This window comes from Papilio xuthus, unplaced genomic scaffold (genome assembly GCF_000836235.2).
Source record: "Papilio xuthus unplaced genomic scaffold, Pxut_1.1 DF826933.1, whole genome shotgun sequence".
Lineage (NCBI taxonomy): Eukaryota > Metazoa > Arthropoda > Insecta > Lepidoptera > Papilionidae > Papilio > Papilio xuthus.
In genome coordinates, this window is record NW_013531716.1 from 6576428 (window position 1) to 6646458 (window position 70031).

Here is a 70031-nt window from a genome sequence, read left to right on the forward strand (position 1 = left end):
TCTTAGTGTAGACTTAACAGGGACATGTGGAGGTATTTTAGCTGCCTTCTGACCACTGTTAACAGTTATAATGTAACAAGAGTCCACAACATCAGATAATTCTAAACAATCTATAACACAACTGATTTCTTTATCAGGATTTCTCGGAATAACACCTATGGTATCACCAGGCCTGAAATTTAAATTACTACCCTGAAAATTTGCAGTATAATTAAGTTTATTTCATTAAGTAACCTTTGTCAGTGTTCAATGGATTTTGTTTTTATTAATTGAAAAATTTCATCAAAACCGAAATGTTAAAGGAAACAATTATAATTTTGCATATTATTATGAAATATTTACATATGTAATGTAGCAAGATATGAAATTCTATTTATTTTGTTTTGGTAAATAGAGTTTAAAATTGTACATAACTAAAATAAATCTCAATAATACAGTCCTTGACCCTCAAGACACTAAAAGATGAATCACCAATGACTAAGAATGAAGAACTATTGAAATATACCTACCATTACATCGAAGGTCACTTCATACACTGCCTTACAATCCTCATGGTCTGCTGTGAGTCGTTTCCAGTTATTGATACCAGCATTAATAATACTACTTGCAGCAAAAGGTAATGAAGGTTCTGCACCATTATATACCGTTTCTTTAATCTAAAACAAAGTAAAAATTCTTTCTTATCCTACTATCTTGAATATCAGAGATAATCATATAAATTTAAAGTTATACATGTTACAAAAACTTAGTAAAATATGGCAAACTTACATCAAAATTTCCAAAATCAATTTTCAAATAGTTTTGTTTCAATGTTGGTAAATTAAGTGTCGCTTGTCGCGAAGCTTCAAGAAAAACGTCTTGCAAATTGTGTAACACAACCATTTTAAGAAAATATCATAAGATTTCTTGCAAAAATAAGAAGCAAACATCAAAAAGATACACCGAGCATGGTTAATGACATTGACAATGACAATTGAAAACTATTGTCACTTGTTGACATTGATATTAACATTTAGTGATGCCTGTTAAGTAGCGATAGCCGAAAAGAGAACCGTTACTTAAATATTTTAGTCACCTAAATTTTTTTTTGTGAAAATCAATGAAAATAAGTATGTCCGGTACACGTTCCGTTACGACTAAATATTTTAAATCATTGACCGATTCTGAAGTGCAATTATAATTCGATCATACCAATTTATTTTACAGATTAACTATAATTTTGTTAGAATTGCATACTTTTCTCATTCAAGATTTTCATATTCGACCACCTACGAAGAGTTCATCCAAGTCTATATCGGAATGAAAGATAAGTTTTAATATAAAGTTTTATTTCCTGGCTAGAAAGTTAAAATACTAAATGAACAGAAGAAAAATTATGTAAATAATCATCATATACACAAACTTCATTTCAGTACATTATTTTGTAATTAATTTGCGATACACTTTTATGCTTCCTCCTCGCCAGAAAACACTGAAATTTAAACAATAGAAACAGAAATATGTTATTCAAAAATTTAAGTTCAGTAAATGTAACTACCTCATAAATAGCAATCTTACCTTCAATAGGTACTCCCTGGTCTTCCGTAACACCTTCAAGACATTCTGGACAAACTGTCGTGTCACAAGGGTTGGGTGTTGAGGTCGGGAAAGCGGGGGTTAGTTCAATTGGTGGAGGCTGAAACACAATTTATCAAATAATTGTAATACATCAGGCTACAATGAAACGATAGTGTATAATAAATTGAATTCTTACTTCTAAGCGATACAAATAGGCTAAACGACAGGGGTCCCAGGTGGTACAGAGAGTGGCGTTATGCATCATGTCTTTGCGAGGCTCGTCGCCGAAATATTCAAACGTTATTACGATGTTGTTGTCAATGGCGCACATTTTTAAAAACTCTTCAACAGATACCTGGAAATGAAAAAGAAGTAAGGTAAGGTATTCTTTCTCCATTATTCCCCATTATTTTAATAAATTATAAAAGTAAAAATCATTTTATAATTCTACATTACATGTGAATACCTTAGTTTTGTTACCACAATCTAGGGTGCCGTTCTGAAAATAATTATTTTCTCTATCACCATTCCCGAGACAAAACATCCAACCTTCGTGAAAGGAATACTCAATTGGTGCTACTTCAGCTTCGATGCAAGGATCAACTGGTACAGGTATTGAAGGTTTTCCGAATGTGCATTTACGTTCGTGCATATTTGCTTGCAGCCGGTATGCATCTAGGTCAGGCTCTGAACCCTCGGGGCATTTATAGAAATTACCTGAAAATTAGTATTCTTGTTAATTTCGCTGGTAGTAATACTTTGAAACTCTACGTGTAACTGCGGACACTCAAGATTGCTTTTTAAACGAAATTAAATAATAAAGACATATTACTTTTTTAAAAATTTCGTGGGCTTTTTAAACTTTCCGACTACTTCCAGAACACCGACACCAGAGTTTCTTTCTGTTAAAGAAAGACTCCTGATGGGTCTGAAAGTACTTGTGATTTTTAATTAGTGTGCTAAGACCTATATTTAATAATGACACATTACTGTTCTGTATGATGTAAATAGTCTTCTGACGGGCACTGATTACAGTCCGTACGGTGAGACCGTTTCCGCCAGTTTTTATGTTTTCCATCAGTACTTCTTGTGCGGCTCTCTGCTCACGCGACCATTTAGCTGCTTCTTCAGCCAAAATTTGTCGACTCACTTTACCTTCAGATTGTGTAGACTAAACAAAAGACATATTACAAAAGGAATGGTTGAATAACTTAATTTTCGTTCAATAATAATGACTCATGCTTTGGTAATTAAAACTTACTTGAGGAGGACTCTCCATAATCACATGGGGACGACCAAGGGTATGCTGCCAAATAAGTTGTGCCGCTACTTTATGCTTTGAACTATGATGAAGTGGTTGAATTTGTAGAATTGCATACCACGCCAATTCTCTATAAACACTGTCCGGAAGATAACCTGTCTGGTGATGGAAAATTAAATTATAAACATCAAAATCGTGATACAATTACTACGTTACGTGGTTTCTGATTAATTTAAGCTTACCGGCATAAAATCCATGTGCCACTGCAATGAAAGCATTATAATTTAATAAAAAGTACGATACAATTGTTTTTCTCTTTAAATAAATGTACCAACCTCTTCTTCACCAGCTTCTGTTCTACCAAACTCTGCAAAATATCATTTTGTATTAAAATTTTTGAAAATAGTTGCGGTCGTTAATGTATTGACTAGATTTATCATATAAACCTTACCTTCGTCTTCATTTTGGCAATATACGAGCATTAACTATGTAAAAAAAAATATTATTAAGAAATTTTATTATGAAAAAAAAACTATTGAAATTAATTTAGTAAAATACTGAAACCTGAAAAATAATGAGTGCTATGCATATTTCTTTTAAAAATAGTTGCATTTTAATATTTCCTACAAAACATATGGATATTTACTACTGCATTCGTTACCAATGTAATAAAGCATTTCATCTACTTCTTGTTAAAAATAATTGGTTGAATTTTTGAAAACATTTCTATCGCCCGATAACGACTCGTTACGGAAACGTAGTTAAGATAAAACGAAAATAAATACACTTATAATTTAGCGAACTTTAACTAATAATTTGACGGAGTTAATAAGGACATGGGGCATATTTTCATCTAAAAATATTATACATTTCATAAGAAATTTTTCAGTACGAATGATCGTTTTAAAATATCGTAAAAATCGTAAACATCTTGTCATTTGCAACACTGCACATCCCTATTGCAGATTTGACATTTTATATTAAACAAGCTATCTTCTCGAAAAAGGTGTAATTCTGAAAATTACTCATTGACTCATTATATGACATAAAAGTAATTAATTAAGTTTTTGAAATGAATACATTGGATAAACAATTAGCCGATCTACGAATATATGCTAACGAATTGGACGCAAAGCTTCAAGATGATATTAATTCGGCTAAAATAAAACCTTCTATTCCGCCCAAAAAAAGTAAAGCGCCGCAGCCTCAAATTCCACAAAGTTACACAGTAAAATCCGCGTGCGAGCCATCATATTCCTCAAGATTAGAGTACGGAAGCCGAACAAGTTCTACGTATTCAAATTTAGTGCCCGTAAAGAGTTGCATTGTGAGAAATTCTTCGCGACTTCGCAGCGGTGATGTACTTTTGTACAGTAATTTGCTACCTCCGGGAGGTACGAACCATGTTTACTCTAATATTCCTATGCAGCGTACATCGGAGAGTATCTATGGTGATCGCGACGCGAGATCTGAAGTGTCTAGAATAAGTGATTTGGGTGCTCAGTCGAATTACAGCGAATTACGTCGACCAGGATCGGCTTACCCGCCTTCTTCGGCGTCCGTTAATGCTCAAGACTTCTCTACTTACGGTGGTTCACAGACATCGTCAACTTATGAGTCTTTATATGAGCCTATAAATCCAAGACCTTGTAGTCAATTATCTGGTACATCATTGTATGGAGGGTATGTTGGCACCGCTGAGCCCACCCCGGAGCCTGATGATGCACTATACTGTGGTAATTGTTACCGTTGTGGGGAGAAAATTATGGGAGAGACCACTGGGTGTACCGCAATGGAAAGAATATATCATATTAAATGTTTCTGCTGTCAGCAGTGTGGTATTAATTTACAGGTATGTAGTATTTCCTAATTTTAAGAACGAAACTGTTTAGGGAACATTACTCTAAAATGTTTAGTCCATAAGTAATGGAATGAAAATAATATTTCTCTCTATATATTGTATTTCTTTATAGTTAATGGAACATAAAAAAAATATTAAACTGTGTTCAAATTACAACTCACAATTTAAATTTCATTATGGGATATTATGCCAAGTCCCCATTGCAATTTGTTTCTTTAAAAATGTTATCTATTAGTGTAAACTGACGTATGTTATTCAAACAACATAAAACATTTTCAGGGACGCCCATTCTATGCAGTGCAAGGTAAAGCACTTTGTGAAAGAGACTACCTAGATACATTGGAAAAATGTTGTGTGTGTGGCGACCCTATCTTGGACAGGATACTGCGAGCTACTGGCAAGCCATACCATCCTCGTTGTTTCACTTGTGTGGTCTGCCAGAAGAGTCTTGATGGTATACCATTCACTGTTGATGCGGTTAACCGAATTCACTGTATTGAAGATTTTCATAAGAGGTGAGTGTAAAAATTTACTATAGAAATGTTTTAAAATCTGCAGTATTTCTTTATAGCTTAGAAAATAGCCTCAAAAGTGGCTCATCACCATGTTTATTCCTCATCTTTGTAATGAAATTTTAGGTACGCTCCCCGTTGCGCACGTTGTAGGGAACCTATAGTGCCGGAAGGAGGCGCGGAAGAGACGGTCCGTATTGTGGCTTTGGATAAGAGCTTTCATTTTGCATGCTATGCGTGCGAAGACTGCGGTGCCTCACTCTGCTCCAGGGAGGAGGGCAAAGGATGCTATCCACTGGACGGACATTTATACTGCAAACAGTGCAATGCAAGACGTATACAAGATCTGTCAAGGAATATTAACTAAGTAAACATCAATGTATTTAATTTCAATTCAACTCCGATTAATAGAAATAAGGAATGGCAAATTCTATATATAGTGGCCATTACTCTGTCTCTTTTGTGGTAAAAGTATGGAACTGCTTTGTAGGTAAGACAAGTTTGATGACTATTTAGTATGTAAAAAAATGAATTCATAGTATGTTGCATTGTTGGAAGGGATAGGATATCTCACATTAATGAAATGATGTGCAGGTTTAAATTAAAATAAAAAATTGTTATTAGCAATTGTAAAGTCATAGATACAGCTTAATTATTATTACGCTTTAAAAAATCTCTTGATACATTTGTAGAAAAAGTTGTGCTTTGAACTTTAGGATTATTGTAACATGTTTTGTGATTGTGGCATTTTACATAAGTCAACTGTATTAAAATATTACTAGAATATTCATGTTCTTATATACCCAGTTTAAATATATATATATATATTTCCTTTTAGGAATTGATTTAGTATGTATTCGAAAAAAAACAAGTTTTTACTAAACAATTGTACCAAGTATTAGGTAGAAAAATGCAAAATTGATCACTGCCACTTGTAAACAACTTTTGCTGTTACCAGTTTTTTGAGAATATAAGTGTAGATAATTTTAGAATAAGAATTTCTCCTGTTATTTAAAATCACATTTACATACTTATAGAAGTTTACACTCAAGTCATTTTATGCAAGTTCTTGCTTAGAAAAATGATGTATGAATAATAAAGATTCACAATTCTTCTTCTTCTTCTAGTGCCTCTTCAGTCTTGAAGGTTGGCCGCTAACTTGGAATATTTGGTTCTGTAATAAAATATAAATGTAATACACAATAGTGAATGTTAAAGTATTGTAGTTTTATTATAACTTTATGTACACAAACATTATCTGACAGTGTACTTTTGAGCCAATTTTGGCTTGATTAGAACTTTTAAATTCGCATGTTTGTTTGAGACCCAACTTAATTGTTTTTTGTATAAATTATTCGCTAATTTGGACGTTATTTTACTTAAAAGATTGATAAAGTTGATTTTTTATCGCTTTTTATGTTAGTGTTGGCCATAGTTAATGTAAATGAGAAATAATTGACGTTGGAGTAAAATAGATAAAGATTGTGAAATTATGCAGAATATTTGAACAGTTTGTTAGCCTGAGGTTTTCTATTATTATTTAATCCGCCTATTTACTGTAATTTACATTGTTTTATGTTACTTAAATGACGACTGGATAATTTATATGATTTTACGATTACTGACTTTTTTCATGATGAATCTTGTGAAATTATTAATTTTTCAATGTAAAAAATGTATTTTTCTATATTTAAATATGAATTTAAGAAAGTGCTTTCTTAAAATATTGAAATTTTATGTTATATAGTTGAATTTAAAATAGTTAAACAGGAAAATAAAAGTAAGCATCATTCCTGACGCATTTATTTTGCTTTACGAATAAGGCTGTGTATCATCACAATAGAACCATATTTGCAGTATTAAATGATTGTGTAATTATAATATGATATGTAACTTGTATTTAGTTATTTTAATAAGTTCTATGTATTGTAAATGGTGCCATTTTGTAGTGATTATTAGGTTGTGTATTGTTTTTACAATTTTAGCTTTTATTGTTAACGTACTTAAGTATTCAATTGTATTAAAATAAATATTATAATCTGAATTTTGTTTATTTAATAGCGCAAAAATAAATATCCACTCAACCGAAAATACAGACCTATGTAGCAATTGTCAAAATCAGCTGATATATAAATAAAACGAACATACAACTTATCAATTTTTTAACTTTTATTATTTTTTGTATACACTAACATCCACGTCGTCACTAAACTACACTTACAAATACCAAGAAGACTTTGGCTTCCCTTCAAAGTAAAAACAATAAAACATCCACTTCATTTAATTTACATTTTTGTTTATTCTTTTACAAAACAAAGCGATTCTTCAAACGATACGCATGTGAACTATTTCACGAAACAAGGAAAATAATTCATCAAGTATTAGTAATTTTACTTTCAATGTCCATATTAATGCCTGGTTTTCATTATGCCAGTACAGTACCTTTCAAAATCAGAACTGGCATAATGTAAACATAACCTAGCGCCAGAGGCAAGGCAGTCCTTGCAAAGCTTGCTACTGTATTGGCAAAATGTAAACAGCTTTACTGGGATAGTGTTTAGTATTTCATGGGTTTCTATGAATTTTGTCCTACTTATTTGGCTATTTGCAAACACTGAAATAAAAAAGGGGTAAATTAAATATTTTTAAAGGTTTGAATTATCATTTGTAAACATTTTCAATTTATTATTCAAACTCCACCCAGAACTGAATAAGTCCCATTAGGCACAAACAAAACATAGCCCAAACTTGCACAAACCAAGCAATCCCCGCAAGTATCACATTTCCTTTAACTTAAAAATTACTTATTTTACATTACCTAAAATACAACACACTGTATAATTTATGACAGCTGATAGCCAGTTCACATGACGAAGGAAAAATGTAGAATTCTACTGTTGTTTACACGTAATACATATTTTCTATCCCTTTCATTCGTTTTGACAAAATAAAGACAATATGTAGTATAGTAATTTTCAGATATTTTAACGGCTCTTCTTGCGCGTTTTTGTGCAGAACAAATTTAGGTATAGCGGGATGCGGGGGGAAGACACTGCGCAGATAACCCTGAGCCACCAAGATATTTGAAAATAACTATAATACTAATGTCACTGCAGTCAAAGTTTACAGTACAGCTTATTGTGTGAAGGGAATCATAATGCATTGTTTACACATCAAACATGTTAAATGCAATTTTTCATTATAAGGGCATGAAATAATTGACCAAAGTTTTTATACTTTCCCAAGAATATTATTGAGATAAAAAAAAAATCCCAGTTACATTATAGTTTCCAACACATGACTTAGGAAATTCTAATATTTGTTTATCAAAGACAATAAGTTCTATACCCATAGATCAATTATTGAAAAAAGAAAAGTTAACACCAAAGTCACATTATAATAAACATTCAAGATGTCCAATGCTAAATAATTTGAATCATGTAATTTTGAATACTTACGAAATTTTAGGAAAATAACTCTTTCAGAGAATCCCAGGCATTTCTGTACAGTCTATAAGTTTTCTATTCAGTGCCCAAATATTACAATATTTACATAATCGCTTTGCGTTACTCAGGGCTATAAAAACTATATCTTATATATAAATGCCCAATTTACATTATTCCAGTCCAGCAATATAAGCGCTGGATTTGTATTTTCAAATAGAAATCTGTTAATACTGGTATGCACATTTTTTATTATATTTCTAAAAATTTCCAGTAAAGTCAAACGATAATTTCTATTGCTGGACTGGAATAATGTAAACTAGGCATAACTTATACATGTATAATACACACTTTATTGTTTATCGTCCTTAACTTATATTTGCTTCAATTAAATGTTTTTAATAAGAACAAAACCATCTTTGGATAAGTAATACAGGAAAGCCAACAAAGTTACAAAAACAATAAAAATTCTTTGAATAATCCAGATAAAGTTGAAAAGAAAAAATGAAAAATAATTTTAAATAAAATTTTTATAACAAAATATGCGACATTTTTACATTTAAAAGAGGTCAAATACTTTTTCTTTTATAATTTAAATCATTTTGAACCATTCAAGGAATGTAAGGGGGATCAACGTACACTGGTTTATCAACATTATATACAAGCATCAAGGAACAGGACATCTTATAATTATTATATTACAATTTATACAAGAAATTACTTCATTACAACTATTTTAAATCAATTTCTTAACAATAATAAAGCTTTAACAGTTCAAGCAATGTCAATTGCTTAAAGATTTTTACTTAGTACTTGTAAAATAAAACAAATTAGTATTGGTGAGACAGGTGGATATTTACCTAGATATCTAATACAGAAATACTCGTCCAAAATATATATAAAACTGGTTATTTTTTAGACAAACAGAAATATTATGTTTTTTACCAGACTGACAACACAGTAAAGTTTTTCACGGGCTTGTTTTTAAGAGTTTAAAGTTTAGTTAAGTGTTTTTTAGTTAAAAGTTTAGTTACTAAACAATTAAAGATAGTTTTCACACTGAACTGATTTTAACCAATGGTTTTACACTATATTTATACAGTGTCATATTAGTACAGTTAATTTCGGTTATTTAATGACTGAATACCAATCAAGTTATTGTTTTAAAGGTATTTTAGTAGAAGTCCAAAGTTGAATTCGTGGTTTTTGATGATAGAAAAGTTACTAAATAATAAATAAGAATTCATTTGAATATGTCTATAGTTATCAGAATGATTACTTCAACATTTTATGTTACCTCTAAAATATTGATCTATTATATAAATGCATTATTTTTGTTACCATCAACTTCTTTTTAAGAGAAACTTTACTAATAAAGTTCTGCATATTTAATTAATGAATCAAAGTCAAAAATTTAATAAAATCCAACAATTTTGAATTTGAATCATTTGTACATTTATGTCCTAAGCCATTAAGGCTTTAAAAAACATTTTAGTTTTTTTTTTAAATTATACTTATATCACCCTTGCAATATTTAAAAAAGTGTTGCCGTAAACCCTTATTTGTCACATGTCAGGAATTAGATCAAAATTTATATTGTTTTTACAAAGTATCTCTTATTTTGTATCTAACACATTAGCTTGGGATAAATTGTTGTAAAAGTTACACATAACAAAGAAATACATAAATTGGGTGCTAAAGTGCCAAAGTTAACTGAATTATGACCATGTATTTATTGTTTATAATAATGATAGTGAAAACATTTAACTCACTGTTTGATCAATTTATATTTTAACATGACAAATATAAAATTTATTTTTGAGTGGTATCTTGTAATTACCAAATTATCTACTTTTTTTCCAATAGCCTGAATTTTTTGTGTCCATAATAGTTTTTGAGTGATTTTATCAAACTTAGCTTGCATTCTCTGACGGCACAATCATTTTGATTCAAGGTATTTAAACATCTTTAATCTACTTGACCAGACTAAAATTGAACTTAGGAGATAGACAGAGATTGCAGACTTTTCGTTAACACTTTAGCTACCATGTCGGACTATATGTCCGACAAGCCCTACTTCCATACAACACCACGCTGTGGCTTGTCGGACGCTTTTTAATCGAATTGTTGTATACAGCGTGACCTGCAAGGCCCCATAAAGCTTATAAACAGCAGGTCAATTTTTTTCGTTTTTCGAAAAATCATTCTAGCAGCTAACGTGTTTACAATCAAATAGTACAAGTTAACTGCAAAAAGCTTGGTTTCAGTAGACAATGGACATCAATGTATCAACAATTTAAACACTAGTTAAATTTAACCATCACTATCTCACCATAACACTGACACTTTGAATTATAAACACTTTGTAATTATTTATCTTCATCTGAAGCCACTTTTCCGTCTTTCCACTCGTTCTGAACCGGGGTTCCACTCGGCGTCATCAGGGTCGTCTCCATCGAAGATCAGCGGAGACATTGGGGAGAGACTACTGCCGTCCTCCATATCTACATCCTCGAAACCGGAGTGCGAGGAGCTACCCCAGTGGGTCGGTGGACTGGCGGGGCGGTACTCGGGCGGCATGGTCGCCAGCATTTCTTGATAAGTCGCCTCGGATAAAGGGAAACGCCTTGGTGAGTACGGTCTCACTGTCTGAAATAATAAGATTATTAATTATTTGTTATGTTGTGATAGTTTTTTATAGGATTCATAGTTAGAACTTTTGGGATTGAACTTATTTAAACAAGCATCGGGATGTTAAAGTTTTAAAAGCATAATAAGATAATGCAATGACTAGCCTCGTGTACTCGTTGCGGCGACGGCGCTGGATCGGGGTGCTGGGGTAGCAACAGGGAAATACTCTGCGACTGGGGTATGGAGTGAGACTGGTATATTGTTTGGGACTGGGATATTGTTTGGGACTGGGACATTGTCTGAGTCTGGGAGATTGTCTGGGATTGGGACATTGTCCGGGTCTGGGATATTGTCTCGGAATGGGACATTGTGTGGGTCTGGGAGATAGTTTGGGACTGGGGAAGAGACTGGGCTTGTGGATCCTCGTGGTTCGAGCGACGTGAGCGCTGCTTGCGCATGTACCGACTGCGTTCGCTCACTTCAGCGCGCGAGTGCCGCGCTACCATCGCCGCTTCCGAAATGTCTTCCTCCTGAAAATTATTTTTAATATACATCATTGCAAATCTGTAAATTAAATTATTAAGGGATTTGTAAGTAAAATGGTGAAGAACACATACCTCACTATCTTCAGACTTTCGACTGGACTTGCTAATACCATTATTGAGTGGGACCTCGGGTAACTCGAGAACTCTCCATCTGTTAACATATTTATTTGTATGTTAAGACAATAGACATGGCGTTAGAATGAAAATCAGGGATAAATTAGTTTTCCAAGATTAGAAATCTTATCTACCAAATATGTATTTGATGATATTGTGGAAAATCTATACTATTATTATAGAGGGGAAAGATTTGAGCTTGCATTAAATAGGCTCCAAAACCACAAAAGCCAACCGTAAAATAAGTTTTAAATCAGTCGAGTCACACTACCGCAGTGACAAAACTCAGCGCAGACAAAGTGACTGGCAAATGCTAGCCTTTTATAATTTACAAGCTTTATCATAAAATATATGGAATAAAACTATTTACGAATTTTAGTGTGGAACATAATATTTACTTGGGGGTGATGATTTCCTTGTAGGTGAGTATTTCTGGTCGCGTGTTGGCAGCGACACTTTGCGGGATGACGATGTTATCGATGTCGTAGGAAGGACGACGTGCGCGAGACTCCGTGCTCGAACGACCGCGACATCTGTATTTAAACAAACAAAGTATATAGTTGGTGCATTGACCTCTATAAAGGGACCGGCAATAAGACGTAGTATTTCGTGCCTATGTGATCATAGTCAATTTGGCGCTGATGGTAGTGGCAGTTGGCCTTCGAACCAACAATGGACATAGTTAATTGAGAAGTAACATCAACAAACTCATTTAAATAGGAACTATTTATCAGAGATCAGTGGGTTGGTACCATTATAGGTGTAGGTATTTTGTTAATCAATATCTTCCCTTACCTTTCTTTCCCGGATGTTGAATTATCTTCTTCTCTTTCCTTTTCTTTAATTTTTCTTGATAATGGAGGTCTACCTCGCTTCAATCCTGAAAATAGAGTTCATAAAGTTAAGTTATTATGTCTTAAAAAAATTAATTGATAAAATTACAACACCAAGGAAAGTGGTTATATACAAAGTGCGATTTGAATTAACTAGGATTGAACTAGAGGCCAAGGTGATTCAAACTAGAATGTAATCTGAATACTAACTTGTGGGATGTTTCTTGATAATGGTGTTAGAATTGTTGTGTGGGCTGGTGACGGTGGCTGGTGCGGTGGTTGGTGCGGTGTTGTGGTTGGCACGCGGCGGGCCGGCGTGGTGCGCGCCGCGGTACGCCTTGTTGCATCGCGACCGGAACCACGGCCGCGATGTTAGCGCGCTCATGTGGATCGCAGGCGAGATGTCTGAAATCGTAAACAAACAAAAACATATATTTTGATTCCTTATAATACAAAACCCTTACAAATTCCTTATTTATAATTTGTATATATTACAAGAAGTTTTTTTTAACACTTTTCAAATATCAGGTCATCAAATAATATTATTCATGAATTTATTATTTCGACATAAAAATTGATAGACAATCATTTAGAGACTAATAGGTATAGGTAATAGGTATAAGGGCAGGTTGAGAACAATAATTTAGACACTGACGACTAAATTATTTTCCTGTTCCAATATAACGCTACATTTAGGATAAATTAAAGGAGAAGAAATCAACTACTTTAACGTCTTATGTTGCGTTGAAGGAGATAAAAATTTTAACTTAATGTGAAAAACTCTGATATTGTATGTGGTGCGGACCTTTGACGTCACTGAGCACAGGATGGTACCCAGGGTCAACGAGGGCTACGCGCTGTGCGGGCGGTAGCGCAGCCCAGCAGCGCGGCTGCGTGGCCTCGGCGCGCCCCGTGCACACCGCGCAGCTCTCCATCGGGTGTCGGCAGCTGCATCTGAAAGATAATCATACCAAGCCAATAAAACATATGTACAAAGGAGCAGAAAAATGACTGTGAAATGGTTTATTTAAAAAAAAATCGTCTAGTTAATCCAGAGGTTGTGTTGAATCTATCTAAAATTAGTCTAATCTAAATATATTGTAATAAAACATGCTTACTTTACATCCGAAGGTTTAGCAGCCTTAGGAGTTGCAATATGCAGATTGTGCATCTGCAACAACTTTCTCTTCTTGAAAGTGTCCCTCCTCAGGGGACGCACTCGGGCGCAGGTCGCCACGCCGTCGTCTCCCGGCAACGAACCCTCATAGCCTACTGGTTCACCTTCCAACTGCACAGATCCTTTTGCTTCACGGACCTGGAAGGATAAATTATAGGATAAACAAAAATACACTTCTTATGTGCCTCTAAAACTATCTCAATCCATAGAAAGTAGGATGACTAAAAGAATGGTACATTTATTTTACTTAATCTGTGGCTACAGAATGAGTTCAACCTGTTTCAAAAATAAAGAAAACTAGGAATATTTTAGTGTGAGTTTGGTCATTTTAAGAATATGATGTAAATATATACAATACTTTCTCTACTATTTTAAGGCAAAGATTGAAATTGATTAGTCATTATTTTTCTTTGCCAATCTTACTTAATAAAAACAGACTTAAAATTTATTTGGACATAGAAGAAGCACTTGGTTACGATATATGAAACTCAACAATAAATGTGTTTCAGGTTGGAACATGTCCATCAGAATAACATTTACATGTTTAAACAGCTAAAAGTGAAGCCAAGGTCATGGTTTAGTATAAGCATTGGACTTACGCTATTTTTTATTTAACCTCTAATGGAGTTTCTATGTTCCCCAATCAAGAGACATTTGTTTCTTTATGTTTATAGTGATAACAATATTAAAATAAAACAAAAAAAATGTAAAAAAATTTTACTCAAGACTAGGAGAAATGGATTTGCAGTAAATTTTTCAATATAGTGTGAAAAAGTCTTAGTTTAGTTTTTTATTATACAGTAAAAAAACACATAAATACACACAGACAACTTTTGTACTATGATTTTAAAGCACCAGTCACTTGTATAGACACAGCACAGCAAAGACATACCTGCTTGTGCAGTTCATTGTGCTGCCGTATCTTGTACTCCAACTCTTGGACCTGTGCCTGCAGCCAACACCAGCGTGCTGCGATTGAAGCTCTCGCCTTCTGCCATGACCACAATGCTCGTTTCTCACTGGAATCAACAATAAGTTCATTATGAAATGACATTAACACTTTGAATAAAAAAGTAGGCAAAATTAATTAATCATCTTATATATATTGTCAATCTGTCTTATATTTTAGAGTCTGTAGTATAGTATCATCTTCATCTAAAATTCATTTAGTTACAGTGATGCCAAAAAAAACTACCTTTGGTTTCCTTATAAATATTAAATGGTATGAGATACAAGCCTTGAGTTGATCCCTTTACAAAAGTCCTTGACCCAATAAAATCAAAACGTGCGTTAGTGTATCTTGTAACTTAACTTCTAAAAATGTCTTAATAACTTTTAAAATAAAATCCAAATTGTCATACATTGATAGCTAATTTGCTAGTTTTTACTCTTGAACTTAAATATAGAATATATTTTGAACTTCTATTGCATGATGCAACACATAGAGTAATCTGACCTATTAGAAATTGTTGTGCAATAATATAAATGTGAAAACATTCTAATAGTAATATGTCATAATGAACATTAAAGTAAAAATTTATTTTCTAAAATCTCATCTAATTGACCTACTTTGATAACAGTTATAAATGGTTTCAGTTTCAATACTGTAATTAGAGCAATACAATGAATAATATTGAACCAAAATCTAATTAAATTCATAAACATTTTACTTATATTTCTTACGGTATAGGCAGAGTATTTGAATTTGCACATTTAAAAATTTATATGGTCCTTATTTACACTGTTCTGCACCAAATTAAGGCATTCTCTTTAATGTATTCTTCAAAGGTTCCTCACAAGAAGACTATTAAGACACATAATAATGTGTCTTAGTAGTCTTCTACTAACTATTAATAAATAATCATTAGTTTATGTTAATTACGAAATTACTCAACATACAGAATTATAGGTAAAATCTTAAACATTTAGCAATGATCTTTCTTACTACGACCTTTGCAATATATCTAAACCTTTTTTTACAGATAGTAAACAACAACAATAATAAACCTTTTTTACTGGGCATTGGTTTTTTTTTTAAATATTCCATTGTTATTATAGATGTACACAAAATGGAAAATTCCTCTGCCTCCTTTAATAAATTATGCTTACAACACCCACTTTATATATTGACCTACAGAAAATCTTTTGTTTACATACACATAAGATCTAATTTACTATCAATTTAGTCAAATAAGTTAATTTGTTATTTAAACAACTGATGGAATGTATGTTTTTTATTAAAATAAATTATTATTATTATTTATTGCCAAAAGTAAAGATGACAATTTTGCTTACTAGAATTTTTTTATGGTCTAAAATAATGATTATACTCACATTGCCATTTTTTCCTGATGGGGATTGTTATAACTAACAGCCTCGTCATTGCTCTCTGCTCCAGAGGATGATGCTGTGGCATCTGAGTCCAGTTGCACTTTAACCATGGACAAGTGTGAACGCAAAGCTCCTGCTGTGTCCTCCAAGCCCGCCAATGTTCCTGATGATATCCCAATTGACGCAGATCTTGACGCATCCCCTCTAGATGTACTGGCACTGTAATATTTAGGCCCAACAACCGTTCTAGATGCAGCACTTGCTTGTAATGTAGCACTGGTCTCAATTTTCTTCAAGAAAGCTTTTAAACCCATTGGTCTTCCTCCACCATCTTTCCTGGCACCGCGGGTGGATTTCTCAAATGTCTGAGCCACCTCCTCCGATATTCTTTTGCCTATAGCTCTAGCCTGTAGTATTCGTAATCGCCGCTGCAAAAAAGCGCAACGTCTTTCTAACCTCACTTGGAGGAGTTTAATTTTGTCCTCGGTGGTATCGCCTTCAGAATCAACATTTTCAGTCAAATCGAAGCCAGATAACGGAAAAATGGCATCAGTTTCGCCCGTAGAGAGTGCATCGCCGCCAGATTCTAAAGTCTTGATAGCTTGGAGAAGGTCGGCTTGAGCGATATCACTACTGCCCAAGTCGACCAAAATTTGTTCCATTTCTTGCGAGTCCTTAGCGAGGCTAGGTTGGTTTTGGAGGCCCATTTCTTCCTCCATGTGTGTTGCGAGGTTGTCGACGGACGCGAGCGCCCGTCTAGGAGGCTTCTCGAAGTTTTCAATCGTTTCGAAGTGATCTTGGGAAGCGACGGAGAGCGCCGGGGCCATGACCCGGGCGCCGCCCGTCGCTGACGCCGCTAGGCGCGTCAGGGCGGGCTCTCTAAATTAACCATCTTCCCCTTATGTAACAACACTCAACACTACTTCACAACACTGTAACCACTGCAACACAATTCGTGGCAACCATTATCAGTCTCCCGCCGGTTCTATGCACCATATACACAGCGCGGAGCCGCTCGCCGCGCACCTGAAAACAACGATTAACACCTATTACAAGCCGGTCTTTGTGTATTTAAACAGCGTGCACCCATTCTATATCAATATCGCACGGTAAACAATAAATATTCATCACAGATATCCACATTATTCAAAATTTGACCCACGTGATAACGAAAAGAATATGCTAGCGATCGCAGTTGCTTGTTTCTGTATGATATGAAACAGGAAATGATACACTTCTAAAACACTTTTACGGGAAGCCAATGATGCGTCGCGTTAAATAAATTGAACTGTATGGCAAGTAAAAATTTATGATCACTTGAGTACTAAAAAGAAACAATATTTTGGTTTTATATGACGGGTTATAGTTCAAAACTCTATTAAAATAACCAATTTATACTAGCGAACAAACGTATTCTGCACCAAACACTAGATGCTGAGAAAAGTTGTGCAAAAGAGATGGCGAACATGACATGAATTGGTACTTGCGCGGTAAAGTCAAATGTGTAATGATAAAGTACTTGTAATTAAAGCAGGTAGATGCGTACAATGGAAATATAAGGACAAAACATTGACGAATTAAAAAATAACTACGGAGCAACCTTTTATATTTATTATGTAATTTCAAATAACAAATCGTTCAAATGATAGCATTTACTTTACCGCCACGCTAATGTTCAACAATGGAAACCATTTTGATGAAATTATGACGAAATTCATAATAATATGTTAGTATTGCTATCTTTTGTGTTAATAAAAACAAGAATATTAAAAATTAATGAATGTCAGTTGAAATAGTGCAGTTCTTTATTTACATTCTTGTTTTGTTTTTAAAAATTACTCAAGTTCCCATTTCCGGTTTATTTAAAGATACAGATTATATTAGAACGTAGCTGAATAATTTGACATGATTAAACCTTTATATTTAAAAGAAAGCTATCTCTAGTTTGAAATTTTTGTTTTGTTATAACTAAGTATAACAAAATAATAATTAACTAAGCAAAGAATTGTGATTGTATTATAGGCTAATAAAGGACTTAAAATTGCGTACTTCGTAAACGCGCAGCTTACGTCACATTATACGTAATTGTATAGGACGTTATAATAAGAATTATAAAAAAGTAGGAAATGGCGAAAAGAAGACCTACTTATGATGCAAAATGCAAAGCAATTCTTCTTCTTTTTTTATTTAGATTTTAGATTTAGACAAAATATCTTTAATTATGTGTTACTATGCTTGCTTGCTTCAAAGTCTTGACTTATCTTCATGATTCTCTCGATTCTGACTGTATTGCAGTAGATTTATGTAAATAAATGAGTTAATAACTTTTTTTCTGTACTATAAACTATTTTTATATATATATAAGACACTTAGAGTAAATGAATAATATAGCTCAGTGCATTTATACACATGTTGCTTTGCACATAAAATGTATATTAGAAGTTCCTGATTTACTGTGTGACAAAATTACAACATGATTGTTTGAATAACTTGAGGTTCACCATGTTATTGAACATTGTATTAAATGAACTTTAGGTTGAAAAGCAATGAATCAAAAGAATCTCATATTAAGGCATTCTTTAAGATACTATACCTGAATTATTCAAGTTTAAATAAAGAAGTTGATATTGTACTCACCTGCGTTTTAAAAAAATTTGTATCTTCATTTTCATCATCTTTCGGACTCTTATTGCGGCTAATACCTAAAACGGCCAAAAAATATATCATAATTATGAACTATCAAGTTAATTAATATTAATCTATCTTAGTATACATGTATTAAAATGCATAAATCAAATCCTTTGATGTGGTGTTAAAACACCTTTAACACCACATCAAAGGATTTGATTGATGTTTTGCATCCATAAAATAACTGTAAACTATAAAACTACAGTTTGAATATAAAAATCATTCCACCAATACAAAAGTCCCGATAAGGAACTAACTTGGGTTGTATTGTAGCATTTTATTACATTATGTTTCTCCCTACCAAAGCTAGGGTTGATTGCTAAACGAAACATAATTTACTACCACTTAAAATAGAGTATATGATGTTTGGCATTGCTAACACAATTAGATCTTTAATCTATGATTCAATTTTTTTCAGATATTAGATTTAGAAGTAAATTATAAGTAAAAAATGTACACTTTTATGAATGTTAAAAAATGAAAATGTTGCAACCTAAAGTTTGTACTGAATAATCCTACAAGAATTTCATCATAAAATATTGTAAGCTTGTTGCATATGAATCATATACTCCTGTATGCACTTGTCAATAATTTTTTGCTTAAAAACTTAAAGAAATGCAAAATTTTAATTGATGTAAAAAAATTACTTTTCCTGAAGTTAGATGTCGTTGAAAATCATTAGGAATCATTTAGTATAGACAATGAATATAAAGAGTATTTCATTCCATTGAATATTTACTAAATGGAAGTTTAACTAGGCCAGCTGTAGTCAAAATGTACCCTAAATTATTAAAATACTAAATTTAAAGACAACTATGAAATATTTTGCTCTGAACTTTCGGTATTCGGTGAAATTGAGAAGGCAAACTATGTGCAAAGGACTAATAGTTTTTCAAAACTTATATTTAGTTTTAGCTATCCTTTTCTAATTTCTTCAGGAATAAATATATTATGATGTGTATTAAGAGTAATCTACTGAAATTTAACATTTATGATGTATCTATCATTTAATGAAATATTTTTGATTCTTAGAAATGCATTAGTATTCAAAAAACAAATTGAAATTGTTTGCTGAATATAAAAAATATTGATACCAAGAATCAATATTCTTTTTAAATATAACAATGTAAAATATTCACAAAATAACAAATAAAGTTTTATAGACTTGAAAATTATTTTAACTTCCACAATAAAAACAAAAACTTAACTAGTATAATCATTTTCAATAAAAATATTCTGCCAAGCTGAAAACCTAAAAAATGCTGAACTAATTTCTTAACTTTGAAAAAGTACCAATGAACATTTTATTATATTTGTTGGATACATATATAAAAAGGTCTATTTTAGATTTAGCAGTAAAAAGTGCACATTTACCTAATTTCCCATATTTCTTATTCTGAATGAGGAAATCTATTTATTTATATAAATAAAATATCTTACCTTTGCACGCAACGACTATATGAAGGGGGGAAAGGAAGATTAAAGTGAAGTAAGGATACGGTACGGTACGAGAATGTTGTGAAACGAAATCTCTTACTGTTATTGTAAAAACTTTTGGCTATCAAAATTGGAATGGCTATACATATTTATTAAATTGGAGTTTAATTTAAATAGTTTAGCTTTGTAAAATATTTGAAATATTTTACCTTGCGTAGAAAAGTAAAACTTGAGTGGTTACCAATTACCATCAAATGCATGATACAATTTGTTCAGAATTTTTAAGTTAAATGAAGATAATTTAATTTCTACTAAACAGGTAGAAAAATGCAATTAAAATTTAATCAACGATTTCAAAGTTATTTTAAAAACTGTTTAATTTCTATTCTTATCCGAGAAAAGGAGCGTTTTTCGTCAATTTTTCAGATAAGTACAGCAGAGTTAAAGACTATTTTTAATTATCTAAGCGACAGTAACAGTGGCTTAAATTTCCTTATCATAGGAAAAATTACAAATTAAATTCGATTATATTGACCAAGACGAACCTTTCTGTAGTTTTTCCGAAATAAAATAGTGAAAAATCTTCAACAATCGGATTAAACTATAAGTTGGTCAGTGTTAAGCTGTAAGTTATAAAATATATCTTATTGATTTACAATGCTGAAACTTGGGATAAAAATCAAGAATTAAGGGATTTTTCCGTTACTTAAAACACTCAGTAGGTATTAAATAGGCTGTTTTAATAGAATTTATAGCATTTTGTTATTGCAACAAATCATATATTACGTGAGATTTATTATCTTTATTGGCTATGTCAATATTTTAATCTGTTTGAAGGCGCGCAAAACTGTTCTTTGGCGCAATGTTTCTTTCATAGTTTTAAAATATCCAAAATCCAGTTTGATTTCTTTGTCAATAAGTTTGTATTTTTGTGAATTGCAGATTTTATAGTAACCATGAATAACGAGAGTTTTCAACTGCACTCGACCCAATTTACACCGTTAAAAAACAAACGTTCTAGACTTTTATTACCCAGAGAAGATACGTTAAATCTATCGTCGATATTAAATGAAACGTCTATTTCAAGACATTTAAACGATACAAGTTTACGACAGATTTTAGATGAATCTGCTACTGTTGTGAACGCTGGAAATGCTGGTGTTGGATTAAGTGTAGCTTTCTTTAATATAATACAATCGAGCCGGCACAGCGATGTCTTACATACATTACAGAGGTTAGCTCAAGTTTGTTATGAGTCTTTAGAGCTAGTTGAACCATGGAATAGATATAATGCTCAAAATTATTGGCTAGCTGAAGAAGCTAATACGTGGGAACTTTTATATTCTTTATATGCGGATACACTAGCAGATCATCCAGAATCACTCGACAGCTTGATAACAGATGTAACCTTGTCGCAACAGACGTTAGTCGACGCTCTATTTAAAACCGATTCGGAACTACGGCTTATGCTCTTGCTAGTTAATTGGCTCGAAACTACTGCAGCATACCAAGAAGAGGCAACAAAGACCTCAGCAACAGTAGTAGGGAATGACATTCATTGGGGAAATACTCTTCATGAGCTACTTATTGGAAATAGTTTATTTAATAAGGAGAAAAATACTTCTATGGTGACTTGTTTGGATCCTGATGCACCAAGACGTCAAAAGAAAACTATTCACTCAGATGATCAAAAGGATGACAATGATTTATGTAAGCGAATTTTTACAGAAGTAAGATGTGGTAACTTTGAAAAGGCAGTGTCTCTTTGTATCAATGCTGGTCAAGCTTGGAGAGGTGCTGCACTGCAAGGCTGGAGGTTGCTTCATTATTTACCAAGAGAAAATTCTAATTCTCCTGTAGAAATAGCCGGAAATCCTTCTAGAGACCTTTGGAAATGGTGCGCTTTGGGAATAGCTAATAATGTTACAGAAAATATGCATTACCGAGCAACAATAGCTATTCTTTGTGGCTCTTTAGCAAGTTCTATTCCAATCTGCCAAGGAAATTGGGAAGATTTGCTTTGGGCACATCTTCGTGTACAAATTGTTACAAGAGTGGATAAATTCTTACATGAGCATCATGCCACTGCAGAAGCAAACACTACTTCTACAGAAGTCATGGATTTATTACAGAAAGAACTGCATATAGATGAAATGTCTTTGCAACAAATATTCAGTGCTATCAAAGCACTTATGAATGGTAAACGAGAATCAAATTATCAAATTTGCCAGAGGTATCTGATGTTAGGTAATGTAAGAGCAATAATGCAAGACTCTTTGAATTGGCTGGAGAATGGTGATGAACGATTTGTGAGATTTCTTGCTCATTTGGTTCTAGTGTTGAGACTGATGGGCAAGGACCCACATCATGACATTGGAGATAATGTTTTAGAGAAATATGTCACTCAGCTAGTGAACACACTTGTTACTGGATCAGAGGAGAGCCCTGAACTTATAGCTTATTATACTTCAACACTGCCAAATTCTAGACAAATACATTTATATGCAGAATTTATGGATAAAATATACAAAAGTAATATCAGAGAAGTTGTTGTTAAAGCTGGTATTAAGGCAGGGTTAGATGTAGCTGCATCAGCTCGACTGGCTATTTTAAAGAGTATAGCTGGAATCCAAGAAGGTTATGGTGATATTGAAATGTCCATGAATCAAACTGCTGTTGAAAAAGATAAACCATTAATTGACAATGTTATATCTTCATTGGAATGGCTCTCCCTGATAGAAAACCAACAAGTTGAAGCTCTTTGGTTGTGTAATGCTATGGTCAGAAAATTTATTTTCTTAGGCAACACAGATGCAGCATCAGCTTGTATTATCAATTTAAAGAAAATGTTTTCAAATATTGTGAATGATAAGATTACACACTCATCAGAACTTCGAGAATACTTGTGTTTGAAAACTTATTTAGAGGGTCTAGAATATTTTGCTACATGGTATAGGCAGTATATTAGTGGAATGCCCAAGGATGTGGAGCCTTTATCTGGTGATGCAACTTTCTCTGATAAAGTTCATCATGAACAAAGAACTGCAGTTGTTAAGCAACAGAAGGCTCAATGGAAAAATACTGTATATCATCAGGCTCGTCATGCTAAAAAATTATTATATGATGTTCTCATGTTTCCTGGTGGTTGGCTGCAAGATGAAAATGATGGTACATCATCCCATAACTTTACAGAAGAAGAAAAGCTGGAAAGAGAGAAACAACTGGAGACTTTGAGAAAACTGTGCATTCCTGAAGTTACAATATTAATTTTAAAGATTCTTCAAAGTGATGATGATATTAATAATCACAAAGAAGCAGTCAAATTGAGTGATTTAATTGCTGGTGAAAACAGATGTCTGTACAAGGTATTCACAAAGTCGAAACTATTAGAACTGTTAGACAGGATTAATGAATCAAGTTTAGTATTGGTCGAGAAAGGAAGAGATATGTTTGGTTATGAATTGGATGAATAATATTATGTTGAAATTTATAATTTAATAAACATTTGTATGGATTCTACATGTTTTTTCTACTTCAATTTAAAATGTCAAAATTAAGTGAATGGATTTCTACTTAAAAACTGGTGTAAGCTGCTGCATAGCATTGCTGAAAAAGGGGCAAAATAAAAAGACATCTAAACAATTGTAACTGAAAAAATATATATATTCCATATATTTTTACATATAGTAACATGGCTTTTATGACGGAATATAAATTATGAAACTGGAACCGGGTTCAAGTTAATTAAATCATTGCTTGATTCAGCTAAGTCTGTTATGGAAACTCGTCCACGTTGCTTTATGAACTTGGCTACATCTTCTAATTCTTTTTGTGAAATATAAATAAATTTTCCCCTGTCATCAATAACTCCGGTTAGTTCGCCTGTAGCCTGTAGATCAGTTATTCTGTCGATTGCAGCTTGAGTTTTCAACTTGAAATGTGCTGCCAAGTCTTCTAGTAAAACAACCTTTTGTGCCTGCAAAACATTTAAAATTCATAAATTACTTATTATTTACTTTGTTTACTGATATTTTCATTAAAAGTAATGAAAATTAATCTAAATGATTAGATGATAAGAAGTTATCGGGGAATTTTTATTATATTTTAAAGCCAAAATGTAGGGTCATGTGGATTTTCATAATTTTTATTTGTTTTTTTTATAGTAACAGGGGTTGCATCGCATTGCGACCAGACTTCATTACGACGAATGGTTGGAGCAAAACAAAATACAGACAAATTGAAGACCTTCTTTTTGAAGTGGGTTAAAAACTGTTATTGCCTCTATTTTCTTTATAAGATACTTTACCTTGATATAATCAATGAAATCTTTCAGCATATTATCTTTATTTTCTTCTTCGTTTTCGTCGTAACCTTCTCCTTCAACAGTAAAAGCTGCCTTCATCGCTTCATATTCTTCTTGTTCGCGTCTCTTACGTTCTTCTTCTGCTTTCCGTTCAGCTTCCTCAGCTTTGCGTTCTTCTTCCTATTTATATTAAAATAATTATATTTGCGACTCACCTACAATCGAATGGTATGCAATACGTAAAAATTTCAAATTTACAAGTCTAAACTAGTGATTGATGCATTGTCAAACATCATTTTAACAGCATGGGTCAGAAATTAACATCCTAGATTGTATCAATAGTACCTATAATGACAAAAGAATCTGTAGTTCATAAACACCAATGATTATGATATTTTTTTATTAATAGACATATGTATTAGTGAATTGAAAATATAGTTATTGCTTTATGCTAGTAAATAGGTAATGTATTCTAGAAAAAATACAAGCATATACAAATATTCTTACTTCTCTCTGCTCTTCCAGTTTTCTTTTTTCTTCTTCATTCTTCTGTTCTTCCATTTTTCTCATTTCCCTCATTTGATCTTCAGCTTCTTTAGCTTTCTTCTTTTCCATTTTAGCTTCTACTTTTGCCCGTTTCTGTAATAAGATTTGAAACAGTTATTAAATAGTATGTTGCAGACTTTTGACATGTATTATATAACTTTACAGCTTTACAGAATATTCACTCATATTTAGCCTACTAAGCCTAGATGTAATTTTATCTACATTTGAACTTACAAATTAACAAATTATAAAAGATTACTTGCAGGAACTAAACCACTTTTATAGATTCACAGTGCTTACTTTAAGGTATAAAATTACCTTAGCCCCCATTTTGTCCACAAACTCTACATTCTGACTACTAGAAGCAGTCTCTTCTTCAACAGCTGCTGCCTCCACTGCAGCTGGTTCCTCTTCAATCAAGGCTGCTTGGTGACGTGCAGCTGGAATAGTATCAATTCCATAAATAACAAATATTTGACTAATGTATAATATTATCACTATATAATATATATAATTATCACAAGGTTCCAAAGAAGTATGTGGCGACATCAAGTCACAGAAATAGTTACATCATTAGAATAAGCAAGTAGACATGGTGTTATTTATGAATGTGTAAATGTGTAGAAAATTTTACTCATTAAATGTAAATAAGTGTGTGTAATAAAGGAAATAAGAATTAAATGTGGCAAACCATTGTGGCAACATCAAGACTTAAAATCTTAAATCTTACCATTAGCTCTCATCCGAGCCCTCTGATTTCTGACAGCCTGGACTCTGCTGGGACCGCCATCGCGTGGCGCAACTGCAGTGGGTTTCGAGACTCGAGCTACAAAAGCAAATTATAAAATTACAATTGTGATCCTTATTTGATATATGGGTATAGTCTCGTTTTTTCAAAACTTACGTTGAGGTCGGTCTTGAAATTTCCGTAAAAACGCTATTGTAAATATAATTAAACTTAAGCCACTAATTATAGCTACAGTCAAAAAAACTGGATCCATTTTCTCTATTTAGCGAAAAATTACGTATGTAATTATAATGTATTAGATATATGTTGTACTAGAAGAGCATGAGGTCAATATTAAATTTGATGCAATGTAAATTGTATTTACATGAATAAAATAAAAAATAAACTAAAACAGATGGTGTTTTTATTGCATTTGTTTTGTCAATGTCAGTGTCAAAAAATAAGTCAAAACGTCATCAACAATTAACATTTTTAATTTGAAGCACAAAGCAGAAGTATTTCGCGCATTATGAAAATAGAACCTTGCGCTTTCAGGTTTTTTAGTTTAATTGAAAACAAAGAAAAATAAAAATTAACATGTTACTTTTAAGCAATGAGTGCTGTCAACGAAAATTCCGAATTAGCCTACAAATTATTAATTTTTGTTTTTTCTAACAAAACCAATAAACATTTTCAAGCGTAAATCGAAACAAACAAAATGTAGCGTAAGATGACGTGTGTCATGTCATATTCTCGATATATTTGTCTGATTTGCCGATGTTAATTTTGTGAATATAAAAACATCATGTTTTACAAATTATCCTCTTTCATAGCACTATTCCTATTAATAGATGTAACATCAGCATTATATTTTCACATAGCCGAGGGTGAAAGAAAATGTTTTATAGAGGAAATCCCCGATGACACTACAGTTATAGGTATAACACATTTATTTTTTTACTGAAAGTAGTTTATTTTTGTAAAGAATTTTTGAATTAACTTTCAAAATAGCAAACAAACTTTTCAAAATAGAAACTGGTAAGAGCAGATAAGAATTCCTTGCAAGGCACTCGAATATGCTTCTAGCAATGTGCCCTATTGTTGAATTTCATTGGAAATGAACAAAAAGAATTTCATTTTAATTTCTTTTTATTTAATAACTATAAAAAATTGTTTTCAGTAAACTACAAAGTGGAGCTCTATGATCCTAGATCAGGAGGTTTCATGCCATCAACACCTGGTATTGGTATGCATGTAGAAGTGAGAGATCCTAATGACAAAATTGTACTCTCACGTGTGTACTCATCGGAGGGAATGTACTCATTTACATCCACCACTCCCGGTGAACATGTAATCTGCATGTATTCTAACAGCACATCATGGTTCAGCGGCTCACAATTGAGAGTAAGTTACAACATTAATACATCCAATAGCTCTGTTATGTTGTGACCTTGTAGTGTAAGTCAGTGGCACAAAAAGTGTTAACATTATTTAAGGCTTAAAAATCATATTTAAATTATTATGGAAGAAAAATGTTTGTCATGGTTGCCTTTATGTATGGTCTTTAATTTTTAACTCTCTCCCTAGCTGGTATATGGTGGTGGGATATTTGTCTTTTGGTAGACTAGTTTCCTAACTTGCCTTTCAGTCGGGCCAAATTGTAACTTTGTTTGAACAACTGTTATATTATTCTTTTAATATAATACACAAATATAAAGCTGTTGTTCATATAACACATTTTAATCTTGAATTCAGAACCACTGGCTTGTCTGTCAAATTCTCTTTCTAAAATGTAGTGGCATGGAATGTGTTAACAATTATTTATATCACAATTCCAGCCAGTAATATCTGTCTATTTAAATCTTTGCAATTCAATTTATTAATATTATTACACAATTGTAGGTGCATTTAGACATTCAAGTGGGCGAGCATGCAGTGGACTATGCAAGTGTCGCAAAGAAGGACAAGTTGTCTGAGCTGCAGCTTAGAATCAGGCAGTTGTTGGACCAGGTGCACCAAATCACTAAAGAGCAGAGCTATCAAAGGGTAAATATATATGCAACTAGCTATTGCCTGCATGAATAAAAAAATTAATAATTAACATTGTGCATATGTGTTCTTCTAGTCTATTTTCTATATGTATGGCAAATTTCATCGAGATCCATTCAGCACTTCTGGAGATACCTTCTAACAATTTTAAAAAGAACCATAAACACTTGACATTGGCCCAATCCGATGAGGGAGAGCCATAAACAAGAAACAGAACAGAGATACCTTCAAACATCCATCCATCCATTTGAACTTTCACATTTATAATATTATAATAGTATGATTATATAAATTATTAAGAAAAGGTTCACTTATTTCTTGAGATTAGATATATCCTATGTACCATGTTATGACCAAGTTTACAAAATTTAGATGTATGGACTGGATTTTTCCGTAACTACATGGCAAGCGCGTATTTTGTGTGTGAGTAAAACACAAACTGACTTCAGCCAGTTTTATTCTCGGAGGAAACCAAACAATATTTTAATGCAGAATTAAAGTTTAGAAGTAATGTGATCATGTTTACTTATAATAAAATAATCAGTTGGGTTAATTGCCTGTATTTTTGGTTTTCTCTATGCTTTACAAGATGTTTGAAAGCCTAGCATAACAAAATACTCAAATCTTACTTGTTAGTGATATTATCTTTGTGGATCGAGACACACTCAGAAGTTTGTACTATATTAGTGTAGAGATATAATGCTGTTTATTTGTTATAGCAAAGAGAAGAGAGATTCAGACAGACATCGGAGAGTACAAACCAGCGTGTGTTATGGTGGAGTTTGCTGCAGACTGGAGTGCTCATCGGTATTGGCTACTGGCAGATGAGGCATCTCAAGAGCTTCTTCGAGGCTAAGAAACTAGTTTAAATATGAGTTGTACTATTTCTTTGTAATATAAATCCTAAATAATAATAAAAAATAATTTAAACAGTAGTTTTGTGTTCTGTTTTTTTTTGTAAATGATCTGTATTTTTCCAATAAATATTACTACAGAATTTTTTTCATTATTTTTTATTTCATACCATTTTTATTTTAAGATTAAAATATATTAAAGATTTTGTTAAAAGCTAAATAACAAACAATATAGTTACGAAAGATATATCATTTTTAACAATATTACATGTTTGGTCCTTCCTTTTGCTAAAAGTTATTTAAAAATTAATCTCCTGTCATGAATATCTTGTATACCTATGAAAATAATTTTTTATATTATATAATTTTTTATTTCCTTTGGATTAGATGTGTTATCAGAGTTCAAGTTTAACAAAAGAGAAGTTATCAATTATATAAGACTTTATTTTCATAGCACCAAAATATATCACAAATTTATCTTATTAGCATTATCTTATTTTACTGGTGTACAACATTTAGAATTATTGTTACTATTTTTAGACATTATTAATTAGAGTCCATTGGCGTGAATGACGTGCTAGCGTTACAAAGTCCAGTGTCAGAATGAATAGTGAGGGGCTACAGTTGGGTCAATACACAGCCACATTTTCGGATTTCCTTCCTAACACTATGAAGTTTGAACTTTAAATACGTCATCTAAAAACTTTACAAACAGTGAGCAGTCAGGTTTCGGTAATGGGATTAGTAAATTGAAGTCAACTGTGCTTAAAGTATTTTCTAAAGTATCACAAGTACAATAGTACAAATGTCCATCCACTTGCAACTGTTCAGCCAATTCTAACTGATGGTTATCCATTAATTCTTCATTTACTACTACCAATAGAGGTTTACAAGCTTCTAACACTTCCAAACAACTTCCAGCACCCGCATGACTTATTACCAAATCGGCGTTAAGAATATCTTCTTGTATGGAGTCTTTAAACCTGTATAAACTTAGTTTGATACCTTCTTTCTCGTATTCTTCTGGATTAACAGCACTGTTTCCTATTTGAAATGTTAATTCTTTGCACCCAATTTCTTTTAGAGCACGAAGTACAGATGCTGATGTTATGTATTTAGCTAGTAAATCAAAACGTGTAGTACCCACTGTTACAAAGCATTTTGGATACTTATTAACCATTTTATGCTTATCAATTAAAATAATAAGAAAAAAATGTTTTAAATTGGACTTTGACAAATGACAAAATGACAATGACAGTTTGAAAATGACAAATGTTTTGATAACAAGTCGACGTTGCATTTCGAACAGCGTGAAGATGGTTGCGATCTCCGCGGCTGTGGCCGATCGTGAATGCTGTTCGTTTGTGATTTGTCCAGGTAAACTATTGGCAAAAAATTCCATCATAACGTACATAACGAATCTTTAAAAGAATGACAAAATATAACACATCGACCCTACTTGAAGTGGGGTAAGGGCTGGGACATCATGATTATCTTAATGTTTTTTTGCGATTGTTAAGATGTTTGTTATAAATAAAGAAAACGACACCTCGTGTACAAAAGTTTTCTCAGGACTTACGATTGTAGCATTAGGTTCCATTGGATGAATTAAAAATAAGGAAATGATTGGGTTGTAATGAATCGTCGAACTTTTCGTAAATGTCGACAATCAGTCTGCATAATTTATTCCACTAACCTTTTAACACACGATTCACTTTGATATAGGATGAGATTTTTTTATTTACTCATTAAGATTTGTTGCTTACAGGGAATGCTTTGACTTAAAGATGCATGAAAATTCAATACAGCGTTGGTTTTAATTGAGGCATAATTGGGACTATCAAATATCTTAGGATGATTAAACTAAGATATAGATTTCACATGCTAAGTTTTTTTTCAGTGTTTGATTAAGGACTTCCTCTCTGATCCTAGGTATAATGCAATGACAATGGTAAAATGGTTTGTATGTCTTATTTAAGCAAATGTCTAATGACTCGAAATTGATGGAAAATAATGGTTTACCAAGAAAAGAACACGCTGTATAACTTACTGATAAGTTTAGGTCCTCACGCTAACCCTTGTAACATTTACTACATGCTTTGTAATATGAATTGTTAGGATGGTCACGCGGCCACCTGACTCGCACAGTTTTAATTAGATTTTAAATAATAACTGCTATTGATTGAATATCGGAAATTATTATACGAATTATGATCAGCACGTCATTTTTGGAGGGAGCCTTACATGAAGTGCATGTAAGGTCGCAATATGAAGATATGGGTATTGGTTATATTATATTTTTGGGGTCGAGGAAGTGCAGAAGACTTTCCATCGTTGATTACAGCGAATGCTTCAATTGGTAAGTAGGTTAAGTTTTAATGGTATAAATTTGTATATATTCATTTTAATTTATTTTAATTCAGCCGTAGTCCTGGACAGACAATTCCTAGGAGAGCAATATCAGTCAATGCTGGAACAACTAAAAGATTACATCAAGGAATTGGTGCGGGTTGATCTGAAACATGGCGGTGTGATCGTCCATTATTATTCTTGGACTTCAATCAGTCTGAAAAAAGGTTTGATAATAATATGTTTTATGAAAAAAAAACTATCTAAAACATCGAGGTTCTTCAAAGAATTTCCAAACTGTCCCCACCCCATTCCCACTGTCCATCACTACCAAAAAAACAAGATATAAAACAGGATGTCCATGCGCGTTGTATCATTTCTTAATTTAGGCACTTAAATTGAATTTCGCAGGCTTTATAGCGGTCTTCAGTGTGGCATCTTGCGAGGACACGTGGTCTTTATTCTCGAGAACCGAAGAGGAGGAGTTGCTTCTATTCGCACTGACAGAAGTTGACTGTCCTCGGCTGCCAGTGGACAGAGCGCTAACGGTTACTTACACGGTGCCGGGGCAAGAGTTGGCACAACTGATGTTGGATTTGAGGACGACGAAAGAGATTAACTGGAAATCCGCCATCATACTACATGATGCTACGTTAAGTATGTCTTTGAACAACTGTTTTAAATTTATAAACAATATAAGCGGCATCAAATTTAACGTCAAAAGACTACCTGCTAGAACTGCATAAAGAGAATGATTAAGGAAATAGATAGACTTTTAGATTTTATCCGGTAAGAGGAGCTAGAGCTTAAACTCTAAAAAGGTAAGGAGACATACAAAATGTGATTTCTCATTAGTAGAACGATTGCTGCATCTTCATGGTAACTTCTGTGCGTTATAAAAGGAAGGATCTTCATATATAATATAAAGTCATAGACCTAATTGTAACTTGACAGACAGGGACACAATATCGCGTGTTGTCCAGTCACTGACGCGGCAAATTGACGACGAGAAGGTGTCTTCAGTATCAGTGTCTGTGTACAAGATGAATCACGAAGTTAATGAATATTTAAGGAAGAAAGAAATTCATCGAGTGTTGTCCAAATTGCCAGTTAAAAAAATTGGTACGTGTTTGTTATTTAAATGTAAATAAATATTACAAACGCAATTAAATATCTTTTGATGTTTTTTCAGACAACACAAAATACGTTTCTCTGGTTGTTAATAAGATATACAATCATCTTTTAAATTAAATTACGACTTTGTTATATGAAGAACCGTTGGTTTCTGAGACCAGAATCTCTGAATAAAACATAACATCAACCCTGTCATTAACAAAGTAGAACAATAGACTTTAAACGGAAACTAAGGTCTCAGAAACCCACGGTAAAGAGCGTCGGAGTCGGAGGCTTGTAAGATGAGTGTTAAAACAATCAATCCAGCGTAGTTGACTACTCACCCCATTGTATAAAGAAGATATGTATATATACATATGTAGTAATAGACTATTGTAAAATTTTGATTTTGTATAACAGGTGAGAACTTCATAGCAGTGGTGACTTTAGAGGTTATGTTGGCTATAGCCGACACAGCGCGCGAGCTGGCACTATCGCACGGGCAAGCGCAGTGGCTGTACGTGGTGGCAGACACAAGCGCGCGCAGTGGCGACCTCACCGCGGCTATTGATATATTATATGAAGGAGAAAATGTTGCTTATATTTACAATGTCACTGATAATAGTACGGATTGTAAGGTATTATTAATATTTATGATGAGTTTTTGACAGAATACGAAAGTAATTTTTCTTTAGAATGTTCCTAAAATAACAAATTACGCTAAGAGAGATTAGGTACGGCAGATTCTTATTTTAGAATGGCTTGATGTGTTATTGTCGGGAGATGATGAAGGCTTTCATATCTGCATTGGACTCGGCGGTGCAAGACGAGTTCGATATAGCAGCTCAAGTGTCGGACGAGGAGTGGGAAGCGATTAGACCAACGAAATTGCAACGGAGAAACGATCTTTTGAAACATATACAGGTAATTTGAAACAGTGGGACAAGAATCAATGAATGAAGGAACGAACAAAGGAAGATCGAATGTCGACTGAATGAATGAATTTATTGTAGCAACATATGCAAGTGAACAGCAAATGTGGTAATTGCACCAGTTGGCGGGCAACGGCGGCAGATACCTGGGGCGCCACCTATCGGCAAGTAGACACCGCGACAACTAACGCTAACAATACCAAGGGAGTTATAGAAGAAGTTAAAATGTTACAAGTGAGTTACAAAAACCAATAGAATTTGACGAATACTATATTTTAAAAAGGAAGCTTCACCTTCTTCCGATTTCGTCCGACTTCTTTCGATTTTTAAAGGTTGGTACCTGGCGGCCGGCAGATGGCGTGAGGTTCAATGATGTTCTGTTCCCTCATGTCGCGCATGGCTTCCGAGGGAAGGAGTTGCCTATAATTACCTATCACGTAAGAAACAATACTTTTAACCAAAATACTTCGTAGAAATATTTTATGGGGGAATTTATGGATGGATGTGTGTTACCTCGTAACTCCAGAATAGTCAAACGGAGCTAGATAAAAGCTACTCTATAATTCTGTAGGTCTACTGTAGCTTGTTCTATTGAAGTATGAACTTTCTTCTTATGCTCTCATTTAAGTATAGACTGCATAACTTGAAATGAAATATTCTCTTCAGAACCCTCCATGGACGATTCTGCAGACGAACGAATCAGGGGCTATCATCAACTACGGCGGCCTTATTTTTGATATCGTCAAACAGCTCGCACGGAATAAGAACTTTACGTAAATATAAACATTATAAAAACCATTTAATTATGATGATTTTTTTGGTATAATATCCTTTTTGTTATAGAATCCGGCTATTACTGGCGAATAATTTTAAAAAGAACTATTATAACAGCACGACTATAGACGTATGTATAACAAATCTTTTAACCTTAATGTGGTGAACAGAATTATTGTCATTTATATCAAAATTCTTAGATCACAATGCATAATTTGTAGAAGATTCACAGCCAAAATGGCATGTTAGCAATATCAGCGGTTGCTAAGGGGCAAGCGGCGTTGGGCGCGGCCGCGTTCACTATACTGCCGGACGTGACGTCAGGTAAAATATACTTCGTAACAGTTTTATTAAACTTCAGTGTATCTTGTATCCATTCCAAAAGCGATCTTATAACTTTATTAGTTCAATGATTTTATATCCTAGGTATAAACTACACGTTAGCAGTGAGTACACAGCCTTATGCGTTCCTAATCGCTCGTCCTCGGGAACTCAGCCGAGCTATGCTCTTCCTGCTGCCTTTTACTGCTGACGTGAGTAGTATAAAGCTGTAACAAATAAATAAATAAAATAATGGTCATTTCTTAAATTTGAAACTCTTTGAATTTTTTCCTTACCAAAGGTTCAGTCTTTTTATCTACAAGGTCACAATGAAATTGACAAATATACATACGCGCAAAACACATTGTCGTGTCGCGTTGAGTTTAAAACTGTCTACAGATCCTTGTTATAGAAATAATTTTTGGACTTTTTAAATTTATTTTGGTGAAAAATCCTTTAGTGTTAATTTTAAGTAATTATTAAAATAGATTAATAATATGTTTTTTCCAGACGTGGTTATGTTTAGGGTTCGCAGTAGTTCTTATGGGGCCCACATTATACGTGGTTCATCGTCTTAGTCCTTATTATGAAGCTATGAAGATAACGCGACAAGGAGGTTTGTCTACGATCCACAATTGTCTATGGTATATTTATGGAGCATTGTTGCAACAAGGTTAGTACGAGAACAGAACAGAAGGAAGAGTAAATTTTACTTAATTTTGGCGTTGGATCGAAATGAGAAATAAAATATTTAAATTTTTAGACTCCTTTCTGTCACAGAATATATATCGATGCTATCGACTAAAAATAGTTACAAGAATTTCATTTTAAATTTCAGGTGGTATGTATCTCCCTCGAGCGGATAGTGGTCGTTTAGTTGTTGGAACTTGGTGGTTAGTTGTGTTAGTGGTCGTGACTACTTATTCGGGAAACCTGGTCGCTTTCCTCACATTTCCTAAGCAGGAGGTACCTGTTACAACGGTGGCTGAACTGCTGGAAAATAAAGAAGTTTATACGTGGTCGATTAAAAAGGGAACTTATTTAGAAATGGAATTAAAGGTTAGTGTTGAAATGTGGTAAATTAGTTTTGATTTTTGGCGATAGATGGCGTTTTTCCATTATTTTTTTTAAATGTGTATTTGTGTAAAATTTCTCAGAATTCAGATGAACCCAAATATATTTCTTTACTCAAAGGCGCGGAATTATTGACGTCCGTTGCCAGTGTCGAAGGAAATCATCGTTCAGGTACAAAATCGGTTTTCAAGGCACTTTACTTAATAGCATTTAGTTGCTGTGCGGAGTCAAATGATAAGATGCTAAGGATTTTTTTGTTTTTAAACATTCAGTGCTACAGTGCATTAACATAAAATTATATTGACATTAAACGAGTTCTCTTATTCTTTTGCAGTTTTAGATAAATCGACATTGAATCGAGTTCGTAAACAAAGACATGTGATAATAGACTGGAAGATGAGACTGAGTTATGTAATGCGAGTCGCCACCCTCGCCACTGATAGATGCGATTTTACAATTAGTAAGTTGATATTTCTTATATTCTGAGCCAAATCAAGTCAAAAAGTGTACAACTCTTGGATTTGCCGGAACTTTTATACAAAAATATAATATGCCTCTCATTGTCTTTAAAAAACTATAATGTCAGTGAAAGTTATTACGATAAATTATAACCTAAAAATAAAAATTTTAATGTTTTTGATTTGTTCTATTGAGTACCCGTCAAGAAAATATGTATTCCAGCCTTTTTTTATCGTTCTCAGGTGCGGAGGAATTTATGGACGAAAAAGTGGCAATGATTGTTCCAGCTGGTAGTCCTTACCTTCCTGTCATTAACAAGGAGTGAGTGTAGACCAGTCTTTCAGAAAGTGGGCGATAACGCCCTCTTGTGGGCGCTGCAGGTCTCAAGGGGGGCGGTACGAGACCCAGAATGAAAATGGTGGCGTTGTGTAGAGTCCTGGGGGGTGATTTGTAATTTTATTTAGCTAGGAGGCCTTAGACAACGACTGCATGAGCTCTCGACTCTCAACAACAACTTGTGAACATCAACTAATATGAATTAAAAGATTGCTTAAACTCCAATATGGGGACGCTAAAAAAATATTTATTCTCAAAGTGGGCAGTATACAAAATAAGTTTGGGAACCACTGGTGTAGACTATGGTTGTTAAGTTTACAAATTCTACCACCATGGCGCTACTGTAGATTACCGTAATGTTTGACACTAGGCATTTAGAGTTCCAATTTTGTTAATTTATCTTCATGAGTTGCAGGAGTTATTTTAATAATGTATGTTGTAGGATATACCGTATGCATAAAGCAGGTCTAATAACCAAATGGTTAAGTAACTATTTACCGAAACGTGATCGTTGCTGGAAGACCACGATGGCATCACAAGAGATCGACAATCACACTGTTAATTTAAGAGACATGCAGGGATCATTCTTTGTGTTATTTCTAGGTAATATTATTCATTTATTGCTTTGGAAATGTAGTAATTGATTTACTTATGTGTTTTATATGTATGTAGAGACAAAACTTATTTATTTTGTTTTAACTTAAAAAACTACTGAGGAATAAAATAATTTTTACAATCGGTTCAGTAGTTTTTTAGTTTACCAGAAACAAATCTTTTTTAAATATCAGTCTAGTGTTGGAAATATTTTAATAATAATAAATTAAAATAATCTGTTTCTTTCAGGGTTTTTCTTAGCTTTTATAGTACTCTTAATGGAGTGGATGTATAGGACGAAGAAGAACAGGAACGAAAATATTATCATCAAGCCCTACACTGAATAAAATATATTTTTTACATAATTGATCATTAATGTACAATTGTGAGTGTTATTTTCCTGCGTTGGATAAATGCTTGTCATCCATTTTTGTTTTCTTAAGGAAATATTATTTTTATCTCGATTAATTCAGTATAAAAATAAGTTAAATATTTATTTAAGGGTTTGTAATCTTTGCAATTCGTTAACATAATAATAAAAATTATTTATAATATTTAAAAGTGTAATCGTAAAACAATCCTTGTACTTACAAATCTTTATATATATATAATTCTTCTGTGCGTGTGTATGTCACTGAACTTCTTTCAAACGACTGGACCGATTTTGGTGAAATTTTTTGTGTGTGTTCAAGGGGATCTGGGTATGGTTTAGATTCACAATTTTCATCAAATATTAACTTCATATTAATTTATTCAAATTAAACACGTGTAGACAGGACAACGTCTGTCGGGTCCGCTAGTTTATTATAAAAAGAACTGTTTTTTGTATGAAACTATTTTTTTTGTACATTTGCAAAAAAGATTAAAACGTACGCAATTGTAAGTACATTTTTTGCAATTAAGTTTTTTTTGTAATTCAAATGTACGAAGGTAAACGTTAAATTCCTATAAAAACCTATCTTGTAATTTTTGCAATGTCATTCGATTTCGACTCATGCTTTGAACTTGAAACTACGAAACATAGTAATACGAATTGTCAAGTACGAGTTCTTCTACTTAAGTATATTAAATAAAAAATCTAATGATTATCACGAATCGAATATTCTTGGACTTTATCCACATTTTACATATATAAGAATTAAATTAAAAAAACACACTTCTTGGGTTTCCTTTACACACCCATTTTTAAGTTTGGTTTAAAACGCTTTTCACTTTGGCCATACGTAGATCACTTTGATTCACCATAATTTGGTGTTATAGATCCTTAGATTAACTTTGAATAATTTAAAGAAACTAATTAGCTAGCAGTCTACACGTTAAGTGACATCATCAAATACGTAACAAAAGTGACAGTTGCTTTATCTTTATGTTAGGTAAAAAAAAGCAAGCAATAGAGTTCAAGATTATTTAGCCCGGAATACACACACACACACACTCTCTCTCTTTCTCTTTCTCTCTCTCTTTCTCTCTCTCTCTCTCTCTCTGCCGAGTTTGCATCCCACAAGATCAGCTTTGCCAATCCGTCTCTTCCACTTTGTTCTGCCCACGACATCTTTTAAGATTTGGCCTGGAATACACTAATGTGAAACAGCAATATCTTAACGTTCCCGCTAGTTATCTTTCATTCTGATAGTTTTAACTACAAATTTCTGCATAAAATCCAAGGCCGCGCCCTTTGCATTGCAATTGTATATACATAACTAGTGTAACAAGAATGCAAATATGTCTATGACGATGGTTATAGATAATACGATGTTGAATGATATTAAATATAATGTTTTCCTGTTGTCCGATACACAAACGGCACGTGGGCATAGACTACGTGACATGGAGCATGTGAATGTATCCGAACAGAACATATAATGCTAGGCCCAGCACGAATGTTTGTGACAGGCGCCATCGTATCGACATCGACAAAATTTATATTGAAATTTGTACAACCCTATCGGACATAATTGACGATAACGAGACAAAGTTGATTGTCACAAATATTCGTAATAAGCCCTGAACTGATTTGAAAATAGTTCCGTAGTCCTTGTTTTGCATAATATTTACATTTTAAAAATTATATTTTCAAAATTTTTTCTAAAAACATTTTTGGTAAATCAAATGAGAAGTATCTCATTGTAAATTCTCTTTAACTTGAAACCTTCCGAACAAAGTGGTATCAGATAATTTCAGATTATAAAACAAGTATAACAGTCGTACCCAGAGATGTTATGTGGTCTCTTGGTATGAGAAAGAGACACTAAGACTCTCTTTGTACCGAAAAATTATTCAGAATTAGTACGGTAGTAAGACATTCAAATTAAAGCCTCGTAGTACGTTGATAACAGAACAAGGGTTTTGTAGTCTTTAGGGTTATTGAACGAATAACAATGAGGAAATTTACTATCAAGAAGACAATGTAATTACTACTCAATAAATTTTCTTCATGACCTTGTTTATTTTTATTGTTCCCTTAAACATTAAAAGTTACTTGTAATAAGTAATTGTTGCGTAAATTGTATTTCTGAAACGATATCAGCCCAGAGGGGTTAAACAAAGTGAAAGAAAGAACGAACTTCAAAAATGTAAAGAACTGACAACTATCGATAAGTGACGTGATTGTCGCGCGTCAATTCCATACAATTTTGAAGATCGCTATGAATCGCTTCTAAGCGAATGCATTTTGCCTAACCCCTCAAGTAGGATAAAAATCGATAGATTACTAGCTATCGCCCGCGACTCCGTCCGCGCGGGATTTAAAATAGATGTTGGCCGATTCTCAGACCAACTCAATATGCTCACAAAATTTCATGAGAATCAGTCAAGCTCTTTCGGAGGAGTATGGGAACGTAAATTGTGACACGAGAATCTTATATATAAGATTTATTTTTAAATTGCTTTGTATATAAGAGGAACAACAGAAATGAGACAATCGCTCTTTTAAGTATAGTTTAGAGTTTTTATTGCTACTGAGATTATATAGTTTTTATCCCTTATGTTCATTTTGTATAGTATACCATACATACAACTTTATAAAAATATACGATCACTATAAAATAATTTTTAACTTTGTTTTTTCTTCAAAAAAGAAATATTGCCACAATAAGGGTTAATGTATTAAAAGTGTTAATAAAAATATCTTAGATAGTAAAATGTAGATCTAGATCGAATGTTTTATATTGTATTAGTTTTTAATTAGATATAGAAATTATTGTAATTCGATTTTTAAAATTGAAGTGTAACAAAGTTTTTGGCCACGACAGGGAAGAATGAGAGTGCAGCACAGAGTCGCACATAAAAAAAAATCATTTAAAAAAAAACTTTTATTAATGAAATCAAAATAAAAACAATTATAATTCGATCTTAAGGTTGATGTGGAAGGTTATAAAAAAATTAAAGTATGGTTACAGATTTAAAAAATCCCATGAATAAAACTCTAGCCAAAAGGTGAAATGTGATGTTGATTTTGGAGGAAAAATCCGTCGTAATAGAATTAATTATTATGTCGTCGACGTACGTATGTATATCCAAACACGTTACCGGCCAGTTCCGATGTGGTACATAAATGCAAGCCTCGCCCAGCCGGTGGCAGTTTCAATTCGGCGCGCGCACAAATCGGCCGCTAAATTCTGAACATTTTCGGAGTGTTATTTTTGAAATTTTTCCTATAGAAATTATTGGGTGTCAATGACAAAATCGAAGAGAAAATTCGCGATCACCGACAAATTTTTACCCAGGTTAGTTGAACTTTTTATACAGTAAAGTAGTAGTATCATGTGATAGGTTTGTGCTCGTCGGACCAGTTTTCACTAAAGCACATTGCACTTTTAACTCTTTTGTTTATGGTTGGTTCATATTTCATTTAAATATATTTTAAATAGACTTTAAATGCTAATAGTTTTATCTAAACTTTACCTTAAAAAGAATTTCATAAATACTTATAAAAAACTTAAAAAAATGGTACTCGAGAAACTCCTTAGAAGGTCAAATATTAAAGGATAAAGATTTAATAATTTTGGACTGATTAGATTGTATCCCTAATGATGATGGATTGATTGAGATGGATGTAAGGTGACATGATCAAGAAAGATGTAAGGAATGAAATGGCGGAAGACAAATTGTTTTGGAGGACGAAAACTGGTGCGACGACCCTACTTTAGTTGAGATAAAGAAAAAGAGATGATGGTGACATTAGAATTCTGAATGATTTCTTATTCATATAAATAGTAAAGGTAAGGGTTTCTACGCATGTAAAAACAAATGATAAAGCGATAGAGAACACAAGAAATAAGACGATGAAAGCCAAATAGAGATGGATTCAATTACTCTTGATTCACCATCACTAATTAATAAGCCCGCGAAATCAGAGCAAAATTGGGGCCATGGCAACCCTCTGTGGGAGGAGTATGACTTCTTTCAGGTGAGAGACTTTCCCTCTCTCTTACTTTTGCAGAGAGGAGGTCTCTCGTCTCGGAATGTTTTAAGAAAACGCTAACGTAAAAGCTGTTAGCTAATTAGCTATGTTACTATTTTTATCAACTAGATCCCTCGTAGTTATTGAGCACTATAATTACATTGCAATGGCTGTTTTCATTTCTTAATAATCTGATTTATCAACCCTGGAAAGGATTATGTATCATATCTGTATACCGTATTATAAGTAGCTATTTTAACAGTTTACCTTTACCTGTTTATCCTGTGTTTGCTTATTCTTATTCGGAATTTCTGGTATTCGTTTTTTGGGATTTACGGCTATAAATTCAGTTAATTTGGAGTATTGAATGTAAAAGAAATTATATTTAAGCGTGTCTGGAAAGGGTTCTGTTGCTGACGCAAAAACAGTTTCGAAAGATAAAAAAACATAAACAAGTAATTTATATTTGTTTTTTTAGGGAATGGAAACAGTCTTGATCGATATTACATAATATCTGTTTTTATTAATGCAGCTTTTTAATACGAAGGTTCTTTACTATACAATCTCAAGCTAAAGATAATCTTCAAAATAATGAAAAGTAAAGTTAAACCAAGGACGCGGGGAATTCTAGGTTTTTTAATGGAAATATGAAGCAAATAATTCCCAATGTATATTGCCAATTTTCCAAAGCTCAGTATAGCCTAAACAGATGTTATTAAATATGATCACTGGAATCCTTTAGCACTTAAAATTCAACTTAGCTAATTCGACTAGCTGTTGAAGTACAAGAGAGAATTCTTTCTTTGAACTAAAAGTTGCGTGGATACTTTCGTCTTAAAAACTTCCCACGTGTGTAGAAAGCGATCAATACGTTCGTTTAAGATGAAGTTTCGTTCTCGGTTAGTGACGTAGATGTTGGTAATGGAACTGGTTATTGGATGTTTACAACGGAATATGCTAAAACTGTTTTCTAGGTGAACTGGAGTGAACACGCGAGTCGCGCGTGGCCGCCGACCGGTCAACGAGGTCGGAACAATCGACTAACTAGTTGACAGTCACTGAACTTTAGGAAAAATTTCATGAGAAAGAATAACTAACTAATATCCTACTAATACTGTAGATGCGAATGTTTAGACGGATCGATGGATGGATGTTTGTTTGAAGGTATCTCCAAAACGGCTGCACGGATCTTGCTGAAATTTCGCATAGACATAGAACGCGATGTGGAAGAACACATAGGCTACTAAAATTGTTTTGTTTTTTAAGCGCGACGAAGTATATAGGATGTTTAAGAAATTGTGATTTAAAAGTTAAAATTTATTTTTAAAATGTAACTTTGATACAAACCGCTAAGTAATCACTTTCAACTGATAAAACATACTGTACATATTGGAATAAGGTATGAAAAGATAGGGAAAAACACCTACATAAGTCTGTCCATAACCCAGAGAGGAAAGCAGACACCAAAGTCAAGGAAAAGGGTTCATTTTTGTATAAACCAAATAATAGATATATAATTAGTACACAAACGATAACTAATTGATCTGTCCAATTCTACCTCAGTATCGCCAAATCTATCTAAAATTAACTCGTATGAAACCAAATAGAAAATAATAATCAAAATGCAAATCGTTAATCAAATTCTTACATAATCATGACACAAATTAAAATTATTATGTATCAGTTATATCCTCAATGTAGACCCTTCCTACAGAAGGCAACGTAAGTCTTCGAAACTGGCGAGATCTGTCGCCAAGCGACTTATGCAATACAATGTCATAGACGCGTACCCAACGCGCGTTGCCGACATTTCTATCTGTCATCGCTAAAGCCAGTAGCCCTAATCCTCTTTGTCAAGATCGGCATGAGAAAAGTTGCTCCGATTTTCAAGATGGCAGAACAAATCTATAAAGACATGTAGTTACTATGCCTGTACTGACGGAATAGAAGACGCGCGTTAACGATTCAACGTTGTGTGTACGAAGCGAGCGCAACGCGATTCCTGCGATGCAAACGTACAATATTAGATTCTACAATGGTAGGGCCGTAGATATTTTCTCGTTGACGACAACGTAGACCTTTACAAAAGTATTCATACACGTTTACCACAATGATGCCATACTTATTTGCTATTGCATCATGTCGTCCATCCAGTTTTTAACGAGCTATGGGACTTTATTATGCTAATTTATGCATTTTATATACTTACCCTGCTTATATAATGCACTAGTATTATTACTAAGTAATATTAATACTAACTTTTGCATACATTTGTTTAATTAAAACCTAAGAATATTATGTGCCTATTCGTATAAATATTTTAATATCATTCAACCAGTACTGCACCATTAGACATTTTAAAATATGTATAAATACCAGATATCTCGTTTATGTCTTGGGTTTTTACATTCTTCGATATTCTTATGTTTTTGACTCCTTATTCTATAGATACTTACTTACTTACGCCGCTGGCGCATTGACCTATAGTAGATCTTGGCCTCCAACACATGAGATCGCCAAACTCGCCTGTCTTAAGGCTTTTCCTGCCAGTCCATCGCTTGTAGCTCCCGCAGATCCAGCTCTACGGCGTCTCGCCAGCGGTGTCTGGGCCGACCGATTCTTTAGATACCATCATGGTTTTTAATAATTGTCTTTGGTATCGTGTTTTGCAATAGGTTTTGTCCTCAGAAGAAACACACTGATTAATCCATATCAGAAATGAATCAGAAACAAAGAATTGCACCCGATTCAATATTGTGTATGACCCAAAATGTAAATAAGGGTATGCATAAAATATATACGACTTCTTTTGTCTTTGTAATGCTTTATTTATTTGTTTATTATTTAAATTCCAGGCTCGCTAAAAACCTGTGCACAAGGAAAGGCAGCCGTCGAGCGAACACCGGTAACCGTCTGGAACACGCGGTGCTTACCCACATTCAGCACGTGCCGTAGACAGCCAGCAACCGCTACATCACCATCCATCTCCATCGGCTCGTACTGACTCAGTGAAGACTAACAGCAGCAATGGCCCGCGGTGACGACTGTAAGACCGCGTCTAGAGCTAATCAAGCCTGCAAACAATTCGACGTCACCGCTCCTTTCAAGTAAGATATAATACGGACCATAAATTATATTTCTTAGGAGAAAACAGAACAGTTATTTGCAGTAAAAATAACACAAAACAAGGTCAAAAGAATAAGACAAAAAGATCCAGTTAAGAAAAATTGCCTAAGAAAATGAAATAAGTATACTTCCACGGTAAAGTTTTGGAGTAATTTCTCACTGTAATAATTTTGGCACAAAAACAGACATTGAAATGTTCCTTCAAGTATCTATTAGCTAAGAATAGAGATATGTAGAGAGAATCTTTAAGGTTATATTTCAAGGAGACCTTTTTCGTTGCGTTTGACAGTGACGATGTTAATAAAAGTTAGTAATATATATAACTCATTATATCAAGGTCAAGCACTTGACTTGCAATCTGCAGGTCCTGGGTTCGAATCCCGCCATGTACCAAAGTGTTTTTCGATTTCCGATTTACATATTTACATTTATCCGACGTTCTTAGTTATTAAACCAACCCGCACTTGGCTAGCGTGGTTGACTATGGCCTAATCACCTTTAACTTAGGGTAGTCTCCGAGACCCTCGGTGGGGACGTATAGTGAGCTGATGATGAATATTAAAATTATCGTGTTACAGGAAGCCTATGGCAAATCCACCCGCCATTAAGCAGGAAGAAAAAAAGAAGGACTACGGCTCTTGGGGTCCCATCTTTAAGGACAAGAAGAACTTTACCGAGATGCATCTCTGCTGAACTGACGAACTACGGGCCAGATCATCTAAAATCATCTTTCATTATCACCACAAGAATCACAATGTAGTTTTAAAAGCTGCTACCAAAAAATTCTTTTTTTCAATAAAGACAATGTAATTTCGATCGATTGTTTGTGGTGTAGCTTCTCTCTTATCTATAACGGTTTAGGGTTTTTTTTTCTTCTGCGTACTAACAAGAATATGTATTTCATTATAACAGATTAAATATCATCACCATCCGCAGAGGATTTTTTGTTATGGACCCAAATGATGATGAGGATGGTCCTTATCTCGTACTCGTCATTGTGGCATATTACATTATTAATTTATTGTATAAAAAAATTGGCTAACGAATTATTAATAAAATAATTAGATTGTTTTATCCTTTCCGTTACTTTTTTCCAAATTTTATATGAAAAGCTTTATAGAACTAAAAAAATATTACAAATTTCGATAAGGAACATCTGTATCGAAATAAAAGATTGCAATCAAGTCCCTTATATTTTGACTTGTACAAAACACAGTTTCGAGGAAATGAGTTGGAAAAAAAAATGTTTTTTTAATAAACATAGTTGGGAAGTCTTTGTGTGTGAAATGGTCGGATCGCTTACTATGGAAGGCATCGGAAAAAGCCTATGTCCAATGGGCAGAGAAAGACTGATGATATTAAAAAAAAATCGTGAGAAATCCCTATTTAATGATGAAACGTAATGGCTGAGAATATAAATAATATAACAATATTTACAACCAACACATCAGGCAATAAACGGAATCAACGAGCATGTGACGCAATTTATCGTCGGAAAATATCAGTGGTGTTAAAATCACACAACACTTACCTTTAGCTTAAAACTTTTATGTTTCGTTTTTAATGAAAAAAGGAATATTCATTTGTTTAATAAGTAATATCTTAATCCTGTAGGATTCGTGTAAGTAAAACGGAACGTTGGTTGAATATAGAACAGTATTCAATTTTAAAATCAACGTTTTTTTTTTAAATTGGTTAGGCAACGAGTTTCATTTCAAACACCCGTGTTCTTAGTAAGAATCAAATAAAAAATAAAATAAACTTTTTATATACAAGATGGCAAACTGAATAGTTGTTTCTAGACGAAGTTTTACTTTCTTTTTAACAAGTTATTATTTTTTAGTTATTTTTGTAAAGGTAAATACATTGATTATGGTAAGTTATTATTACAAAGGGAAACTATATTTGAAACACTGATTAATTTTAAATAGTGTGTATGTAGTCCAAGTAACCCAGTGAAGAAAAATTCTATATGTTTTTGAAGATACAAATTAGTTAATACAAAAGAAATAAATCAAAAGCATTTATTTAAAAAATAAATTAAACACAACACTTTATTCATTCACGTTGCTCATCTGCGTTTTGAAACCAACTTCATTTAAAAGATTCTTGCTCTCGAAAATTAATGAACTGTTTCATAAGTGTTCCTTTTCTCCTCTCTCTTTCCCACACCACTTCTCTACAATGTTCGCATTTCATTGCGTGAAATCCTGCCTTGGTAATGAATAACTGAGAGGGACTGAATAACTTTACGAATTAACGTACCTATTATATTTAATTTTTGATTAAATTGATTGTTATAGGAATTATGTCTTATATGAGTTTGCAAAACAGATTAAACACAAACCAATGGAGAACATCTAAGTATCTATTCTGCGTTTTCTATGATGAGTAAATATTTAGAACGCCAAATCATTTCCCTAGTGAACACAAACTTGTACGTATTTTAAGTCATTTTATCTTATGTATTAAGAGAAATAAAAAAGTAATATCACCAAAAATCGCATATGTAAATAAGTAAAAACTGGCTGAAAAGAAAAAAACACAAGAAACACTGGATATAAAAAGAAAACATTCGGTGAAAGGCGTTTTCCCGCGCTTCAGTTCACGGCCGCAAGCAAACACCGCCATTCATTCTTCATATATTTCTGAGAATGTCGCACTTCTGAGCACATCTTATTCAAAGTACAGTTATTTCCGTTCTTAAAGGTCAAGTAATATAAACATTTCGAAGGGACTCGAATAAAAATACATGGCGTTGCTTGCCAAATATTTTAATATTAAAATAAGCTTGAATGTTACTGAAAACCTTAGGAAATATTTGCTTAGTGAATTTCTATAAAATTTTACCAATTTGTTTTACATTAAAAGCACATTTTCTCAGTTACTTCAAATAATATTTGTTCATTTGCTCTCGACTTACGGAGGCGGGACGAAGAAAATACATTCGCAAAATTTATTATCAACAGAAATTGTATTTAATGTACACTAGCTGCCAACCGCGACTCCGACCGCGCGGAATTTAAAAAAAACTTAATTAGTAGCCTATGTGTTCTTTTACGTTCTATATCTATGCCAAATTTCAGTGAGATCCGTTCAGCCGTTCAAGAGATACCTTTAAATAAACATCCATCCATCCATCTGAATGTTCGCGAATTCAGATATGCCGGCTGATAGAGATGTATGGAAGAGTAGGACAAGGGTAGGTTCACACTTTACATACATTGTATACGAGTCTATAACTTTAATAAAAGATTGCTACCTTTTCTTTATTTATTATTATAAGCTCAACTACAAAACGGGTTAGTAATTCCGCATATTAATTTGGAATGAGACATATGGTAGAAGCGACTTAAAATAACAATATCAACGACTACCAACACCTACAATGGCTGCCATGTTTAATTTAATTGAAAACTTCATAAAAAAATTACAGAAATTATTATTAAAATTCTAGCGATGTACAAATTGATTATTTAATCACATCACATTTTGAACCCTATTAAGCCCATCTGCTTCCAGCAGTATCGTTTTGTTCCCGCCATAATAGTGTGACCGCCATTTTGATTCCCACTCTGTGCACAGATTATAGCTAATTGTAGCTCGGTTTATTTAATGTCACATAATACTTATTTATCTTTAATGCAGTTGGTGTTGTAATGATGTAAAATATTTAAAATGATATTTTTAATCCATTTCTTGATATTGTTTATAATTTTATCGTGTTTTAAAACAAAGCAACGAATTAGTTTTTTTGTTTTAGATATAAGCGTGTTTTCGTCTAGTATTTTGTACACATATTTAATTCAACATAAACATATTATGAACTTATTCTGTATGCATTGCATCGCATTGAAGACGCTAAGATGAGAGCATAGCGTGAGTATGTGATTAGTTTTAGTTCCCACATAATATGTCTTACTTTATATGATAACTAGCTGTAGCCCGCGACTCCGTACTAAAACTTAATAAGTAGCCTATGTGTTCTTCCAGAGTATGTTCTACATGTGTAGCAAATTTATTAAAATCCGTTGACCCGTATGAGATTTTTTCAAACAATCATTGGTCCATCTAAACTTTCGCATTTATAATATAAGTAAGATTAAATTTCGTGTAGTATAGTGTTTAGGAACTTTTGTGAAAGTTATTAGAATCTGCACTGCGTTAAAAAGTTCAAACTGGATTTGACTGAATGATGTTATCGTGCCAGGTACGGCTGAATTGAACGATGTTTAACCTAATGACGTAATTTTAGCATTATGGTGTTAGCTGTTTTAATCAATATAGTTTCTATAATTAATGCAAGGGGCTTTGTAATAAATATATAAATATTGAGGACAGACAGGACCTGCAGATTGCAAGTCAAGTGTTTGACCCCTGAGCCACCGACGCTCAATGTTATAATAAACTTATACAAAAAACGGATAAACACTCACATATATTTGTCCGGTGGCGACTCTTTAATACCAGTCCCACTCGCCCTGATGAAGGGCCCTCGATGGCCTCGAAACTAGTCGGTGCCGCCACCGGACGATTATACGTGAGTGTTTAGACGTTTTTATATAAGATTAAAACAAAATGTTTTCTATGTTTTTCTAAGAATATGGGAGATGTCATGTTTGTTACTGTATGTACGCCCTGAAAATTTACACTAATCGTAAAGTTAAATTTTCAGAAAAGATGGTCTACTAACGTTACAGTAGAGATATTTTACTTCATTACAAGTAACAATACCTCTTAAGTACCTACTTAAAACCACTTTAATAATTTAATTCCAAATTCAAAGAACGTACGTGTGCGAAGAGTAAAGTGCAGGTATCTTACGTTCTCTTGTTAAAACATAAAGAATGGTAACATTGCTCCTCACGTAAGTTGAACATGAATAAACTATGCAGTCTCAGTTTTATTTCCTACATCCAAAAAGTCCCTCTATTTAACGATGCAGTAGTCTCTTACAAACAATTCTGTACTATGTACCTTTATTTCACTACGGATTTTAAAAATGGGTAAGTGAACACAAAATGTTAAAACCGGAAATCAGGACCGAACGTCTTACGTATAAGAACATACAGACAAATTGAGACATCCATCCTTTTTCGCTTAAAAGTTTAGCCTTAGTAAAAAAATATGAGCGTCGGTGGCTCAGTGGTCAAGCATTTGACTTGCAATCAGCAGGTGCTGGGTTCGAATCCCGCCATGTACCAATGTGTTTTTCGATTTTCGATTTACATATTTACATTTATCCGACGTTCTTACGGTGAAGGAAAACATCGTGATGCAACCTGCACATATATGAGAAGAAATTCAAAGATATGTGTGAAGTCAACCCGCACTGGGCAAGCGTGGTTGACTATGGCCTATTCACCCTTAACTTAGATCCGAGCCCCTCGGTGGGGACGTGTAGTGAGCTGATGATGTTGAAAAAATAAATAGTTACCTCTATGTCAATGGGATAATGAAGTGACAATTTGTAGAATATTTTAGGTATACATCAATAAACAAACATAAATGATAATAAATTCAAATCTTTAATAAATATTTAGTCTATTGCTAATAATCTAAAAACATATTGCTGTAGAGGCGATGTTTATTTTTCTTTACATTCGTGAGCAAACATTGAGAATGAATCTGGATGTGGAATTGGAAAAGCTTCTTTTCATTGCATAAGTCTTGTAACTGCACTGCAGAAGAGATACGTTGAGTGCATGCAGTGAAAATAAAATGCAGTTAAATTTAATTTTCTAATATTTAAAGCGCGTGAAAATATATACATACAAATTTTTAACTTGTCTTACGCTACTAAGCTGCTGATAAGTGACTCCGCTTATATAAAGGATGATTCACCCATTAAACACGTGCTGTTTAGTGACTTTGTTTCTACAGTGGAAACCTTCCTTTAGACCAAGATAACATTAACATTAATTTAATTTATAAGTTGTTCGGCACTAAATTATATTGAATAGCTTAACTAAACATTTTGTTTGTAACAGTTTCTTTGGGCGTCGTGTGTTAAAGGTAAATAAGACTTTTTATAGTTTACTAACTGTCGCCCGAGATTCCGTACGCCCGGCGTTATTATAAAAAAAAATAACCTATGTGTTATTCCAGACTATGTTCTAGATCTATGCACAAATTCAGCGAGATCCATAGAGCCGTTATAGAGATAATTTCCAGCAAACATCCATCTGTCTATCTATCTATCTGTCCACCCATCCATCCATTCAAACATTAGCATTTATAATATTAGTAAGAAGTAAGATCAAAGACAATTTTCAAAATCTATATTTGTAAAGATACAATTTTTGATAATACTCCTATGTTTCGTAAAAATGTCAAAAGCAGAGTAGTTAATTGTCTATCAACTATTTAATAATTGGTATCCATTACAGTTTGCACTGCAATGCGGTAAGCTCGCACAATGGAAATTTTTTATTATACTCCTGTGGGACAATAGGGGATTCCATTTAACTGAACATTTCAAAGTCCCCGTGTACATTTAATTGCTACAAATGACGTGGTTAAAGTCGGCTTTATATTTGTGCATTTAAATTTTATTGTCATTGATATACTATGCCGTTTTTTAGCGCGAGGAATATGCCTAGCGCATACTTATCTGTTTGGAGAAGCCAGATAAGTTATGTTGGTTTGCAATAACTAAAACTCCACTATGGTCGCCAACAGCAAAAGCGAGGGCACTTTTGTACAGCTCTATTTCGACATATTGTTTTTAATTTTTTTACTTCCCGCGCAATTCAGTAAAAAAAATTTATTGTGTCTTTTTATCGTTACAATTCAATGTGGTACATTCTTGGTGGCCAGTATTTTTTGGCTGTAAAAAACTCCTTGCTTACACAACTTCACACTATTCACAATTTATGCCGTTTGTCGCACGTAGTTGTGATAGTTGCGACGTAAGTGTATATGTAATTTGTTTATGTCATGCAGTAATTTATCTGGCGCGGCTTAGGTCTCGCGTGTTGCGATGACATGTGTCGAGTTAACGATTTAATTTCGGCACCCTTGTCCTTTCATCTCTGTTACATGCAGCTTGTTATTATACTACATATTTATGATTACATTTTTAACCTAATTAAGGTTGACAGAGATGTATCTCTTTAAATTGGTAAGCATATATACACGATAAAAGGTAACATAATTTAGTTGAAACTTTTATTGCTTCGGGTTTCCAGAGATAACTTGTTTTCGTTCATTTGAGGCGGCAAGCCGGAGCTTGCTACGCTACATAGGTTAGAAAAGTTTTAAATTTTCAACATGTTATAGGTTAAAATAATGATAAATATATTCCTTGTTAAATAATTCACATATTTTTAGTACTGTCTCTTTGTTAATGTGTCTCGAAATCTTTGTATATCACAAAGCAAGACTTTAAAAGCTTTTGCTTTTTGTACAGAAATTTCTTTTACAAAGTAGAAATGCTTTAAAACAATTTATTTAATGGAATCGTAAAATTATAACAATAGTTTAACAAACATGAAATTTAAAAAAATTGACAGTATAGTAAATTCCAGTACAATGTAAAATATATAATTTGCCTCGGAATCGAACCCAAACCTTACGAGTCTCATTGCTTTGTTGGCCTATAGTAACTTTTTATAAAGGTTTTGAAAATGTAACACTCATTAAAATTTTTAAATAACCATAAACAACTCAAAAAATACTTACAATTAAGAATAGTTAAGATTTCGTGACAAAATGTTTTTAATTAAGCTAAAGAAAAACTTTTAATGCTCGCTTTATTCGTCAAGATAAATTTAAAAATTTTTATAACATCAAGTAACGCGAAGCTTTATTGTATTTAATAGAGTATTTACTTACTTTTTACATTCCTTTTTTGTTTAGTTTTTTTTTTTAAATTTAACTACAGGGACTAGTAGTTGAGAATGACTTGTCTATTAGCAATATATCAAGTATCCAAAAAGTTGTTCATGATAACGAAAATATCTTAGAAGATTCAAGCTCTGTTAAAAAGGACTTTTTAAACAGCATTAACCGTAGCTCCTTTGTTCTTCAGTATTCTGACTTATAATATCAAAGACAACTCTTCCTGCAGTAAACTTAGATTTTCATATTATTACATTATGTACAAGAGTTGCAGCGCATTAGTGGTAGGCGTTTGGAGCGGGCTCGGCGCGTCGCTGCTCGAGTCGCGGCACGGCGGCCGGCGGCAGTCGCCGCATGGCCGAGCGGGGCAAGCACCGCGTCGCGCCCGCGCCGGGGCCCGCCCGCAAGCAGTACGCGTATGTGCCCTGTCCCCGCTCCGAGGAAGTTGGCTCGGACTTCGCCCTACACCTCCTCAAGACACACCGACGAGACGAATCCACGCCGGAAAAATCACCGCCTGGTAAGTGATGTGACAGCTGTCAACGATTTGGCGGGAATTTTTATTTTATTTTATTTATGGCATTGGTTGTTAACTTAATGCCAGATACTTTTGGTGTTTCGGAAGAATTATTTGGACTATTAGTTTAAGTTTCAAATTAATTATAATAAATATTTATACTTTTTGTTTTTACGGAAATGTTAGATTGAAGAGAAATAATAAAAAGTAGAGTAAGTAAAAAAAGTACAGATAGAAGTTTTAATATGTATTTAAACGAAAGTGTATAAAAAAACGTATTGAAAATATCCATTTTCGTACTAAAAACTTTTGAATTTAATATTTCCAACATATTTAGAACTTCATCCAAGATTTATATTTACAAGTTACTATGAAATAAATAAATCAACGTGGCAGATGCAAACTTCGGAAGTCAACGTGTTTTTTTGTGTCGCAGCATCAGTGGCTGAAAAGTGATAAAAAATAAAACTAACTGCTTGCTAATTTTATTTTGACAGCCAGCCACTGCGTTTCAGATTTGTAAATAAAATCGTTACATATGAAAATAGTTTTTCCTGAAAGTTTTGGTACTTTTAAAATTAATTACATACATAAAATGTATTATTTTGTGCCCGATGGTATTAAAAAAATCATGTAATAAATATCATTAGAATATGATGTCGAAATCTTCAAACTAAGAGTTAACTTAATATATGAAAAATTACATTCTTGTTTTATTTACATATTAGCGGTCATATGCGATTCCGTCCGTTCGGAACAAATTAAAAACATAATTTTTAGCCTGTGTTTTTCCAGAATATATTCTATAACTATACCAAATTTCAGCAAGATCTGTTGAGTCCTTCCGGAGATACCTTCAAACTAACATCCATCCATCTAAAAATTCGCATTTTTAATATTATTAAGATAGTAAGATATAATAATTAGGTGACTAATGAGGTTATACGAATTAGGGATAAAAGAATAAAAATACAAACACGATAAGAATATTAAAGTAAATGGCGTGTTAGATTGTTTCGATTAAATGTTCCAATTTTTCTATAATTTATAACGAAACAAAATAAAATTATTTTTTTTTATACTCTATGCGATATTTCAAAACCCGACTTTAAAAAGGCGTTAGTAAAATTGGAATTTAAATTCTAATTCTGTTTATATAAACAGATATGTTTTAAACTTGGATTTTAGTTCTCAATCTCAATCTTAGATTGTACACGTGTGTCACCGTATCTCCGCATCTATTTATTGCGTGACATTTGTAGCGTTAATCCTAAAATAGTTGTGAATGGATTAAGATCATTGATGTATTTCAAATCTTTAAGCACAGTTTAATTCATTGTAATTATTAATTGACACATGGCTTAATCTATTTATGGATGACGACTAGGCCATAGTCAACCATGCTGAATTAATGCTGGTTGATTTCACATATATCTTTTAATTTCCTCGCAGATATGTGCAGTTTGTATCGCGATATCTTCCTTCCCTGTACGGACATCAGAAATGTACATAAATACATAGGTATATTGCACATTACGGTATCGAACAACGACTTACAGAATACAAATCAAATGCTTAACACCTGAATCTAATGCGACCAAATTACAGGTAAATAATTCCGATCACAGACAAATATAATCGTACTTGTGTAACCACTTCGCTGTATTTTCACAAAAATAAAAATTTGTCACGTTTTTCATTTTGTTGATACATTTTAAAAGCATTTACAAACATGACAATTGGGAAGTTTCATATTGGAGAGTACAATGTTTATTTTGTTCAAGCAATGTACACTTTTTGTGGTTGTTTAAAGTGATTTTGTTATGAGTGTATGGGTAAATTTATCATGTTTAAAAATAAAATATATTGTGCACTACCTATCGCCCGCGATGCGTACGCGCGGATTTGAAAAAAGACTTAATATAATATGTGTATGGACAATGTATTCCTCCAGGCTATGTTCTACATCTATGCAAAATTTCAGCAAGATCCGAGCAGTAGTTCTTGTGATATATCTTCTAACAAACATCCATGCATCCAAACATTTGTAAGATTAGTTACATCCATACAAAAATTCAATTAATGATACTGCTTCATTTCAATTCAATTCAGCTGCTACGTTTTATCATATAATAATTACAAATACAATTATCTCACTCTCCGAAATCCTTAAGACATTCACAATGTCATATTTTACAATCATTGTATGAACCGTAATCTAGCTATTTCTACATGACTATTAGTCATGAATACTTTCCCATTTTTACCTATGAGTTTCGTATACTCAAGTGTTACACTGTCATAAATATAAATATAAGATTTAAAATTAATATCTTAACATGAGATTATAAAATTCTTCTATGAAACCGAGTTACAGCAGTTTCGCTGCCAAACGAAAACAATCTTGACATCGGTTGTTTCTTTAAGTTGCCACAGGTGAGATGTGTTTTAATTTAGGTTAGAGAATGTTGCCAGGCACAGGCTGACTGCAACATTAAGAGGCATCCGCATTGCGACTGGGACCGGCCGTGCTCTCACAATGGCAGCCCGGATAGGGATGCTACTTTTGCAACTTTCTATTCGCGGGGGATCGCGATAGAATATTCCTAATTAGATCTTTAAAATCACAGAAGTTAACACTTGAAATAGGCTTTTTCCAGACTATATTAACACTTATATTCTTTGCTGTACTATTGCTTTGGTAAAGGAAGTAAAAATTGAAATAAATTCATATTTGCGTAATATTTCCCTATTTTGGCCGTAAGTTTTTTTGTAATATTTATCTTGGCAACCCTGATAAGTTTCATGGGGAACAGGTTGTCTTTAATTACGTGAATTTTTGTCGCGCCGTTATAGCGGTTAGCGCCTACATAATTATTGCTTTTTTATTGGCCGTGCGTTACTTTTTAAACGGAAAATAAGGAGAGGGATGTTATTATTTCATACTTTTTAGACAGGAAAAACAATAAACAAAAGTAGTTATCAAATAAAAAACGAATTATATAGGAGATTAAGAATAAATAAGTATACCTAACAGTAGTGATTTACGAACGTATTTGAAACAAAGAAACATTGATTTTTATTCATTTTAGTATGTATATAATCTACCGTTGATACTAATGCATTACTTTGACTTTAAATTATACTGTAGTCGCTATACTGGAGTATAATTATAATAACGCAACATAACATCTGCAAGAGAGGTATGGTATCTAAACTAGTCAGGAATTCATATAAACAAAGTCAATAGACAAACCGTATCCATTGATTATTCTGCAATACCAAAGCATTTTGGATACACTGGAAATGAGAGCGATATCTATGTATTTTATGTAGAACATATGTACTGTACATAATGGTGGAACAATTAATCGATAGTTTATTAAACGTGACCAATAGGGAGTTAACGCAGCGTTAAGTAAATAAATTAAGCCTTTATTAACATCAGAACTCACAGAATAGTGCTATGTTAAATTCATAGTACGGAGAATAAAATTGATTGAAAAGTGTCCATCACTTACTCTCGCGGTGTATTAAAAACACTTAATTAGTAGTATGTGTTCTTCCAGACTATGTTCTACATCTATACCAAATTTCAGCGAGGTCCATACAGTCGTTCTGGAGACACATTCAAATATCCATCCATACATCCAAACATTCGCATTTATAATAACACTAATGTGTGGGAGTCACAGTCGGAGAATTTCTTTAACTCATATATTTCTTTTGGAATTGTAAACAAGAACTTTTTCAAAAACACCGCTGTTACATTGTCTTTACGATTACCCGAATGTCAGAAAAACATGGCCGTCATTCAGACGAGCAATTACAATACTTTTAATTTACGATAACGAAATACAGTCAGATAATTAACATGATTGTTGAATACTTCTATTTTATATTTGAAAATCAAATATTTAAATAATCTATTGGATCGTAATACAAATGATTAATGTTGTTATTTTAAATAAACAAAAGTATTATTGACTTATAGCATAGACTAAATAACGTTTTCGGTTAAGGAATTACAGAATATATAAAGACTAACATTAGTAAGATGGCAATAACTTTATTAACAAACTTTACAGCACTGAACGGTATCTTCAGTGCTGTAATCTTCTATCGTTTAATTTTACGATTTTTAAATAGTCACTAAATTGTTTAAAAATATACAAAAAGATTATATATACTATTGGTTGATTGTTATTGTGTTTGATTGAACTTGAATAAGAAACCATAGAAATACAGATAAATAGTGGCTTTCAGATTTATTTTATATCACGCAATTCCATCGCCCCTGACACTTATTTAATTTGTATCCATTATCTATGAAGAATGTTAATTAAATTGTTGTTACTTTAAGTTCAAATGTGGCTAAATATACTGAGAACATTTCAAAATAAAATGTTGGAATTTACTGCGAAAGAAATTACAATTTATAACAACACCCACTTGGGCTTTAAACTCTTCCTGTTACACTGGACACTAAAACGCGTTATTTTTATGAAGCTCTTGAAATGATATCGTAAACAAAAACTTTTATATAAACAATATTTCAATATGTGTTCAACTAAGCTGACCATTATTTATTATTCTCTATGAATCACGAGGGATTTAAGTGATATATTTAGTTTGAGAACATTATTAAATGGATAGTATATAATTAAGCGTCAATAGCCTAATGGTTAAGGGAACGGATTTCCGATCACGAGGCCGGGGCTTCCAATCCCGACATTCAACTATTGTCGTAAATCAGTTCCTAGCACAAGCATAGAGCTTAGTTGGAATGGTAAAAGAAATATTAGTAAATTTACAAAAAAAAATCTGCTAATATTTAAAAATATCTTTATAATAGATCTTATCAATATTATAAATGCGAATGTTTGGATGGATGGATGTTTATTCGAAATTATCTCCAGAACGCCTGCATAAATCTCGCTAAAATTGGGCATGGTTGTAGAACATGGTCTGGAAGAACACATAAGATTTTTTTTAAGCGGACAGAATCACCGGAGACAGCTAGTTTCTAATATTCCTTATATTGGCATCGGAGTTTTACTCAGATAGCTTAATACAGACATTAGACAGTGCCTGAAAACTATACATCTAATGTCTTTTTGAGAACACGAATGTCACTGGTTGCAGAAATTGCGACATGATTATTTTGGTCGCGTCAGTGGCTGCGTAAAAATCTGTACAAACAGATCAGACAGTAATGTAGGACTTTTTACTACTGTAATTTACAATAAAGAAAATGTAAAACAAAACATGCTTTTTTACAATTAATGACAATGCAAAGGGCACGGACCACGAATCCATAGAAGTCGTTAATTCTACGATAAACAAAATCGGAATTTATATCACAGTAATCGTATTTAATTTAAATATATTGCAGTTGTAAATTGTGCTGAAGAAAGATTGAATGGATTGTGTGAAAGACAAGTTAATAAAGAAGTTAATTCAGATATCACGGCTGATAGAGATGTTACATACACTTAAAGGAATACTTTGCCGATGTTAGGGAAAAGGACAGGAAGATATTGATAACAAATTGTGTACATGCAGTTCTGTATTTAAATCTTCCATTAAGACCTAATTAGGAAATATGATTATAAGCTCTACATTATAAAATTGACCTAGAGATGAGCGTGTCTAGAAAGTTATTAAAACTACGGCCCCCAGTAGCTGCAACTTAAGTGTTCTTTCGACCATGTCATTTAAGACGGCCGGGTAACTCGAGTGCTTTGAAGAGTTCTTAATTTGTTCCATGTTGCTGCAAAAGTTGTCCCACAGTAAAACTAAGAATTATCTAATACCGATTGGGTATGCTATATTTATTATAGAGGAGATGGTAAATAAACAAGCGATTCATTATTTTGTTTTAAGTAAATATTAAACCGGATCTAATACTCTTTGCCGTGTCAAATGGCAAAGAGTAAATAGTCTTTTTAACAGTGGTAGAGCCCGCTTTAACATCTTCGCACGAATTGGCCCGGTTCGCCCGGTGAAATACGACGACCACACAGAAGACATGCGTGAAGTGGAAGCAATTCCGCGTTTCGTCTGATGAGTGTGCGTCCCGGAGGCCTAATTTAGTCCTCTTTCCCTTCCCACCTTTTTCTTATAAGGAAAGGATGGGAAGTGGAAGTGGACTTTCCGGATGAGAGGATGCATGAAAATGTTTTCTTTCTGTGCATCGTTTCCTCCGTAGATTAAAGGTAGGCAACGCATATGCAATTGCGTGTGTCTATGGGCAACGGTCACTTCGCTATTTCAGCGATTTCAGGTGGCCGCTCGCTCGTTTGCCACCTTATGATATAAAAAATAATAATTCTTTCCCATTGGACATGGCACAGAGTATTTAAAGAAGAGAGTGCTCTTCGCGTTTGCTATTTAGAAGGAAATAACTAAAAATATTATCTTGCTAAAACTATTATTAATTGCGCGAACGTGTATTTTCCTTCAAAGGATTTACTGCAGGGTTTAATAAGTGATTAATTGTCAGCCCAACAAGAATGGCACTATATTTTCTAAGTAAACTAAGTTTAAAGTGGTTTAACTCTGCGTCGTATTCCTGATACTTTGGCGAGCTTCCAGAATAAGACATTGCACGGAGCGCCTGAGAAAACCCTAACGAGCTTGAAAATGCAAAAACACAGTTTGAATAAAAGTAGCATCATTATAAGGTATTATATAAAAGAAACTGACTTTAAACCAACCATTTTTAAATACTGGACTAAGAAAAATAAAAACTTGTGTCTTTTACTGACATATTGTTGTTTTTATTCTTGTCTTTGAAGTCAGGGTCAGTCATATATAAACTACAACACGTATGTAACCCAGAGAGGTAGGCAGAGACCACGGACCTACATTTCGCGCGGTTATTAAAAACTTAATGTAGTATAGCTTAAAAATTAATTACCAGATTACCACATATTTCGTATTCAAACAGTTACTAAAAAGTGTTCTTTATCTATAAAATTTTAAGGTAAATCTATTAAAATAAAGTTTCAGATATCACGAGCCCTTGCCTTTTTTAATTCATAAAATCAAGAAAACAACTTGAAAATGTTTTTCCAACAGTAGTGGTTGTCGACACTATTTCTATAATTGAAAAATAAAGAAAAATATTCACTTATTTTTTTAAAGATGAATTAAAAACAGAAATTACAGCATCTGTAGTTTTTATAGAAAGTGATGGTATAAAAGAAAAACACTGGATTTTATGAAAAATACACTTGTAATATTGTAGAGAAAAGCTGTTTACCCTTACTCATTCCTATGTTTCTGCTTACTTGCTTTGACATCGTTTCTATTTTACCGCGCATATTCTAAACTTTACTTTTCACCTTTTATAATACTGTTAAGTAAATTGTCAACAATTCGTTCAGTTCATAATTTACCGCTTTAGTGTAATGGATCGATTATAAAGTGACGAAATTAATAACCGTGATTATGTAACGATACATTTCTTGAACGGTTACTGCAAGGAATGCTTTCTATTCGTTAATTAGGTTTCTACATACTACACTTGACCATATCGTAGGTAACATTTCAGGCGTGTTATGGCGTTTTGGCATTTTACGAATTTTATAGAATTTAGATAGATGTATAAAGAAGTAAATATATAAAGCAAGATATTCCATGTCCATTTAAATTTCCCGTTTGAAAAATATATTTAAGAATCAATTTTTTAGTAAAAACGTGCAATGAATTCACACAAAGAATAGTGACGCGTACTTTGTCGCGCGTACAAAGGAATGCGGGAACCAACGGCGAGATTAACAACCAACACGCAATCTCAAAATGGCGAACGAAGCTTTGTATAGACTATGCTTTTAAATTCTATGCATGTATGCATATTTTAGTTTAAAAACTTTTTAAATATTCACTAACAGTTTAGTTTCAAATACTTCAGGGTTCTAAAGTTTGAAAATAATTCAACAATGGTAGAGTAAAACAATGGAAATTTTAACACTTATTTTGGTACATGTATTATTTATCATAATTGGTTAATTTCCGTATGTGAGATTTTTCTATCAACGCGCTTTACATGAAGCGGTGCTTCCGATTGTATCTGCAGGGCGCTTATAGAATTTCGGCCGTGGCTTGAACATACTCGAGTAACGTTTTAAACGGGAATTTTTGTCTCAGAAACTCACGATATCACTGACAGAAGGACCTTTCCGTTATTTAACTCTGCAATACGTTTAAGGTAGGTTGTGTCGCAGGACCCAAACTTGTACGGCACAATCGAACGGTACAGATTAAAAAAATATATCCTAATTTTCTTTTCAAAACAGTATAGTCTAAATGACTATCACGTATCAATATTGTAACCACAGATTTACGTCATTGCGTTCGTCATGATACGACCAAGCTATACAAACTTAGTAACTAGCTGCCCGTCAATTTGACAGGCAATTAGTTTCGGTTTAATTTGGTTGTGTGCTGAAGCTCCCGCAATTATTTAGGGTTTTAACGTTTATCCCATCTAAGCGGTAATTTGCCTGTTACAGAAATATATTACGTAGTACTCAAACGCTTCGTTTAATATGCGGAGTTAATACAGCGCCATCTAACAAAATTTTAAGGTACTAAGTTGTTTATTAAATGAAAGTATAATACAAAAATGTACAAGATGGCGCTATTACAGTTATTGGTTAAAATACCAAAAGTTTTATTACAAAGAGGAAATTTTCTCTTTCCGTGCTTCCCCTTCTCCGTCGATTAAAGGTAGACAACGAATCTGTAATTGCAGATATTTATGGGCAACAGCCGCTTCGCTATTTCGGCGCATTCGGGCAGACGCTTGTTTACCACATTATAATTTAAAAAAATTACGTTTATGAAAAGATCATCGTCATTATTCAGAAAACATCCGTATATAAACTTTACTATGTAATTTTATTTATTCAACATTGTCCTTGTCAAAAGTTTAAGTTAAGAAAGACTTATTAAAGTGTTGTGCTTCAACAAAACTTTAAAAAGCGGTTAAAGTTGCATTAGAATATAAGTTTGGAAACATTTGCGATGTCGCGCAAATAACGCAACAACTGCATTCTTCTCGAGTTTCAAGACTTTGTGTCGGAAACTTTGGTTATAGATATAGCAAACATTTTAAAGAATCTAAAAATAATTTTGCCTCAAAACTTTTTTTTTATATTTTTTAATGCGTATCAATGTAATGAGCTTTACTAAGAGGTAAAGATAAATAGCACTGTCTGGAAGATCACATAGGCTACTGGTTTTTTTAAATCTTCGCAGACGTTGTTGCGGGCACTAGCTCGTACTTCATATTTCGCTTATAAAGCATTTTTTAATTTCAGGGTATATAAGACAGATGGCGTTGTAATCATTTGTGCATGCAACACAATCCTATGAACGGCTTGCTGAATGAAACATGTCTCGGCCGGGATTTCTTTGACATGTCTTCGTGTCGACATGAATTTCATGAGCGAACGACTCTCGTTTAGAACTCGGAACATGAATATTGAACTTGCGTGTACTCTTTGTCGACAACATACTAGAATAATCGTACAAAATACTGTAGTAATATGAATTTACAATACTTCACTTGACACTTTTGAATGCAGTAATAATTATACAGTAAATTTGCAAATCTGGTAAACTGCGATAGTTTTTGATCACTTATCAAGAGTTCTTAGAGTTATAAAATGTTTGCCGTCTTGATTTATACCAATAGCTGACGCCTGCGACTTCGTCCGCGCGGAATTAAAAAAAAACTTAATTAGTAGTCTATGTGATCTTCCAATCTATGTTCTACATCTGTGCCAAATTTCATTAAGTTCCGTTAAGTCGTTCCGGAGGTACCTTCATACAAACATCCATTCATCCATCTAAACTATCGCATTTATAATATTAAATTTTCAGGATGTTATTACAAATTATTATTAAGTTATTCTGTACAATTCAACCTAAATATGACGCGTGTAATTTAAAAAAATATACAATTATATTTCTTATGTTGGTATAACCAGTTTTATAAAATTAGTTGTAAGATATTTGTAGCGGAGAGGGCCGCGCCGCCTGGTACCAGCACCGCACTGCTTGCGTGTCATTATGTTGATGTTACGAATTAAAAACTAACAACTGTGTTAAGTATTTTTATAACCAATGACATGGTTAACACAGATAAAGAGAAACAATTTTAGAATCTAAATTTATACACAGATAAAACTGATTTGAAAACGGCTAAACACTCACGTATATAGTGAGCGACGGGCCGCATCCGCGAAATAATACCAGTACCACTCATCCTGATGAAGGGCCCTCGATGGGCTCGAAACTAGTCGGTGCCGCCACCGGACGTATATACGTGAGTGTTTAGCCGTTTTTAAATCAGTTTAGTATAATATATACCGAATATAATAGAAATTGTTTAAAGAGGTTTAATTAAAATTCAAAAAAAGAACAAGACATTTTAAAAAGTTGTAACTTATTGACAATATTTTTATTTTGGTAATATGCTAATTTAGTTAAGTGCAGTTGTGATTTTAATATTTGTTACGAAAGAATTCCAACTTTAAACTATATTTATAGCCTGGATGAAATATCTAGAACAATAACTTTTGTTCTTTTTCGGTCTATCCATTCATGTTTATTGAGACGTTTCGATTTTCATGCATTGTAGGATTTGAATATTGTTCCAGTTACGTTTATTGTTGCATGATAGTATTGGATTGTATTGAGTGCTTGTCGTATTGGATTATGGGAAATGAACACGATATTTTGTATACCAATTATACCTAGCATTCTAATGTAAAATATCATCGTCCTTCTTCTTCCTTCTCTCTCCATCTTTCTTTGTCAGGTTTTTTTCCACCACTTAGACCTATCATTCGCCATTTTAGACGTCGCATCTTTTTTTTTATTATGTCAGCTTTTCCGTAATCTTACTATTATTATAAATGTTGGATGTTTGGATGGATCCAAAACTGCTGAACGGGTTTAGATGAAATTTGGCATATATGTAGAACATAGCCTGGAAGACATAGGCTAAATGAAGTTTTATTTTAATTCCCCGCGGACAGAATCGCAGGCGACAGCTAGTTAATAACAGATTTATAATAATAAATACAAATTGTTTTTTACGTTATTTATCGCTGTACATTCTGAACTTGAAATGATCGATTGAATCATGAAAATATCTTGCAATGATAGAAAAGCGCGTAAATGTAGCGTGACTACGTATACATAACCTGAGTTTCCACTCCGAAGCACATATGGATATAAAAACATTGTATTCTTTCTTAATTCTTAAATTGTAAAAACCCACTGAAATGTACCTCGATCTAGTCAATATGAATTGGTATACGCTAGGTTCTTATATGGGCCGGGCCGCGGACGAGAGCGAAAGCGTGCCCGTGGCCCCGTCCCGATGCGTTGGAGGAACAGAGGGGTTTAGTGGGTATGCCTCCGCTATGGAGGAAAATCCCAAGGGCGCGGAGTATGCATAAAGCATTCCCCTCTAAAAAAAAGGTTCTTATATGGGCTATTCAAATGGAGTAAAAAGTCTATACCGACCGATATGCGAGTTGAATAGTTCGAACTCAGTTGTACCGTTTTACAAACGCAAATCGTTCGTAGAAACTGTAGCAATACGGTAGCGATGTTTTATTCAACACTAGCCGTTTACAAAGGCTGAATGAATTCCAATTTCACTAACGACACCACAACGGCACAGATCTATTCAAACTCAGTTTGAAATATAATAACAAAGGAAAACACTGTTAGATACAATGATTAAGTTTATCTATAGGTCCTATCTATAAGAGCGTCGGTGGCTCAGTGGTCAAGCACTTGACTTGCAATTTGTAGGTCCTGGGTTCCAATCCCGCCATGTACCAATGTGTTTTTCATGTACATTTATCCGACGTTCTTACGGTGAAGGAAGACATCGTAATGCAACCTGCACATATCTGAAACGAAATTCAAATATATGTGTGAAGTCAACCAAAACGCAGTGGGCCAGCATGGTTGACTATGGCCTAATTACCCTAAATTTGGGCAGGCTCCGAGTCCCTCGGTGGGGACGTATAGTTAGCTGATGATAGATCCGGTGGGGCTAGACAAATTGCATTCGCTTCGGTGCGATAGAATAATTTTCGATAAGTCACGTGATCACGCATCAGTTTCATACATTTTTGATGTTCTTTATGGAATCGTTTCGGAGCGAATGATTTTTTTTATAGAAAGTTGCAAGCCAGTACGTCTGAATGATACTAAAATTAGGTGATGAGGAATACTTGTCTGTAGTTATTAAATTATGCCTGTACATTCAAGTTTTATAATCAAAGTATTAGCTTCTTCTTACCTTAAATACAGTTGAATCTGGATAAGCGATTCGCCCTTAAATGGGTAATAGTATTTAACTTAAACATTTCCTTTGGGTAGATTTTCATACACCTATTTTTAGGAAATTAACGACTTATTAAGACGACGAAAAATCATAAAAATGAAACAATTTACAATTAACAAAATGTTATCTGTCAGAAGTGGGATTCGAACCCACGCCCACAGAAGTGGACTGCGACCTGAACGCAGCGCCTTAGACCGCTCGGCCATCCTGACGTTATACCCATGGTATAAAATAATGCTAGAATATGGGTATTTCTTTAATTAAAAAATCCTGAACAAAGTTCAAACTTTTATCCTATTGAACAGTTAGGTACAGATCAAATAACATCAGGTAAACACAAACACAATTATTACAGCAAAAAGTTGTTTGTTTATTAAGATAAATAACTTTCCCTCAAACATATTTATAATTGTAAGTGTTACATGAAACGTGCCTTAACTTCTGTTTACGTGTTCAGAATACCTACGACTATGTTCAGTCTGAATTATGTTTGTTATCTCTGAGGAGACCATTAGGTTTATCCTTAGGAATAAATTTTATTTGATACTTAGTGGCGTAATTTAAAATTATTAGTATAGGCATAGCAAATTTAAAAGTTTTGTTGTTTAATTTATCTAATATACTACGAAAGGGAAACAGCCTGAATTTAAATATTAATCACTTTCATTTCAAAATTACCTTTGTATTTTTCTAGCTCTATTAAGGTACGCATCCATTAGTTCGCGACGGACGCACCGCACGGATTTCTTGTTGATAAATGCCGTCTTTCGATGGGACGCAGCGCCATGTAAAATCAGACAAAGCAAACTTAAATTCGTTTCGGGTCCTGCGTGCGGTGCGTCCGACTCGAGCCAATGGACGCGTACCTTTAAATTCACTTAGGAATTCAGGATATTTTGTTATATTTAATTTCTATTTAAAGGTACCGACTTCATAATAGTTAGTTTGCACTAAAAATGTACTAATTAAGTGTTGCAGTAACATGACTTGAATTTGTTATTTCACGCTTTTAAAAACATAAACTTTCCTACAAAACATTAAAAGAATTAACACTTTAATAAATTACAGGATATACTGCGGGAATACAATTACGTTGCCGTGGCATTTGCCGTATATTTTAGAAAGATAAATGTTAAATATTAACGCAAGCGCTTTCTACAGCTTCACAGGTACAATATGCAAATAAGGTTTGCAATTCAGCTTTTTTTTTGTTAATTTTACCAAAATTATAAATGCAAATGAATGGATGGATGTATGGATTTTTGTTAGAAGGTATCTCCGGAACGATGCAAGCGATCTTGATAAATTATGGCACTGATTTAGAACACAGTCTGGAAGAACGTATGGGCCACTTTTAAGTTTTTTAATTCCGTGCAGACATGGTCGCGGGCGACAGCTAGTATAATATAAATAGGATAGGAAGGTGTCTCATAAAAATCGTATCGAAAATATTCTTTTCAATCTATTTAACTGTTAAATAAAATTAAACATCAACAAAGAATTGCATCTAATTTATTTAGTATCAAAAGATCAAATAACATTTAAAGCACAAAAATATAAACAGTCCATTATATATTAGCCACTGACGGTAATATCTCTTCGTATATCTCTATACCTCTGAGGAATTGCTCCACTGGCAGATTCTCATCATGTTCATGCAGGGAAGATGGTGTGAGATGTGTTGCTGTCAGCCCTAGGGCCGGCGTGCCCGTCGCCCGTATGAACCGGCTGTCAGTACCGCCGGGAAATGTCCGCACCACTATCTTTATACCTCTGCAATAGTTGTTTTTGTCTAGAGTAACACTAGCTTTCAAATAAAAATATAACCATCATAATCAATCCGAGAATTAAAACAACAAACATAAAAAAAGATCAAAGAATTTATAAAGCTACCACTTTTTAAAATCGGTTAAAATATACAAAATATATTTATAGGTTATTTAAACTTAGTCAAATATCACACCCATATATTTTAATTGGGTTCCGTACCTTTAAAGGAAAAAACGGAACCCTTATCACTCACTATTTTATATTCTTCCTTATCTACAAAGTTTGGAAAACAGTACTCAAAGGAACAATTAAGCGTTAATAATTAGCGTAATTATAAGCGAAAAGTAAACATTTTAGGACTGAAAACTAGACAAAATGAAATGTTATTATAGATCTATAAATAAACTAACAGTTTATCAACCGCTGCTTTGAATGCTACCCAATAAGGGTTGCTGTTATCGACGGCAGTTGGCGGCACGTAGGGGTCCTTTTGAGTGAAATTGTACGACACTCCCGCACCAGCTTCCACGCACCATTGCTTTATCTGAAATGTGTCCATTGCTCACACGTATGCAATTACACCTTTTCATCTCTTAAATTATTTTATATTATTATAGTAGCTGTTGTCCGAGACTCCGTCTGCGCGGTATTAAAAAAAAAACATAATTAGTTGCCTATGTGATCTTCCAGAATATATTCTATATGTATGCCAAATTACATCGAGATCTATTCAGCCGTTCTAGAAATACCTTTAACAAAAATCCATCCATCCATTTAAGCATTCGCATTTATAATATTAGTAAGATTACTATGTATGTCTTCATGAGAATCGATACCACATTATTTTATGCAATGGGTTTCCTAAATTGCATTAGTTCATAACCTTCTATCAAGCGATTTAAAGTATTCTATCTTTAATCCTGTTTTATAAAAATTAACAGTGGTAGAGCCCGCTTTAACATCTTCGCACGAATTGTCCCGGCTCGCCCGGTGAAATACCACGACCACACAGAAGACAGGCGTCAAGTGGAAGCAATTCCGCGTTTCGTCTGATGAGTGTGCGTCCCGAAGACCTAATTTAGTCCTCTTTCTCTTCCAACCCTTTTTCTTATAAGGAAACGATGGGAAGTGGAAGTGGACTTTCCGGATGAGAGGATGCATGGAAAGGGAATTTTTTTTTCTGTGCATCCTCTCCTCCGTCGATTACAGGTAGGCAACGCATATGCAATTGCGTATGTCTATGGGCAACAGTCACTTCGCTATTTCAGCGTTTTTCAGGTGGCCGCTCGCTCTTTTGTCACCTTATGATATAAAAAAAAAATTGAATCACAAGCTCGGATACAAAGTGAAAAGTTACCGTATTTTCAAAAGCTTCTAGATCCTCAGATGTTGCGAGACGGATATCGAAATGTGCCGTCATCTTTTCAGGAATAATATTATCTTGGATACCACCCTGTAAATAAACATAGTAACGTATCACAAACAAACTGTTACCCAATACATTTACAGGGACAGACCACTAATATCCATTGGCGGTCCGTCTGTCCGTATATATCTTTACACTCACACTAATCATTGTCAGATTGATGGAAGTGACGTCACCTATGGTAAGCGATGGATCACTCTCCAATCGAGTCTTTGAAACCTGCCGCAGATCCATGAACTTATCTATAATATACCGGATCTAGACAAAAAATAATAAATTAGTATACTTTGATATACAGGTTTAGTCTTATTATCTAGTTAGTTTAAAAGTTAAAAGAGTCTGTCTAATGCCGGAACGATCAAACAGATATTTATTACATCTCTAAACATTTATGTCTCCTAGTCTCTAAACAGACATTGTCTTCCGTATGGGAAGCATACCCACTAAACCCCTCTGTTCCTCCTACGTATCATGACGAGGCCACGGGCACGCTTGCGCTTTCGTCCGCGACCTCGCCTGCGTCAGCCGAGTCTCTAAACAGACATGACAATGTGTGTCGGGAATTAAACCCGTATACAAAGATTACTATAGGTATCTTCAAAATATATTACTACATTAATTTAATTAAATTCAAACGATATTCCTCACATGCTAAAGTACGTAAGTTATCAATATGCGGATATGTTGGTCAACATTGCAAAGATAAATCTTCTATTTCCAGACTAGAGAACATTCAGTTGGCAACTCGCGCAAATATTTCACACTTACATTGAATCATTATACTATATGAATTAAATGACAAGTAACAGGTGGCTTATTATAAAGAAAACAAACAGTAAATACTATCGGAAACTTACAATCGAAGCTTTATTTATTAATATTAAAAAAGTTAAAAGAAATTCATTAACCTGATACTATGACAAGTATAATAATTACGTAAAAACTATAAAATCAATAAATTTTACTGTTAATAAAAATTTTATTCATTAATTTTATATCAAGGACTTTTGAATAATAAGGTTGACTGTAAATTAAGGTTAAAAATATATTTTTATAATAATTAGAAGGCAAGTACCAGGCTGTTATTCAAAAGATATGCCAGCAAACTATGTAGTTATACTTACCTAGTCTTCTTGCCATAAGTAAAATGTTTTATTAACTGTCTTACATTAATACCTAAACAAATTTTAGATTTCACCGACAACAAACCTCATTGTACAGTCAGCTGTATAAATATTTACAAAGCTACAGAAACTTGTATATCTTCGGTTTAAAAAAATTGTATGCGCATATTCTACCTATGAATACATGGTATTGACGAATACGTGCATACATATTTTTAAAACGAAAGCCATATGCTTCTAAAGAATAAAAATATATTTATGCAGCTGACTGTACGTACCTTTTCTCCACAAGTATCCGGTAACAGTAATGATCCGTGGCCCGATTTTCCCGGACAAACAACGCTTACGTCTGTAAACCAAATAAGAAATTATCTTTAAATGGATTTTAATCTTACTAATCTATCTTATCTTACTTATATTATAAATGCGAAAGTTTAGATGCATGGATGTTTGTTTGAAGGTATCTCCGGAACGGCTCAACGGATCTTAATGACATTAGGAATAAATGAACATAGTCTGGAAACACACATAGGCTACTAATTAAGTTTTTCGCGCGGTCTGAGTCGCGGGTGACAACTAGTTTTAAATGAATTAATATAATTCCTTAAAGGTAACCTCATT

At 33.4% G+C, this 70031-nt stretch overlaps 10 protein-coding genes, 1 long non-coding RNA gene and 1 other non-coding gene across 20 annotated transcripts in view; 5 read left to right on the forward strand and 7 right to left on the reverse strand.

Annotated features, from left to right (window-relative positions):
• Positions 1-948, reverse strand: part of LOC106121932 (methionine synthase reductase) — a 2361-nt gene extending 1413 nt beyond the window's left edge. The window contains exons 1-3 of one of the 2 annotated variants that reach the window (XM_013317765.1): positions 769-948; positions 510-656; positions 1-192 (exon numbers count right to left, since the gene is read on the reverse strand). The exon at positions 1-192 is cut by the window's left edge and continues 45 nt beyond it. In XM_013317765.1, coding sequence (XP_013173219.1) covers positions 1-192; positions 510-656; positions 769-882 — 453 coding nt within the window. In that variant the 5' untranslated portion in view covers positions 883-948. The remainder of the gene's footprint in view (positions 193-509; positions 657-768) is intronic. The other variant, XM_013317766.1, reaches the window with a different exon arrangement.
• Positions 949-1336: 388 nt separating this feature from the next.
• Positions 1337-3492, reverse strand: LOC106122026 (uncharacterized). The gene is made up of 10 exons (XM_013317873.1): positions 3383-3492; positions 3270-3303; positions 3154-3185; positions 3061-3081; positions 2819-2977; positions 2548-2728; positions 2024-2274; positions 1754-1912; positions 1558-1675; positions 1337-1471 (listed from the first exon to the last, which is right to left on the reverse strand). The coding sequence occupies exons 1-10, from the start codon at positions 3428-3430 to the stop codon at positions 1446-1448; spliced, it is 1029 nt and encodes a 342-aa protein (XP_013173327.1). The 5' UTR covers positions 3431-3492; the 3' UTR covers positions 1337-1445.
• A 306-nt stretch (positions 3493-3798) lies between these two features.
• On the forward strand, positions 3799-6534 carry LOC106121933 (lipoma-preferred partner homolog). The gene is made up of 3 exons (XM_013317767.1): positions 3799-4670; positions 4959-5194; positions 5318-6534. The coding sequence occupies exons 1-3, from the start codon at positions 3891-3893 to the stop codon at positions 5556-5558; spliced, it is 1257 nt and encodes a 418-aa protein (XP_013173221.1). The 5' UTR covers positions 3799-3890; the 3' UTR covers positions 5559-6534.
• Positions 6535-10164: 3630 nt separating this feature from the next.
• nsl1 (non-specific lethal 1) lies at positions 10165-20618 on the reverse strand. 6 transcript variants are annotated; one of them, XM_013318016.1, is made up of 12 exons: positions 20600-20618; positions 18903-18967; positions 16269-17291; positions 14827-14953; positions 13876-14072; positions 13563-13711; positions 12968-13162; positions 12720-12804; positions 12323-12457; positions 11883-11961; positions 11430-11795; positions 10165-11283 (listed from the first exon to the last, which is right to left on the reverse strand). In XM_013318016.1, the coding sequence occupies exons 3-12, from the start codon at positions 17090-17092 to the stop codon at positions 11014-11016; spliced, it is 2427 nt and encodes an 808-aa protein (XP_013173470.1). In that variant the 5' UTR covers positions 17093-17291; positions 18903-18967; positions 20600-20618; the 3' UTR covers positions 10165-11013. The 6 variants fall into 6 exon arrangements, with proteins under 6 accessions (XP_013173470.1, XP_013173469.1, XP_013173471.1 ...); XM_013318015.1 differs by lacking the exon at positions 20600-20618 and adding an exon at positions 20394-20538; XM_013318017.1 differs by lacking the exons at positions 18903-18967; positions 20600-20618 and adding an exon at positions 17654-17707.
• Positions 20619-21225: 607 nt separating this feature from the next.
• Positions 21226-23909, forward strand: Nup107 (nuclear pore complex protein Nup107). Its single transcript, XM_013318106.1, has one exon. It carries the CDS (start codon positions 21347-21349, stop codon positions 23861-23863), a length of 2517 nt encoding a protein of 838 aa, XP_013173560.1. The 5' UTR covers positions 21226-21346; the 3' UTR covers positions 23864-23909.
• Positions 23910-24063: 154 nt separating this feature from the next.
• Positions 24064-26342, reverse strand: Ddrgk1 (DDRGK domain containing 1). The gene is given in 6 exon segments (NM_001312603.1): positions 24064-24366; positions 24697-24873; positions 25201-25332; positions 25558-25679; positions 25970-26065; positions 26144-26342. Coding segments are annotated over 6 exon segments (885 nt in total). The 5' UTR covers positions 26241-26342; the 3' UTR covers positions 24064-24105.
• Positions 26343-26716: 374 nt separating this feature from the next.
• eca (transmembrane p24 trafficking protein eclair) lies at positions 26717-29017 on the forward strand. The gene is given in 4 exon segments (NM_001312598.1): positions 26717-26904; positions 27147-27370; positions 27869-28012; positions 28735-29017. Coding segments are annotated over 4 exon segments (651 nt in total). The 5' UTR covers positions 26717-26771; the 3' UTR covers positions 28885-29017.
• Positions 29018-29138: 121 nt separating this feature from the next.
• On the reverse strand, positions 29139-30119 carry LOC106122246 (Alg13 UDP-N-acetylglucosaminyltransferase subunit). Its single transcript, XM_013318168.1, has one exon. The coding sequence runs from the start codon at positions 30047-30049 to the stop codon at positions 29537-29539; it is 513 nt and encodes a 170-aa protein (XP_013173622.1). The 5' UTR covers positions 30050-30119; the 3' UTR covers positions 29139-29536.
• A 67-nt stretch (positions 30120-30186) lies between these two features.
• LOC106122245 (Ionotropic receptor 93a) lies at positions 30187-37245 on the forward strand. 3 transcript variants are annotated; one of them, XM_013318165.1, is made up of 20 exons: positions 30210-30246; positions 30638-31228; positions 31293-31445; positions 31630-31875; positions 32173-32340; positions 32752-32969; positions 33088-33255; positions 33345-33497; positions 33596-33700; positions 33930-34036; positions 34107-34167; positions 34259-34361; positions 34464-34570; positions 34869-35031; positions 35197-35417; positions 35516-35603; positions 35767-35892; positions 36134-36212; positions 36670-36830; positions 37071-37245. In XM_013318165.1, the coding sequence occupies exons 2-20, from the start codon at positions 31138-31140 to the stop codon at positions 37166-37168; spliced, it is 2616 nt and encodes an 871-aa protein (XP_013173619.1). In that variant the 5' UTR covers positions 30210-30246; positions 30638-31137; the 3' UTR covers positions 37169-37245. The 3 variants fall into 3 exon arrangements, with proteins under 3 accessions (XP_013173621.1, XP_013173620.1, XP_013173619.1); XM_013318167.1 differs by having other exon boundaries at positions 30187-31228; positions 34869-34974; XM_013318166.1 differs by having other exon boundaries at positions 30187-31228; positions 31299-31445.
• Positions 37246-40387: 3142 nt separating this feature from the next.
• LOC106122202 (uncharacterized) lies at positions 40388-45284 on the forward strand. The gene is made up of 3 exons (XR_001228088.1): positions 40388-40546; positions 44079-44330; positions 44928-45284. It is a non-coding gene; the product is annotated as an uncharacterized LOC106122202 (long non-coding RNA).
• A 19934-nt stretch (positions 45285-65218) lies between these two features.
• Positions 65219-65302, reverse strand: TRNAL-CAG (transfer RNA leucine (anticodon CAG)). The gene has a single exon. It is a non-coding gene; the product is annotated as a tRNA-Leu (tRNA).
• A 1303-nt stretch (positions 65303-66605) lies between these two features.
• LOC106122141 (aminoacylase-1-like) overlaps positions 66606-70031 on the reverse strand; it is a 5966-nt gene continuing 2540 nt past the window's right edge. Inside the window, exons 5-9 of the mRNA XM_013318028.1 lie at positions 69689-69759; positions 68428-68544; positions 68218-68313; positions 67271-67404; positions 66606-66863 (exon numbers count right to left, since the gene is read on the reverse strand). Coding sequence (XP_013173482.1) covers positions 66659-66863; positions 67271-67404; positions 68218-68313; positions 68428-68544; positions 69689-69759 — 623 coding nt within the window. The 3' untranslated portion in view covers positions 66606-66658. The remainder of the gene's footprint in view (positions 66864-67270; positions 67405-68217; positions 68314-68427; positions 68545-69688; positions 69760-70031) is intronic.

What these genes read in the sequence shown, in the direction of transcription:
- LOC106122245 (XM_013318165.1), top strand. Translation starts at nt 31,138, where the DNA reads ATGAAGATATGGGTATTGGTTATATTATATTTTTGGGGTCGAGGAAGT. An exon ending in TGGAGCATTGTTGCAACAAG is followed by an intron (nt 35,032 to 35,196) that starts GTTAGTACGAGA and finishes TTTAAATTTCAG; the next exon opens with GTGGTATGTATCTCCCTCGA. An exon ending in CGAAGGAAATCATCGTTCAG is followed by an intron (nt 35,604 to 35,766) that starts GTACAAAATCGG and finishes ATTCTTTTGCAG; the next exon opens with TTTTAGATAAATCGACATTG.
- Nup107 (XM_013318106.1), top strand. Translation starts at nt 21,347, where the DNA reads ATGAATAACGAGAGTTTTCAACTGCACTCGACCCAATTTACACCGTTA.
- LOC106122246 (XM_013318168.1), bottom strand. Translation starts at nt 30,049, where the DNA reads ATGGTTAATAAGTATCCAAAATGCTTTGTAACAGTGGGTACTACACGT.
- LOC106121933 (XM_013317767.1), top strand. Translation starts at nt 3,891, where the DNA reads ATGAATACATTGGATAAACAATTAGCCGATCTACGAATATATGCTAAC. An exon ending in AGTGTGGTATTAATTTACAG is followed by an intron (nt 4,671 to 4,958) that starts GTATGTAGTATT and finishes AAACATTTTCAG; the next exon opens with GGACGCCCATTCTATGCAGT. An exon ending in ATTGAAGATTTTCATAAGAG is followed by an intron (nt 5,195 to 5,317) that starts GTGAGTGTAAAA and finishes ATGAAATTTTAG; the next exon opens with GTACGCTCCCCGTTGCGCAC.
- LOC106122026 (XM_013317873.1), bottom strand. Translation starts at nt 3,430, where the DNA reads ATGCAACTATTTTTAAAAGAAATATGCATAGCACTCATTATTTTTCAG. An exon ending in TTATGGAGAGTCCTCCTCAA is followed by an intron (nt 2,729 to 2,818) that starts GTAAGTTTTAAT and finishes TCTTTTGTTTAG; the next exon opens with TCTACACAATCTGAAGGTAA. An exon ending in CCAGGGAGTACCTATTGAAG is followed by an intron (nt 1,472 to 1,557) that starts GTAAGATTGCTA and finishes TTTAAATTTCAG; the next exon opens with TGTTTTCTGGCGAGGAGGAA.
- nsl1 (XM_013318016.1), bottom strand. Translation starts at nt 17,092, where the DNA reads ATGGCCCCGGCGCTCTCCGTCGCTTCCCAAGATCACTTCGAAACGATT. An exon ending in ACAATGAACTGCACAAGCAG is followed by an intron (nt 14,073 to 14,826) that starts GTATGTCTTTGC and finishes TTATCCTTCCAG; the next exon opens with GTCCGTGAAGCAAAAGGATC. An exon ending in CGCCGCAACGAGTACACGAG is followed by an intron (nt 11,284 to 11,429) that starts GCTAGTCATTGC and finishes TTATTATTTCAG; the next exon opens with ACAGTGAGACCGTACTCACC.